The sequence below is a fragment of the Amborella trichopoda genome, chromosome 8, assembly GCF_054954075.1.
Source record: "Amborella trichopoda isolate Santa Cruz 75 chromosome 8, AtrichopodaSantaCruz75HAP2 v2.0, whole genome shotgun sequence".
NCBI lineage: Eukaryota > Viridiplantae > Streptophyta > Magnoliopsida > Amborellales > Amborellaceae > Amborella > Amborella trichopoda.
Genome location: NC_142343.1, coordinates 8,688,430 through 8,760,518, shown reverse-complemented (window position 1 = coordinate 8,760,518; position 72,089 = coordinate 8,688,430). Strand labels below are relative to the sequence as shown.

Genomic DNA, 72,089 nt, shown 5'->3' with positions numbered 1-72,089 from the left:
TGTGCATGTCACTGCCAAGCATGTCACCGTCGCCCGTGCTACATCTGGGCATGTCATTGCCGAGCATGTTATTGTCGTGCGTGCTCTCATGTTGTGCTCTTCTACTGCCAAACACCCCAACACCATGTGTGTCCTCATGCGGGGCTTTCCTATTGCCGAGCATGTTATTGTCGTGTGTGTTCTTTTGTTGCACCCTTTCATAATCGAGCATGTTATTGTCGTGCATGATGTCGTGCTGGGCTCTGCTACTGCCGTGCATGCCCGATCACCATCCCCAGTGGAGTTACACCTATGCCCCAGCTTGTCATGCGCAGTGGAGTTATGTGCATGCCCCAGTCTTTCATCCCCAAGGAGTCGTGCTTCTCCCTAATTCCAAGGAGTCCGCATCACAGCCATCCCTCGTTGGGTCACCATTTCACTTGGACCCACTACATACTTGGTGAGTCATGTCGACAATCATAACCTCATCCCCCATGGAGCCTCATTTACCTCACATTCTCCCGTGAGTCCCCACTTCGCCAAAATACTCAGTTACACGGCAACTCACAAATGGTCCAGTTGCATGACCTTAAGCTACAGCAATGGTCCAGTTGCATGACCTTAAACTGTAGCAATGGTCTAGTTGCATGACCTTAAACTGCAGCCATGATCCAGTTGCATGACCTTAAACTGCAGCCATGGTCTAGTTGCATGACCTTAAACTGCAGCCATGGTCCAGTTGCACGACCTTAAACTGTAGCAATGGTCCAAGTTGTATGACCGAAAACTGCATAGCCTAGGTCTAGCTGCATGACCCTAAATTGTAGTGCACGTCTGGGCCGCGTGACGTTAAAGACTTAGCACAATGGTCTAGCAGTATGACCCTAAATTATACTACACGTCCTGGCTGCATGACGTTACACTGCTTTGCCCAGGTCCTGGCAGCATGACCCTAAACACGCCTCCATGCACGCACACACACCTTTTTCATGCATCTCCATGCACGTCTTCCCTAACCGGCCCATCCATGTACGCGTACCACCTTCGTTGCCTCCCCAGTGAGTCTATTTCCATCACCACTCACCACCATCCAGCATCCATACCAACATCATCCATCATTCATAGGTAAGTTTGTGCCATCTCCCAAAGTGAGTCAAACCACCACCATACTCACTCTATGGCCTCCACAGACTGCCATCCATTGCCACCACGGTCCAGTTGTATGACCCTAAACTATAGTGCACGTCCTGGTCGTATGACGTTAAACTGCCTTGCCCAGGTCCCAAAGGCAGGACCTATAAACACCCTCAATAAAAAAAAAGAAAAAGAAGAAAACTAAGAGTGTACGAGCATGGTGTAAACCTGAATAAGGAACGCCATGAGTAAAAATGATGGACGGGCATGGTCACGAAACCATGAGTAAAAGAGTTCCGTGAATAAAAACAGGGCACGGTGAAAACCCAGAAGGGCACCGTGAGTAAGAATAGAAAAAGGGTGGACGTGACCGCAAGGTCATGGGTAAAAGAGCCCCAAATAAAAGAGGGTGGTGAAAACCGTCTCTATGGTGCCACTTCCTCAGACCAAGTGAAAATTCGCAAATGGCGCTTGGACCAATAAACAGGTTGATGCAGCGCTCGCCTCTATAGGCAGCTTCAGCCAGCATTCAAAAAGAAAAATCCTCGGTGTTGGAATGCCCAGATATTATGACCCAAAAAGACGAGCGTCAAGGAAAAATTCAACAGTCTGAGTCCATTCACAAAAGGACCCAGAGGTCGAAAGAATCGCCAAGAAGGCAAGTGATGCTTTATGCTAAAGAGCCCTATCCCCAGGAAGTCACTATGGTGATCTAGGTGAAAGTCAAAACTAGCCTCCGTAGAACAAGAAGCCACATCACGATATGCCGAAGACGCGCCAAGAAGGCTAAGGAAACTATCAAGCCAGACTTTAGACCTGTTATGCAGCAACCAGAATTGAGCCCTATGAGGTCGTCTCAAAAAGAGGTGTCCTGCTTGTTGAAACTGCTGGCAGAAAGCGGGGTTGAGCCCAAAAGAGGTCACCTCGAAAATGAGGTACCTTGCCCGTCAAGGTTAAACTGGTGTAGCAGCAGACGACCGCCAACCGAAGGTTCTTCAGTTGTCCATCCAAAAAACAAAGAGACACGGAAACAAAACCCCAACTGAATGGGAAGAAAGCCCTTAGGCATGGCACTCGACCACCAGACAAGCCTGATTCTGACCAACGGGGTCCACACAAAATCTTTGGCTGTTGGAATCACAATTATCGTCCAAAAAGGTGAGCAGACTTTAAAAGCATCCCTCATTATTACAAGACAGTCTAATAAGATGAGGACTTAATAAAACAAATCCCTCCAAATCACAAGACCGTCCAATAAGGTGAGGACTTTAAAAAATATATCCCTCAGAAAGGCCAATGAGAGTGAGGACTTCGACAATACCCCTCAATATCTCTTCTCCCCCAAAGTCTCCACGAATGGATATGCGACAAATGCATCCAGACGTCCGAGCATCCTGGTGACAGCGTTACGCGGATATCTCCATGGTGTTCGCGCGAACCTGTGGCCAGGAAGACAAAAATAATAAAGCCGAAGGAAATTTTCCGAATGTTGTCCTTCTCGCTTCTCTCGAAGCACAACAATTGGTGGGGAAAGCTGTTTGAAGGCATTTTTTAGCACCTTGGGCCCCTGATGGAGAATAAAGAGAAGCCGGTCAATTAAAACCTTGATACACGAGTCGAATTCTTGACAGTCTCAGAATTGCCCCAGAACAAAGGAAAATGTTCCTAAGGACTCCAAAATATCGTCTGCCAAGTTTTGTCAGAGTACAATATGTCTAAGGCAGCGCAGTCAAAGAAGCAGTTCGGAAAAAAATCAACCTCTAGCACCTTGAAACAACCCAATTATCGGAGCGTCAAATAGTTGTGGTACCACCACCATTGGATCCGACACGGTCGAAAATCCTTATGGGTCAAGTTTCGCCTCAATTGGATACTCTAGGACAAAGTTATGGGCAAAAGACTGAAAAGTGATAGGTCACATGCTATTCCCGTGCACCCAACCTACACCAGTCTCCATTAATGGATACGGATTTTTACAGTTACGGGCGGTAGCTTTCGGGAGTCATGTCTCCCTTGTTCTGAGTCGGATCGAGCCCAAATTTTGAGAGTGCGTTCGTCTCGTCAAGACGAGCGTTTTGATATGTGGCACGGCCCGTGACGACACTCATGCAAGGAGAAAAGCTAGAGAGAAGTTGATGATTCGTAACTAGAGTTGCAGGAAATTCATCAACGACACGTCTCACTCGAGCGGCCGTATCACGGCGCTAGCAGAACGGGTCGACGCAAAATCAGTTGCATTGCATGTGTAAGGTATGAGGTTACATCTGAGCCAAACCTCACACATGATGAACGGTTAGATTTGGCGTACGATGGCGTTAAAGTTGCTACAAAATTCCAGCCGCCAGAATCCAAATTCCGACCAAAAACTCAAAAGTGGAAAGTCCTCATTTAGGCACACAATCGAGCCACCCTTGTTGCCAAACGATCGTGACAACGTGCTCGTCGTAATTCAGCCAAGAAATCGTGAAGACATGTCGAGAAATGGGCACAATCTTGATCCAAAGATCACAAATTTTTCACAAATTTCGCATTGCGTGATCTTGACTGAAAAACACGATCCGTGATTCGAAATGGGTATCCAAACGATCGTCATTTCGAGCCCAACAAGAAAACAATTATCTTTTGGCTGAACGAGTGCCGAAGCAACCGCGAATCAGTCTTAGAATATTGCACACATTCTAGGGCAGCAACAGTGACTGAATTTGAATTACGTGAATTGTTGGGCAAGGGTAAAATCATCATGTTGCCCTCATTTTTAGAATTTCTTTTAATTCAATTAAATTGTAACTTTCAATAATTATGGTGAATTTTGGGCTTCCACCCATGTTTGGGCCCCACCTCTATATATACACATGATATCTCAATGTAATGGACCTAATTGTAGAGAACTTTATGAATAAAAATTAAGGCTTTAGCTTGAGATTGTGGGCCACATCCTGGAGAGACAAAAGAGGAGAGAGAAAAAAAGGTATGTTACCCTTTGGTTAAGATAATTTTCTCTCTGCTCTTCTTTCTTTCTCTCTACTCTTCTTTCTTCTCTCTCTTCTTCTTTCTTTCCTTTGTCCCTTCTTTCTTTCCTTTTCTCTCTCGCCTCCCTTTCTTTTTCTCTCTCCTCTCTTTCCTTTCTCTTCTTCTCTGTCATGCACGGCGGTATCTACTACCGAGCATGACATTTTCCCCTTCAGTCAATCTCTTTGGGATAAGTACAGTGAGCCAGGTCCTTCCCGAGTGGCGGGCCGGGCCTCTATCCAAATTCCTTCTTCTCCCGTCGTGCACCGCGGTATTCACCGTCGTGCATGACGTCTCTCACCCCATTCTCTAACAAGGACACTGAACTGGGCTCTTTCCCGAGTGGTGGGTCGGGTTGTGTCTGAGTCCTTCCTGACGTGCACAACGATGCTTATTGTCGTGCATGTCTTTTCTTCTCTCCCACTTGTCGTGCACGGCGGTGCTTATTGTCGCGCATGTCTTTTTTTCTCTCTCTTACTCGTCATGCACGGCGGTGCTTATTGCCTTGTATGTTTCTTCTTCTCTCTCCTGTCATGGACGGCAGTGCCTATCATCGTCCATGTTCTCTCTTTCTCCCTCTCTTGTCATGGATGGCAGAGCCTATCGCTGTCCATGTTCTTTTTCTTTCCCCCTCTCTTGTCATAAAATCATAAAAATTAACACATGAATAAATGGCATTAGTCTCTTAGGAGACATCTGACTAAATAAATGGCATCATTGCACAAATAACCAACAACCTCTTAACCCTTGGGAACTGTGCAGGCATCAAAGATGCCTGATTAGGAATCTAGAATATCATCTTAGGAAACAGAGCAATTAGTCATCAAAGCACAGATCCTATCAGCGATCAATACCAAACGTTCAACTTAGTCCCCAAGACATCTGAACACTAAACAAAGTAACTATGTTATATCCCCACTTTAGAACATGAACCTGCATTCCCCCTTTTCCTATGCAAAATCAAGGCCCTGACCAAAAGAAAGAAGGGTAACACCCCATTATACAAATTCCAAAAAACTGATCCTCTGTTTTCCTTCGTGCCTACCATTTAGAGTTGTAGTAATTCACATGGAATAAAATTACTTTAAATTGGCCACTCCAAATAAAATGAAGTACTTTAGTTTAATGAATTGGAATTTGAACATTTTGGAGGGATAATTTTGAAGCCAGCAGGAAAACAACATAATCTATGAATAAGGACAGTGAGATAAACGAAGGGTCTAAAATCCAAATAGAGTTATTTAACTAATTCAACTAACCAAAATAGAGAAAATCTTAAAGCACATCCTACATTTCTTCAAGTCATTTCATGGGAACCTGCCCTTTCATGAGGATTTATGAAGCTACCCGCTAGTCGGCTCTAGAAACATCAAATTCATCAAATTAACTATCAGTAAACAATCAATCACCAAAACAAGCAAAAAAACAACACCATCAAATAACTGTCAGAAAAAAATCAACCTCAAAAGTAAGCAAAAGTAATAATTAGACCCAGAACATATCGGGTTACCAATGCTGAATATGTTCCAGTAACTACAATAACATTTTTCGTAGAACTGTGTGCACTGCAAATATATCTTTTTTTTGAGAAATGTGTGCACAGCAAATATATCCTGATAAATTCAGGATAAAAAAAGAAAAAGGATCTCCTTCTTCCAAAATATCCCACAAAAACAGCACAAGTAATCCAGAAAAATGATAGCTGCTACTAATATATAAAGTTTTAGCCCCAAATATTATGATGAATGAATCATAAGTGGTATACGATGCCTTTTGCTCGTTCATTATTCAAAAATATATTACTATATATCAAACAGGACTGTTTTTTAATTGACTACGCTGAAGAATAACAGTAACAAACCTGGCCTCCTGCTGTTTTCACAAACTCTGCCTCTGTGGAATAATTTGAATCAATAACCCTTCCACATTTATTACAGCATCTAGAACATACATTAACAGAGATTCAGTAAGCACATGGCATTCACATATATATAAAAAGGCAATCAACTGAGTGTGGCTGATGATACTAAGCAATCCCGTACAAATGAAATACAATGTAGTTTATATCAAACAAAAAAATAAGGCTCACCTGCCATAAGAAGTACCTCAGGTTATGGAAATCCCTATGATGGCCTGAAAATCTATTTCTATCCCTAATTATGAAATTTAAAGTTCCAAACATGGTGCAGAATCGAGTAAATCTATACACACTTGAAAATCTTGAAAATGGACAATTTAGATATCGCCTTACAAGATGCACCATTTTTAAGACATGGAATCCTTCCTTTTTGACATCCATACATCTTGATATCAAGATGATCAATTGGAGGGTTTTTAGCGCCAAAACAAAACTTTTCTAGTGGGTTTTGGGGTGTGCATTACTTTTATAGTATAATGCTCATGCTCTATATAGACTCTTTTCACATATTAATAACAATAATGCATCAATAAAACAATGCAGTCAACAAAAAAAATACACATAGAGTGATCAGGCAAAGGAGGAAATATACAAAAACATATCAAACATGATATTTGAGGGGGAGGGGGGGGGAAGAATATCAAACACGAGAAAACTCACATGTAACCATTATCATCAACTGTAGGCTGATCTTTCCCGCATTTATTGCACCAAACCATGGTTGAGTAATAATACCAAACAAAACCTTAAATACATGATCTTCTGAGCTCGTATAACTGAAGTAAATCTTATGCAGCAACCATTCAAAAACGAAGAAAAATTACTGAAAATAGTCAAAAACATCATAGACCATAAACCATTACCAAACAACAGTGGAGCTCTAAACTTGAAGAGCCTGACACTGAGCAATGTGCAAGCCCAGTACTGAGGAGAACATCATGCCTATCAAACCCAATCCAAGTTCCAAGATATGCAGATGCAGCCTATGCAAAAGTCGTTGCAGGCCTGACAGCATATAGTAAGGAGATTAAAGAGCCAGCCACCTTCAAGAAGGCGGTAGGTTTTCGAGAACAGCACATTGCGACGGAAGAGGATCTGGCAGCTTTGAGTAAGAGTGAAACATAGGATCTAGTGCCTGCTTCGGTGGTTTTTGTGTTCCTAGGAACTAATTAGGATTTGTGCCCAATTGCTTAGATATCTCAAATGGCAAGTGTCATAGAATCGGTCGTGTTGCAAGAGAATAGATTTTGTCCATATCATGAGTTTATATTTCACATGGCATGGCATGGCATGCCTAATACGTGTCATGAACCATCTGGCTAATCCCAAACGGCTCATGTCTACGACGATTCACAGTCTGGTCATTATAACCCAGGTTCAATATGACTACTGCTATAGTTATAATCCACTCCAAGTGGCTCATCTATATGCTAATCATGATCAAAACACAACCAAGGCTATGGTCAGATATATATCAAACCTGAGGTATCTTTCTTGTTTGAATGCACCTATTATACATAAATGGATATTTTAGTAAGTTAAAGGGATTTGGTTCCCTTAAGCATGAACTCTAAAAGTAGATGCCTTTGTGCATAAAATTTTGAAGCCCCAAGAAATTGTATATTGCAAGGGTAGATCTCCATAGGTTGGAAGCCATGGAAGGCAATCTTGACATTATGTATTTGTAAAATGGTTGTGGAAAGCAACCTGGAGGTATTTTGTAGTACTCCAGTAGTCGGTAGCCATGGAGGGAAGTCTTGATATATTTTGTAATCCTCCAGCTGCTGGAGGCCATAGAAAGTACTTGTTAATTGTTTTTGAATTCCACTAGCTGTCAGAAGCCATGGTGGCAATCTTGATATATTTTGTATTCCTTCATGATTGGAACCCATGGAGGGCAATCCTGATACATTTTGTATTCCACGAGTGGTAAGAAGCCATGGAGGGGAATCTTAACCTATCATATATTTCTTCCAACAATCAGAAGTTATGGAAGGCACTTTTGGTATATTTTGTATTCCTCCAGTAGTAAGATGTGACGACAATCTTGATATATTTGGTATTTTCCTCTAGCGGTCCCAGGAGCAGTGGAGGGCAATCTTCATATATTCTCTATTCCTTCAGTGGTCAAAGCCGTGGTGTGTATTTCTTTAGTAGTCAGAAGCTGTGGATGCCAATCTTGATATATAGGGCTGTAACCCGGTGCTGGTCCCGCCTAAGCAAGGTCTTCTCGGGAGGGGTGAGATGAAAACGGTCCTAACCTTTGGCTTTTTATGCGCGAAGTAGCCGCTCTCAAGACTCGAACCTGCGCTTTTGCGCTGACTACCCGAGCTTTTTACCGTCACACCAAGTGACAGTCCCTGATATAATTTTTTGTATTCCTCCAGTAGTTAAAACATAAAAGCATGAACCCATATCTATCGAACTGTCTCCATTACCATACAGGGATCAAATCATGGAGTGAAATGGAAAAGCCCACTTTCACATGGTCACCGAACGAAGTGGGAGAACTCACTTTTACATAACTGCTTATGGTTACCATGAGAAACTCATTGCTAATCTCATACAAAATCATAATGGATCGGATAAAACGGTTCTCTCAAAGAACTGTTCCCACCAAGATATCCTCATGACACCCATGTTCTTACAACTGCAGTCCTCTTTCCCACAATTAGCACTACTCCTACATAACTATCCCATGCACATTCAGCAACAATATAGGGCTAGAAACGGGCCAAGCTAGCCTTAGCCCTAAGTTCTGCAAGGCTGGTTCGGCGCCTTGGCTCTGGCTCGGCCTTGAACTAGGGACTTACTACAGGCACAACAGCAGCATCTATGATTGAATAAGGGAAAATATATTACTGTATTTTATCTAAACTAATAAAATGCATGTACATGTATTCTCGTAATGCCTTTCAAGCTGAAGCACCAGACACCTTAGATATGTTGGCCAGCAACACTCTACCACTGCCAATGTAACAGTGTGGTTTTCCTTATTCTCCTGCACTTTTTGGTTTCTTGTGAGTGAGACACTCTGAGCCATGGTAGATTCTTTGCAGGGCTGCTTGATTTAGCAATGGTTTTCTCCAGGGCAGATGATCCTTTTCAATTATTTCAGAGCATCAAATCACAGTTGCAAGCCACAGGGGCAATTATCTCAAAATGGGCACAATACGAAAAAATTCAGAAATTAAATCATATTTGCTACAATTTTGCCAGATTTTCCTCTTTTATTGCTTTGCCTGCACTAATGCTTCAATGAATTAACAAGTTTAATTGGCTTTTTATTTCCACAAACAATAAAACCAGAAAAAGAAGAATCCATGATAAATCAACTCTGGCATATCCAAATTACATTTCCCATCAAAATGTATAAACTCATTGCAATCAAACTTATCATTAAAACCTTACAGGGTGCGGTTAATATGAGGTTTTCGACATCGTCCATTTTAATTGAATGGTATAGATTTGACGTATATTTTAAGACACTGCCGAAAAGGTAATACGTCTTCTAGGATAATGTCAAATCTATACCGTCCAAATAAAACAGTCAGGAACCTTATGTAAGCTTTTTCCAAACTTATAAGGATTATTAGGGGTGCTAAATGGGTCTGGTCGAGATCTAGGTCTGGACATCAGAGAACCTGTTAGCTGCCTGAAGGCTTATATATTTAATGGTCAACTAATGCATGAGAGAGCTCCATGCTCTTAGCTTACAGGGCTCAAGCCGAGCTGAATATTTCACATGCAATTATCCATGGTAATATCTACGTTTGCAGTTCAGATAATGAATTACAAAAGAGAAACAATCCAAATTTCTGAAGTAAGAATTTTCTTTTGATTTAAGTCATTCCATTTGTAAATTACATACATAGGGCCAACTCACCCATACAGTAAGAATTGGACCAGTGATCGGCAATTCCGATTTGGATTACTGATTTTTCAAGCAATGCATCAAACTAGAAAGAACATCAAGGACAAAGAAAAATTTCAGTTCATGGACAGGGTTCAGTGCTCCAAAAAAATCACCATGAACTGGATAACATCTCAGGGATAAAGTCTATAGGCAAAAATGGACCTCGAATAACCTTTTTCAGGATCCATGAGCCACAAGAACAGAGAACCATATTTTTTCGCGAATCCATGCAAACCAAATGCTAAATTCCCGTTAAAACCAGTTCTTGTACCCATTCCTCCATTTATTCTTTATCGGAAAAAGAAAACAAATTCACCTACAGTAAACCATCACTGAGTTTCTTTCTTCTCTAGTTCATTCAGTTCAGTATCTTTTTTCTCAGGGTTACCAGCTTGTCCCTCTTTTTGATCCAATTCAGCAGAGGCTTTCTTTTCCAACTCCTTCTCTGCCCTAAGTATCGGCTCGTAGTAATCGGAATGCTCATCCATGCATTTCCTGAGCAAACCAGTGATCTCAGAGCACTTCTCAACAATGTTCTCCTTGTTCTTCTCTCCATCTTCCACACACTTTTCCCATGCTATAAATTCATCTCTGCAACCTCCTCCTTTCATGAACAAGCAGAAGCCACACTCTCCATCTTCCTCTTCTCCTTCTCCCTCTCCCTCTCCTGATCCGTGCTCGATCTCTGAAGCTACTTTTTCCATTCGATTTTCTTCAACTCGAATATTTTCTAGGGTTTTGGAAATGGGATTCTGAGACTGAGAAGACGAATCTATTGGTGATGGAGCCGGAGGAATTTCTATAGTCTCTGGTTTATCAGAGACATGATCCCCTCTGGAATCTTCCGTCTCAAAGCCACCATTTTTCCCCTCTTCTGGATCCAGTTCTGCAGAGGCTTGCTCTTCCATGGCTTTCTCAGCCCTAAGAATCGGTTCATAGTAAGCAGAATGCTCATCCATGCATTTCTTGAGATAACTCGTGACCTCAAAGCACTTCTCAACAATATCCTCCTTCTTCGTCTCCCCTTCTTCCACGCACTTCTCCCACGCTATAAACTCTTCTCCGCAACCTCCTCCTTTCATGAACAAGCAGAAACCGCATTCTTCTTCTTCAACTTCCACTCCTGCTCCATCTCCCGATCCTTGGTCGAGCTCTGAAGCTCCGTTATCCATGGCGTCCTTGTTTTCTAGTGTTTCAGGATGGGGATGCTCTGATGGAGCAGACATGGTTAATGGAGACAGATGAAAGAAATTCTCGGTTTTTGGTTTAAACCCCAAGCCATAACCTTGACCAAACTTAACGAAGACTCGTTTCCACATTTTGAAAGTTTGGGAATCGAGTCCACGCATATTCGAGTCACCGGCACGAAGTAGTTCGGGCCATTGTCACCAAAACGGGACTATCAATAAATCGGCTCATCATAAATTCGAAAATAAATCGTTTTTTTTTAAAAAATTCGGATGAAAAAATCGGATAAAAAATATATATAAGCAAAATTACTTCATATAAAGATATCGCTAATATATTGGATTAGGCTCAAAAAATTAGATAAATTTATAATATTATAAATTTTGAAATTCTAAAAAATAAAAATTATGTTAAAGCCATCAATAACTAGTTCATCCATAAAAATTTTACTAGACTAATATAATTAAGTCAATTAATTTATATGCCTCGTGGCTGTCATCTAATATTAAATACATAATTAACTAGTATATACCAAAAAAAAATGTACCATCTAAATCTACCCATTAAATAATTTAAGAAACATCACACCTACTTATTACGTACCAAAAACTAATATACTATATAAATTTATTCATTAAATACTGTAACTATGGTATGATGACAAATATACTATATAAATTTACTCATGAAATACTTAAACATCACACATGCTTAGCAGGTACAAAAAAAAACATAATTTTTGTTTTCTCATTACAGTGATTTAACTATAGTATGGTGACTATGGTCACTCCATAACTATAGTTGACGTTTATAAACTTCTTTAATTGAAAAGATGCTCGTAGAAATTTCGGTTTCACATCTATGTCTTTACGGTAGTGTTCGCAATACCGGCCGACCTAACCGGTAACTGCAGTTAGATCGGAACCAGTTTTGGGCGATTTTGGTGATCAACCGATATTTTAAACTTTACATACAATACTACTTCGATTTTATATCAGATATATTAGAATGGTTTATTGGTTAGAGCTTTTTTCTTTTAAGAATTCATTTCATTGTTGATTCAAAAAATTATTGTCCATAGAAATTGAACTTGAAACAAGTCAGGGGGGAAGAGAGAGAGGGAGAGATAAGAAGAGAAGGTAGAGAGGGACTGAGAGCTAGGCCGCATGCTCGATTGAGGGAAAGAGAAAATGAGAGACAAATGAGAAATAATAAAGAAAGAGAGAGAGAGAGAGAGAGAAGAAGAAGAAGAGAAGAGAGAGGTGACTCGCAGTAGCTAGGCCGTCGGCTCGATAGAGAGAGAGCGAGAGAGAAAGGGGAAAGAAAGAAAGAGAAAGAAGAAAAGAAGAGAAGATAAGAGAGAGAGAGGGACCGGCGGCTAGGCTGCCGACTCAATTGAAAGAGAGAGTGAGAGAGAGAAGGGAGGAAAGGATGAAGAAACAGAGAGAGAAGTCGGGCCGTGTAAGAGAGGGGGAAGAGAGAGAAGGGAAGAAAGGAGGGAGAAGGAGAGAGGGGAAAAGAGAAGAGGGAGAAGTTGGGTTGGCGGCTAGGTCGAAGTGGGAAGTTCAGGGTGGGAGGTGAGAAGTCCCAAGGGTAGTGGCTTATAAGGGGAAAGTTTTCTCTCTCCTCTCTCTACAGAAAAGGTAAAGAGAAAAAAATACAAGCTAAAAGAAACTCAAGCTAGAGAAACTCAAGCTAATTTTTTAACTTATGGGGGAATTATCGTTCAATTCATTAACCTCTTCCAACCTTTTTTTTCCAAAAGCCAAGAAAGAGGGATTACAAATGACTGCATATGTATTTATAGCATTCCCTTGAAACAAGGGTGGATACTCAAAACTAAACCTAATTGTTTGAAATTACATTTTTCTTTATTTTGACTTTAATTCTCGTTTTTTGCCCTTGCCCACAATCTTTCAAATGACAAGATGGTCCCCAAAAAGTAGCCATGAACCATGATAATCTTTTGGGGCTCGTTTCGGGTCCTTCTGGCAACTTTTCGGGAAAAAGAATAACGCGAAAGAGATGACCTCGACGAGGTCATCGTTTTGATATGCCATTTGATCCGCGAATCGAAGTTTCGAGCCTTCAACAAAATTCGTCAAAACACAAAAAACTTGTGTTCTTAGATCTTAGATTTCATCAATTTATTGACGTTTCACCTCGATTTCTCTATCATAAAACGACGAGGAAGTCACCATGATCGTTTGGTGACAAGAATGACTTGATTTGATGACTGGATCACCACTTTCCAAATTGGGGAATTTGTTGGAATATGGATTTCGGTAGCCGAAAAATGCCTCTTTTGTAACCTCAAAGTACTACCCTTCCTGCCATTCATCATGTGCGATGTTTAGCTCGAATCGAAGCCCTCGACCTTACGGTCACAATGGTCCTGCTTTCAAGCCGATCCTAGGTCAGAACTCCATGATGTGGCCCCTTGATTAAAGGGATCTCCTTCTTTCAAAAATCTGTAACACATGAGTTATTTTGGACAACTTCTCTCTAAGATTTCTTTTGTCTCATGCCACCTCGTGGGCCGTTCCATATATCAAAACATGCACGTCGACGAGACGAATGTCTCCCTGAAATTTGGGCTCATTTCAACTTAAGATGGAGAAGATATGACCATTTGAATGTGATCCCAAAATCATAAGACAATTTCCATAAACGAAAACTGGTTCACCAAGGGTGTACCAGAATAGTGTGGAACCAATCATTTTTTGGTAAGTTGGCTATAGAATGGTCCAGAAGAGTATGAATGAGCCAAAATTTGATATCCATAAGTTTTTAGGTCTTCTGAATCCAATGGAAGTGCTCTGGTGTTTATTTGAAGCTACGGCAATAGGGCTGTAGTTACAAGATCTTCTTTTAGCACGTTAGCGGCAGAATTTGAAAACTGGTTTTGTGTCTGATCCAGCTTAACTTCGTCGGATTGCGACGAAACTTGGCGGGCATTCTTAAAGCACCAAAATCCGTGTTTTCATGCATTATGGGACCGATCTAATCCCTTTGACAATTTTGCTCCAGATCAGAGCTTATTCTACCGATGCTTATGTAGTCCACTTGCATTTTTGGTACCTATGGCCCTAGGTTGCGATTAGCTTCCCCCTTATTCGCTCCGGGGATTCAAGTGTTGGAAAATACCCATCAATAGCTTGTCTCGCCGAATGTTGTGCTTCGAGAGAAGCGAGAAGGATAACATTTGGAATCAAAATTGGTCCTTCAACTTTAGTTTTTCTTCTTGGCCACAAGCATCAACACGACTGACAAAGGGAAAATCACACGAAGCTTCTTCCTTGGGGGGTGACCAAGGTGCTTCAACAGCTGGGGGGCTTGTTTAAGGGCTTGTGGACCCAAGACCGTCAAGACTTTGGGGAAGAAGAGGCTTGAGCTACTAGTGGGACCCTTACATAAGGGCTTGTAAACCCACTTCAGGAGCTCTTCTTTTTGGTTCCAACAACTGGGGGCCTTGCTTAAGGGCTTGTAGACCCAATTAGTCAGAATCAAGGTCTGTCTGGCAGTCAGGGCTCTTGCTTAACGACTTTCTTCCCAATCAGTCAGGTTTGCTTTTTCAGTCTTTTGGTGGGGGCCTTGTTTAAGGGCTTGTAGACCCACTTCAAAAGATGTGTGTGCCTTAGATAGACAGTCAAGGGGCCCTTGATGGGCGCTACACCAGGGTTTGGGTTTGTTCGACGGGAAGGGTACCACTTTGGGCCCCATCCTACCGGGTCCAGTCGAGGGCTTTTTACTAGCCTGTTCCGAAAAGTCTAGGCCTGTCGATAGGAAGGGATTTTGGCAAGGCCTTGAAGCCCTAGTCTCACTGAACCTAGTCAAGGGTGTTTGTTGGCCAGCCTGAAAAGTCTAGATTGACAGCAACTCGGAACCTTAAGGAGCCTGCTACCTTGAATGTCAGTGAGGGGTGTTGGTCTGACTTGACAGTCAACCGCCTCTCGGGAGCGTCCTTCGCTTGTCGAAATGAATTTTCTTATTTTTTGTGACTTCTTGAGAATGGGCTGCTTTGGCATGGAACTCTGCCTTGCTTTCTTGGCATGTTTTCTGACTTCTGGGTCTTTTTCATGGATTGAACCAGGATGCTGGAGTTTTCTTAAGCTCTTTTTGAGTTCTGGTAGTGTGTACTTAACTCCCAAACTGCTAGGAATTTTCATCTGAAGAGCCGGCTGAAGCCACCTACGGAGGCGAACGTTGCATCAACCTGCTTATTGGTCCAAATGCCCTTTCGGGTTTTCACCTGAACAAGGGAAGTGGCGCCATAAAACGGTTTTCACCAACTTCCTTCTTTTATTGGGCTCTTCTACCCATGACCTCACGTCCATGTCCATCTTCTTTTTCCATTTTTACTCACGGTGCCCTTTCGGGTTTTCACCATGCCTGGTTTCTTTATTTACATAACACTTTTACTCGTGGTTTCATGACCATGACCGTCTGTAATTTTTACTCATGGTGCCCTTCCGGGTATTCACCATGCCCTTTTTTTTCTTTTAAGAACTATTACCCATGATTTCATGACCATGTCTGCTTATGTTTATTTTATATATATATATATATATATATATATATATATATATATATATAGGGAAAAGATGGGATTAGCTCACTAGCTGATATGAACATATGAGCCCAACGATCTATATTGAATCTGGGCCAATCTGACGATCACGGATGTTCGATAGTGCTTGAATTTTAGTTTTTTTTTCTACACATCCAAATCACTTGAAAATTTAGGTGTGTGTTCTTCTCATCAAGGCGCACCTAATAAAAATATAAAAAAAATTAAAAATAACTAAAATACCCCTCGAAGCTATTCACAAGTATTTTGGTCAATTTATTTCATGTAATACATGTTGTTGATATTTTTCAAAGATTCACCTATTTTTTATGAACACACGCCTAAAATTTCAAGTAATTTGGATTAGTAGAAAAAAAAACTAAAATTCAAACACTACTAGACATCCATGATCATCAGATCGGTCAATATTCAATCTGGACCGTTGGGCTCATATGTTCATATGAAATAATGGGTTAATCCCATCTTTTTTCATATATATATATAAGATATTCTAAACTTCACAACCCTTCAATTTACAAAGGTTCAAGATAGCGAGAGTTGTGAATGGTGGATTTATTAATTGTGCAGTCTATTTTTTTAAGAAAGTTACTTTTGTGAGGTAATTTTGTAAATATTACTACAAGATAAAGGATACTTTTGTCATATTCATAAGGGGTAAAATTGAATTTTTAACTAAAAGACAAAAGCACTCTACAAATAAAGTTCCAAGACACTAACTTCAAAAATGCCATTGTACTTTTGTAAAAATTTCAAATTTACCCTAGCTTAATAGTAAAGTTACCTATTTAAATAGTTGTTTATTAAAAGGGCAATGATTGTTTTGATAAAGGCAACCATCACAACCCCTTCTAACTTGAACCTTATATATATATATATATATATATATATATATATATATATATATATGTAGGTTTTGTTAGGCTACACCACTTGTGGTATAAAGTGCTCAACATTTTTAGACATTTAGACACATTTATCCTATAGTATAGCAACTTTTTGTTTAGGGGTATTTTAAGTAATTAGTCAAGGGTAAACTAGAAAATCCTAATAGAAACAAAAACATTTATTAACAATAGTGGATAATGACATCACCAATATGGTGTATGACATTACCCACAAGATGGATTAATTATTTTTAACTACTAATATAATGCCACTATTTTCTTATAAAAATATCTATTTTGCCCTTCTAAATGACCAAAAATGCCCCAACTTGAAAAAGTTTGTATTACAATTCAAGGGCATTTTAGTATCAAAAAATGTTAAGCACTTTAAGCACATATGGGTGCGATTTGTATAGAGCCTAGGCTCTAAACAATCAAATTAGAGCCTACCTTCAAATAGTGTCTAGAAATGTGGTTTTAATATTGAAAATCTTTGTGATAGCCTTAAGTTATATTTTGATATTAATTTATAAAGTTTAAAGCTTCAAAAACAATGTAGATTGACAACTCTATGAAAACTTGAAAATGTTAGGAATTAACGATCCAAAATTATGTTACAAAATACACTATCTCCATAACTTGAAATCTATTTTTTTTCTCATGTCGCGTCTTGATGTCGAGATGGTCAATTTGTAGACATTTCAGCATCAAAACAAACTCTTCTAGTGAAATTTTTGGGGTAGGCTTAAATTTGATTGTTTAGAACCTCAGCTCTCTCTCTCTCTCTCTCTCTCTCTCTCTCTCTCTCTCTCTCTCTCTCTCTCTCTCTCTCTCTCTAGACGTGTGTTCATAAAAAATAGGTGAATCTTCAAAAAATATCAAAAAAGTTTTTTACATGAAATAAATTGATCAAAATACCCCCGAAAACTTTTGGGCGGTATTTTGATCACTTTTTCACAAATAATGTTTTTTATATTTTTATTAGGTGCACCTTGATGAGAATAACACTTACCAAAAATTTCAAGTGATTTGGATTTGTAGAAAAAAAAAATTCAAGTACAATCGGACAACCGTAATCGTCAGATCGGCCCAGATTCAATCTGGGCCGTTGGGCTTATATGTTCATATGAGCTAGTGAGCTAAACTCAGCTTTTTCCTATATATATATATATATATATATATATATATAACTGGGGCAGTTGATGGATGATGATGGGAGTGGATGGCGGTCTTATGGTGGCCATGGAGTGAGCACGGGGTGACTGGACTCACCGGGGAACATGGCATGAAACCCTTTGTGAAGGATGAATGGAGTTGTAACGAAAGGTGTGGCTCACTGAGGGAGTTGGAGTGAGTTTCTAAGTGATGAGGGTGATCCACTAGGGAATGGTGAGTTTCATGTATGATGAAAGGAATGGTGAGTGCGGAGGTGATGTGACTCATTGGGGATGGTGGGCATGGAGATGATGCACCTCATTGGGCATGGTAAGCATGGTAATGGCGTGACTCACCGGGGATGGTGGGCCTCGAGATGATGTGACTCAATGGGGATGGTGAGCATGAAGGTGGTGCAACTCACCGAGGATGGTGAGTGGGTGCACGCGCACATGAATGGAGCGCACACGTGTGTGCGTAGAAAGGGGTAGAAAGAAAGTCAGGTGCATGAGAGAGGGCAGATAGGGGTCGTGCGGGCTGTAGCCCGGGGATGGAGCTCGTCTCTACCCGTGTGCCAAAGAAAGGAAGAGTGTGCATGCTCGCACGCAAGAGAGACAGGGAAAGAGGTGGTCAGGTTCGGGCTCGTGGCAAGAGGCCCAGCCCAGCCCGTTGCGGCGGGAGAAGCCATGCCCACTGGGCGTGTGTGAGGGACGGAGATCTCGGGCTCGAGTTAGGTGGCTCAGCCCGACCCACTATGTACGCGCACAGGGGACCTGGTCTCGGGCTCGGGGCAGGCGGCCCAGCCCGACCCACTGTGTAAGAGAGGGGCGTGTACGTGTAAGGCGCGTGGAGGGGAGCTCGTCTCGGGCTTGGGCTCGGGGTAGGCGGCCCAACCCGGCCCACTACGAGGGAGGAGAGGAGAGAGAAAAATAGGGTCTGTCGGGCCCTAAATGGGCTCGACTGCCCTTTTGGATAGCAGATACGGCCTTTCTTGCTCAGCGGATTTATCTGCACATCATGGCGCTAGTTTCGCGATTCTGATGCCATTTGACCCCCCGTAAACCGTTTTGCCCCTGACCCAATTTTGGTTTAAAGATGGGACCCAAGGGCAGTGGGGTCTTTTTGCTTAATCCTTTCCCAAAATGCCCTCCTCCTTTCTTCAAAATGACGCAAAAAATGCTCAGGGATGATATTGGAATATATAATTTGTGAGGGATGGTGGGGAAAAATAAAAAGAACTTTTTTTGAAGGGGGTATATAATGGTGAAAGGGGGTCCACTTTTGGTCTATCTCACTCATTTTTAAAATTTCAGAGAGATAAATTGGGAGAGCGATCTATAGTTGGGACACAGGTTTTTTTGGAGGCTTCGAAGCACGATTCTTTTCCTCACATAGTAGGGTTTGATGGCCAAGGCATCCAGTACTAGAGAGTTTGGTAAGCTCCTTTCCCTTCCATGCTCTTTTCTTTCCATGTCTTCCTAGTACTCATGTTAGCACATTTAAATGCTCTTTCTTGGCACTTGGCATTCTTTTGTGCTCTTTAAGCATTTTTGCATCCTTTTGAGCACTTTTAACGCTTAGTTAGCGCTTTTGGTGCTTTTTAAGCATTATGGGCACTTTTTGTTTATTTTAAATGCTTTTCAAGCACTTAGAGTGCTTTTTGAGCATTTTAAGTGTTTTTGAAGCATTTTAATCACTTTTAAGCATTTTAAGTGCCTTTTAAAGCATTTTGAGCGCCTTTTAAGCATTTGAAGCACTTTTTGAGCATTTTAAATGCATGCTAAGCATTTCTGATGCTTTTGGAGTGCTTTTAATGCTTTTTAAAGGACTTTTGATGCTTTTTGGGCATTTTTAATGCCTTCTTAGCCCTTTTAGCATGGATTTCACTTGACTGAAAGGGGGCTCTACTGGGGTTTGTCTGACTTGGGTACGTCCCATAGTTCAGTTCCCTGAGCATCCTCCAGGGTGCCTTGTCTTAGAAGGGCACATTTTTTTGTCAAAAGTCCAGTTTACAAGGGAGATGTTGCCGAATTTTTGCGAGGCCCTATATCTTATTTTCTGTGACTTTTCTCTGAGTTTTTGTAAACCCCTGTCTTATTGGAATATTGTTCTTGTCGTGCTTTTCCTGATGACGTGCCCCGCCGAATGACCACCCGTCGAGTAGCTAGGACCTCTGGAGGCCCGAGGATGAAGAACACAATGGGCAATGATACCGTAGAGGATGTCATTGTCATTGTGGACGATGAGCCTCCCGTGGCAATGGTTGAAGAGGAACTGGCGGACGCAATTGACATCAATCCGAATGAACCATCATCCTCATCTCAACCACCTTAGTCGAAGGGAGGAGTTAGGATGCTACCCCATTCTGGTCGGGTTCTCTTTACCCTTGCTTGGTTTACTACCTGAGTGCCAAGATCAACATCATGGAATATGGGAAAGAGATCCTGAAGGCTATTCACCGTCGCATAGGCAAGTCTTCCCTCAAGGAGTTGATACAACTCCCTAGACTCTTGGAGAGGACCGCAGAGGATCTAATGGCCTTTGGGGTGCTTGAGGCTTATAAGCTCAAGAGAATCATGGAGAAACTATCTCAAATTGCGGGGGTGATACTGTAGCTAGAAAGGCTGATCTCAACACTGAATCCGTCCGTCAATCCGCTACTTGATTTCTACTTGGATCAACCCCCTATCTTTGGTTATGCCAAAGGTCTCCTGGAGCAGTTGAAGAGCGACTTGACATATCAGGAAGGTTGTCACCCAACCCTCGAGGTTCACTCGTTAAAGGAGGGTGAGTATGCTGCTCTTGGTGGGATTTCATTTCGAGACAATGAGGCCGGTATGCTCGTTCTCCAGCATCATATTGCCGAGATGAAGGCTCTACTATCCCAGGTCAGCGAGGAGATGTGTGACCTCCCACCGACTAATTTTGAATCGGGCCCTTCCCTTTATTAGCAAGTCAAGTAGGCTTTCTCAAAGTAGTCGAACTGAAGGATAGACTGGCGATTAGGCAACGCGTATCTGCTGAGATTGGCACTCACAAGGAGTGATTGGCAGACTGCCCCTTACGTGCTCCTACCAGCAGTACTTGTCGAGGCTCTAGTCTTTGTTTAGTTTTAGTTTGCTCCCTTCCCTACCTTTCATCACAGTGTAAATTCCACTACGAGGATCTAGGCTATGGTCTTTGAGGATGCATGCTCGCTCCTAAGACAAGGGCTTCGAGATCAAGAGCCCTTTATTTTGTAACCTTCATTTTGTGGTGGATTGAAAGCCTTTGTCTTCTTGCGTTAATTGTCACCTGTCTTTTTTTCCTCCCCATGGTCTTGCATGCTTTATTTCTCTCACTTTCATGATACGGGTATTTTTGCCCCCAGTCGCTGCTTCTTTTAAGGGCGGTGGGTTGTTGAAATCTTCCTTGTAGACACATTCGCTCCTCACATGCCTTGGACTTGAATACCCCTTCAGGTTTTCGTTCAAGCCTTTAGGGCATGCGCCATTTTTGTGAAACCCTGTGGCGCTTGTGCCCCTTTTTGTTTTTCTGCTCACAATGCCCTTTCGGGTTTTCTTCTTGTCCATTTTTTTGATAATTTTGCCCATGATGCCCTTTCGGGTTTTTGTCATGTCTATCTTTTTGGGGAGGCACTTTTAGGGTCATGCCACCGAGACCGTATCAGCAGTGTGTTTTAAGGTCATACACCAAGACCTGAGGGTATGTTTAAGGTCGCGCCCCCAAGACCATTGGTCATGGGTAGTACCTCTTCAGATAGTGGCCGTTGATGGGTGAAATTGCTTCTTCCCCATCAAGACGAGCTAGAACATACGCTCTATTTGGGAAGGCCTTCTTTACCACAAATGGACCTTCCCATTTTGGTTCGAGCTTGCCCTTGTGTCGACCATGCATGACGATTGGTCTTCTTACTGCTAGGACCAAGTCACCGATGGTAAATGAGCAGACTCTGACAACCTTGTCAAAGGCTCGTCTCACCCTGCCCTGATGGATTTTAAGGGTTTGCTAAGCTTCACAACTCTTCTCATCAAGTGCATCCAGCTCCTGGTAGCGAAGCTTGGTTCGCTCATCTTTGGTCATGCCATGATGTATGGCGATGCGAAGAGAAGGGAGTTTAACTTCAAGGGGCAAAACATCTTCATTCCCGTAAACCAAGGAATAGGGGGTGGAATCAATAGTGTTCCGTGTAGTGGTGCGGTAATCCCACAAAACTTCGGGAAGCTTCTCGTGCTAGTTTTTCTTTGTCTTAGATACCGACTTCCGAAAGATACTACAGAGGGCCTTGTTGAAGGCCTCGGCTAAACCATTTGCTCGGGGGTTGTACATAGTAGAGTACTTCCACTCAAATCCAAACTGGTTAACCAAGCGATTGATGCACTGACTTCTTAATTGGGGTACATTATTCAATGTGATCCGGTCGGGTACATCGAATCGATAAATGATGTGAAGCCACATGAAACTAGCTGCTGCGATCTCGGAGACCTACCTTAGAGGGATTGCTTCGGCCCATTTAGAAAAATGATATGTGGCGACCAGGATGAAGATTTGACTCAGAGCTGAAGGGGGATCGATAGGTCCTATGATATCCATGCCCCAATGTGAGGGGGGTCATGGCGTCATTGTAGGGTGAAGGGGTTCCGACACCCGATGAATGAAGTTTGCATGTATTTGGCATACTTGACATCTCTTGACATGGGTTAAGGAATCTACAACCATCGATGGCCAATAATACCCCAACCTACGGATCCACTCACAAAGCTTAGGGCTAGACTGATGGAGCCTGCAAATCCCGGTGTTACCTCTTCAACCCGACTCTTTCATATCAATGCATGTAAGAAGGATGCCATCGAAGGAACATCGAAAGAGGACATTTCCTTCAAGTAGGGTGTGCTTGGTGGACCTCCTTCGTATGTTGTTGTGCTCGACATGATCATTTGACAGTTGGTTATGCTTGACGAAGTTGATTATGCCTTCCCTCCAATCTTCAACTTGTTCGACCTCAGCACATAACGGGTCAAAGAATTCCAATTCTTGTTTCTCGGGCACAGGGGCCAGGACCTGCTTGGCCTCTTTTTCAGCTTTGAGGGCATCTTTGGCAGCAAGTAGTGCCCCGAATGGGGAAGGAGGGCATTTTGGAAAGAGGACCCTTTCGTCATCTATGTCTGCCTCCTCAATCAGCTCTATATGTCTCCATTCTGCGACCCATATATGCATGGGTTCTCTCGATGCGACCTGGATGATTGCGTCGAGCTTAGTAAGGGCATCGACCTAGGAGTTCAACCTATGGGGAACAAGCCCGAGAGAAAAATCATCAAGCAGCACCATCAAGGCCTTAGCAGTGTCATGATAAGGCTTGAGACTGTCGTTCCTTATATTATATATTCCTTTGAGCTGCCGTATTACCAACTCGGAATCACCAAAAATGGCAAGCCATTCTAAGTTCAGGTCAATGGCAATCTCGAGCCCTCTTATGATATTCAGCCTTGTTGTGCGAGCCAAACTTTGTGAGAGAGAAGGACAAGGGGATAACACCATCTTGAGGGGTTGAAAACACCATCTTGAGGGGTTGAAAACACCACACCGGCGCCACCTCGTCCTGATTGGAAGGCTCCATCAAAGTATATCTTCCAATCATAAGATTGCTCTGTGTAGAACACTTATTCATCAGGGAGGTCACTTGACAGGGGGGAATCTGTCGGCAGGGGGTGCGCAGCCAAGAAGTCGGCTAGATCTTGGCCTTTGACGGCTTTCTGCGACGTATAAGTAATATCGAATTCCATCAATAATAGTGACCACTTTGCTAAACGGCCCGACAAGCAAGGTAATGACATAAGGAACTTGATGGGATCGGCCCGTGAGATGAGTTGGACTCCATGGGTGAGAAAATAATGGTGAAGCTTTTGGACCCCGAAGATCAAAGCCATGCACATTTTCTTGATCGGGGGGTAATTCTTCTCAACCCCTTGCATCCTGCGACTGAGGTAATATAGGGCGGTTTCCTTCCCTTCTTCAATGTGTTGTGCTAGGAGTGCACCAAGTGAATCATCAAGAGAGTCACATATAGAATGAGGGGTTTCCCTGGCACAGGCGTGGAAAGTATCAGTGGGTTTAGCAAATAAGCTTTGATGTAGTCTAAGGCTGATTGACATGTCTCATCCCACTCGAAGGATGCATCTTTTCTCAATAAGTGTGTAAAGCGTTCACAAAGCCCTGTGAGATTAGCAATAAATCTCTGTATATAAGCAAGCTTGCCTTGAAGAGACCTGAGCTCTTGAAGATTCGTCGGTGGTGGCATCTCTTGGATTGCCTTGATTTGACAGGCTCGTCTCCAATCCTCGATACCGGGCAATGAACCCCGAGAACTTCTCAGACCGGACACCAAAGGCACATTTTAAGGGATTTATTTTAAGCTCATGAAGACGAAGCCGCTCGAATACCTGTTTGAGATCTCGAATATGGGTATCCCTCTCTTTTGATTTCATCACCAGATCATCCATGTAAAATTCCACTTCTTTATGCAGCATATCGTTAAAGATGGTAGTAATGGTTTGCTGGTACATGGCACCTGCATTCTTCAACCCAAATGGCATCATCGTATAACAGAAAACTCCTTCGGGAGTCAAGAAAACAATGACTTCCTCATCTTCAGGTGCCATACTTATCTGGTTATACCCCGAGTATCCATCCATGAAGGAGAAGGCTTGACAGTGAGTCGTGGTGTCAATGACCATTTCGGTGAATGGCAATGGGAAGTCGTCTTTCGGACATGCAACATTCAAGTCGTGAAAGTCGATGCAAACCTTGATTTACCCATTTTTCTTCTTAACTGGCACAACATTGGCCAACCACTTCGGGTATTTGACTTCTTGAATGAAACATGCTTCCTTGCGTCTGCTTATTTCAGCATCAATTTGAATTTCAAGATCAGATCAAAACCTTATTGACTTTTGCTTCACAAATTTAAAGGATGAGTCAATATCGAGCTGATGGACTGCAATCTGAGGGTCAAGACTGGGCATCTCATGATAGTGCCATGTGAAGACGTCTCAGTTTACTCACAGTAAGGTAGCATAAGCCTCTTTTTAGCTAGGCGACATGATAGCCGAAATGAAGGTCGGTCTAGGGTTAGACTCATCACCCAGATTTATCTCTTCTAGGTAGCCTGTCCTCCATCTTCCAAACTTCAGGGGCTTTATACATGTGGACCCCATATTGTAGAAATGTGGTCCATCCTGCATGGAAAGGGAAATAGTCAAAATATCAAGAGGAATTGTACCGGTAAAGCCAAAATATTAATGATCCCACATGAGCATATTATCCACTCACGCCCAAAACAACCCTAAGTGGTAACATATTTATAAGATCAAAATTTTGGCAATATAACTTCCCGAAAAGATCTCAAAGGCTAAAAAAAAAAAAAGGAGATTCATGCATATTTTGTTAAGGAAAAAGTTTATATAGGGTTGCAACCTTAAAATGTAGAATTACCAATGTCCTCAAAAATCCATCAGAAAGGTTGTTTTAATGTTGAAAAACCCTCTAATTAATCATCTCGACGTCCAGATATATGAATATAAAAAAAAAAAAAAATTTTGAGTCACATAAATAGTGCATCTTGCACCACATTATCTAAACAATCAATTTTCAAGATTTTCATATGTTTATAGATCTACTTGATTTTAACCAGTTTTGAAGTTTAAAATTTTATAATTAGGGATAATGATAGGTTTTCAAACAATCATAAAAATTATTTATACCAAAATTATATGTTATGATAAAATTTGGAGGTGCACCTTAATTGGATTGTTGAATGTTGCAACCATATAGAAACCACACCATTTTGTAAAGGAAAAAGTTTATATAAGGTTGCAACCTTACCTCTACAGCTACGGATGCACCTAAAAAATCCATCGGAAAAGATAGTTTTAATGTTGAAAAACCCTTTGATTGATCATCTCGACATTGAGATGTATGACCATGAAAAAAAAAAAGATTTTAAGTCTCATAAATAGTGCATTTTACAACATATTATCTACACTGTCCCATTTTCAAGATTTTCGTATGTTTACAGATCTACTCGACTTTAACCATTTTTTAAATTGAAAATTTTATAATTAGATATAAAAACATATGTTGAGATAATCCTAAAAACATTTTACATCAAAATTATATACCATGATAAAATTTGAAGGTGCACCTTACCTCTACAGCTATGGATGGATGGGCATGCCAACTGTACCCTTTTGTAAATGCTTGAAAAGAATATCTTCTTTTAAGTTGTCTACTCTTTGGATCAAATTTAAGTGTCTAGAGGCTCAAATTCATATTATATTTCCTATAACTACTCATATAATTGGAACCCAAAAATCGAATAATCCTTTGAAGTAGCTAAATATACAGATTTCTCAAAAGCAACCCATGGGGCACACGTGTATCTTTCAGAAATTCAGACAACCAAATACCCGATATTTTATAATTTTAATGGCGCCTGCATTTTCCGAAATATGTTTTCCTAAAACTGGGCAGCTTACAAAATTAAACTTCTTTCCTCAACTAATTGTCAATTAAAGAGGGACATCTCCGTTGCATTACTAATAAATAAAGGCAAATAATTAATTAATTTCCAGACATAGTTATTCACGAGATATTGTGGTTATAAATTGCGCGATCACCAGTGCTAGGGTTCTGCTACTTCTAAGCTCCCAAAATCACCTCCATTTTTCATATTGAGAGAGAGAGATTTTAGAGAGAGAAGAGATGGGAAGAAAGTTCTTCGTCGGAGGCAACTGGAAATGCGTAGATCTTCTTTCCCTCTTCTTCTTAATCAAATGGCTATTCTTATGATGAAATTGCTCAGCATCATTTTTATGCCCTATTTCACTGTTTAATTTGAGTTTTCGTCAACTCAAATCAACGAGTTTCGTCATATACGTAAATGTCATAGATTATTAGTTTTTAGGTTTATGTAGCTTGATGTCTGATTAGTTGATTGCTTCCGCTTCTAATTTTATGGAATGACTAATTTAGTGAATGATTTGCTATTTCATAGTTATTGTGATACATTTTCCGAATTGATATGATTGTGTTCAAATTTCAACTAGTGTGATTCAATTTTTACCTTGGCATAATTTTTCACCTCGTGATGCATTTCAATGGGATCAAAATTTTGATCTTTGATGTGTATTTTGAGTTTTGGACAGTTGAAGGCTATCGAAAGAAAGAATTGATTATATGGATCGGTAATATGGGTTTGAAAACTGGACACTCCTTACCTTCTGACTGTAAATATCTTATTCCATTCAAAACGGCTATGTGATTGACGATTTATTAGATTAAATTCACTAGAATGGATACGCTATGCTTTTGGTTTTTCTCAAGTGTTTAATAGAAGATGCGTTGATGTTCCTATTCTTGGTCATAATTGAACCATTTCTGATGCAATCGATTCAGTAGAAGCTGATTCATCCTGCAATAACAAGACTTGTCCTTTTTGTTTTCAGATGGTTAAGATTTAAGAACCCACTATATTTGTAGTAAGGAGATCTTACAAAGTCACTTGGTTATTTGCCTTAATGAAAGAAATGAACATATATTGGGTTGTTTGAGGCGACTTCGTTTTTTGAAGCTTTCATTTTATTCTGGCAAGAAAACTTGTAAATTTTTCTGATCCGTGTGGGTCACATGCATTTGTTTCGGCTCACATTGATTTCTCCATTCTAACTAATATAAAGTCCTTGCAGCCCAGAACCCTGAGAAACAAGTTGCTATTGGGCTATTTTTATGGTTGGGTATTATGTATATTTTAATTTTATTTTTACAATTCTATCTGTAAAAAAATTATCTTTCCAATTTGCATCTCAATTGCTTAAAGGCTTTTATTTTCCTTTATCTTTTGAGATTTTTATTGCATAACGTGTATGGTGTTTTCCTGCTGCGCTCCAGAAAATTAAGCTCGATGTGGTTTGTATTTTGTTCTTCTTCGGGAACATAAAACTCAAGGAGAATCATGCCTTTTTCTTGAACCCTGATCATTGCTCATGAGTTCTTTCATTGCCCACTCGTCCTTTATTGGTGATATACTATCTCTTTTTGTTAGTTGTATGTAGTTTTATTTCTGTGGCCTATTATTCTTATTCAATACAAACATCTGTTGTTTTCTTAGTGCATGGATATGGCATAGTCTATTATTAGCATATGATATAAATCTTATGGCATTGTTTTATGTTTGCTTTTGGTAAAAAAGGACATGCTTATAAGTTTGAGTGTGGTTTCTGTTTGAATGGCAGAATGGAACTGTTGAAGAGGTTAAAAAGATTGTGTCCATGCTCAATGAAGCTGAAGTACCATCGGAGGACATTGTGGGTATGGACTTGGAATAAGGATTTATTTCTTGCATCTTGAATATTCTCCTGGGATTTCTGTATCTCTTTTTGGGTCCTTTCATGCATTTACTGTTTTTGCTTAGATAACTAAATTAAGCAGAATTTTTGTCCCAAAGCAACGTTTATTCTCCTTATCAAGAGAACTACTAACATTTTGTGCTGTGAGAAAGAATTCACACTGATTCCGACACACTTCTAGCCCTAAGAAACATCTTCTTAGTATTTCAAGTATGACCTAGTAGAGTTCAACTACACATGTGCTTGTTAAGTCTAGTCTTTGACTTGAAAGTTGTGTAACAAAAGTCAGTTCAACTTTTTGATAATATGCTTCTGTGCATTCTGGAAATGTTACCAACACACAACAAATCCCGAACAACGCAAAAATGGTTTCTGGAAATGTTACACCAACACGCAACAATCCCAGGCAATGCAACCTCTCCAAAAATGGTTCAAGTAAATGGCTATATATGTCTTGGGAGTCAATATGACTTGCTACATATGACTTGGGAGTCAACCTGACTTGACATGCAGCTGAGTCCTGATCCGAATCCCCTTTAAACATTTACATGATCATGGTTTTTCTGCTCATGGTAGAGTGGAGAAGTTCAGTGTGCGTCGAAGCTCCAAAAAAGTAAGGTAAAGGACGCAGTCACATGCTGCCTTTCAAAGGGTATGTAGGTTTTACTTTGGTGTATCTGTTTAGCGACTCAGATCCTACTTGGGTTGGGTGGCAAATTTATGATGAGTTTGTGAGAGTGAAGAAGGCATTTGAAGTGGCTGGGATTCTTCTTGTTGAATTCAGAGTTTTTGCACCATCTTTCTTAGGTTCACTGTTTGTTGTTGGACTTGATTAATTAATGGTATCAGATGTACTTGCAGGGAATTATTGTAACATTGAGGATTGCAATTATTTTCAAGGAGATCCTTGAGGTTCCTAGCTCATTCTCTGTCTAAGCATGTAAAAAGTAAAGCTCGAAATATGGCTGATGATGTATGCGGGAGTTCCCATGTTTGTATCATGTCCTAAAAGGAGTCACTTGAAATATTTTTGATTTAGAAGAACTTCAAATCAAGTATAACAGAAGAAAACAAAAGAAGATCATATGATCTGATAAAGCAAAATTTACTGTAAACCCTTTTTGCCAGTGCACAATGGCCACTAAATCTGTTCAAACAGAAATACGATACAAATCTCAAATCTCTGTACTGAAGAAAAAACAAGTCTCCTTAACCATATTTACAGCGATAACCAAAGTTCTAAATGTAATCCGGTTTCTATAGAAGTCCCACATCTATCCTAATGGAAATAGAAACTATTAAATCTTTTAAATGTACCCCTAATAGAAAATAGAAAGCAAGGAAGTCTAGAAACAAAAATGCTGTGACTTCCTGCTAACTAGAATGGAATTGTGCTAAAATCCACCCCATTCCATCTATGGAGCCCGATGGTTCTGGTTCCTCTGGTCGAGCTACCCCAAATCGATGTATATTAAGGCCTGTTTAAGCATATGCTATAACAATTATTGGAACTCCAAATATAACCCTGAAAAATTCCATTTCATTTGCAACATTTCTAGAATTCCGAAGGTGTCCTTGCTCTTATTTCCAACGGGTTTCCTTAATTCCTTCTGGGGTTTGGATCTTAGGACCTGGGCAAGCTTGGGAACCACATCAATTCCTCTACTAGCAGCTAATGTAAATCATTGAAAATTCATTTATCTGTAGCCTATGGGGAAAATACTACATGTGTCAAGCTTGTGAGGACAGCAAAAGGGAGCATAATAGGGAAAGGGAACCTGATGGTCCTAGTACCTTTTGAGGAGTCTATGATGTAAGAAAAATCACATGTATATAACAAAACAAAAATCACATATTTTCTTTGACAAATGAAAATGCGGAGGGTAGAGAAGGTTCATTTAAGGTCTTATCCATACTTGACAGATTGATGATTGTCTAGTGTGTAATTATTGGATTTGTCTGATGATAGATTTGTTTAATCATGTAATTTTTTCTGTGCTTGGGTAATGGGGACATCATCAATGCCTGATCTTATTTTTAGTTATTTGTATGATACCTTATTTGCTGTAATTTCTATTCTACCCTCATAAGTCCTCTCAGGATGTATTTTCCTGTTAGGCAGAGCAGTCTGGAATCTGTTGGAATATCAGCTGAGCGTTATTTGTCATATGGTGTATTTGATAGACATGTCCTTTCGCAGCGTTGTTGACGTTTTTCCATGATTTTGCTTGCAGAGGTTGTTGTAAGCCCTCCCTTTGTGTTTCTTCCTTTAGTAAAGAGTTTGCTACGTCCGGATTTCTTGGTTGCAGCACAAAATTGTTGGGTGAGGAAGGGAGGTGCTTTCACTGGTGAGATCAGGTATGTGGGAACTTGTTTTTTGAATTTTTATCTAAAATATGGTTAGTTTAAAACTTTCATCTTTTGAAAAAAAAAAATCACAATCTTCTCAATTGGCCCTTATTTGAAATGTTTAACCAATATGAGTGCATTATAATAGGAACACCTTATCAAACCTAGTGATGTGCAACCAATATGATAGGAAACTGATATAACTTTTAGAGTTTCATACAACCAAAATGATAGGAAACTGACATAACCAAAATGATAGGAAACTGACATAACTTAGGGCGCTCCCTGATTCCTTTATTTCATCAACATTGTCTTGAGCCATAATTATTTAGTCTTTTGGTAATTATTTGCAATTAGTAATTTCACGAAAATTATTTATGCTGTTAGTAATTTTATTTTGGAAAGGTTATACCTGGATCACAAACAATATATGGTTTGTCCTGCTGTTTATGGACCAATGATTCAAAATTCGATGATCCAGATCAGGAATTGGTCCCTATCGATTCGACCCAATTACTTGAAATCGGGAATTAGTCTGACTCAGATGGATTCGCCCGGTTTCATTAGGGAACCAGGTGAATCTGTTAGGGAACTGAGCCATTGGAACCTATTGAATCGCCTAGCTTCCAACCATTATATGTTTTTTTTTCCTTTTTTTTTTCAATTTTTTTTTATTTTCATGGACCAATTCTCACACTAGAGAATCGGTCCGATCTCTCGATCCTGATCAACGATTCCCTGTTCCGAAATTGATTTTCGGAAGGCCGGTTCACCCAACCGGTCTTTGTTTATGAAACTGCTATGGATAGTTCTGAATTTTGATACTAAATCAAGAACACTATTTTGGTTTGTGCTACTTTGTGAAGTTTTTGCTTCTAGGGAATTAGTTGTTTGATATGTGAATTTACAATGAAGGTGCTGGATAATGTGCTTGGGAAATAGCTGAGCCTTATTTGCACCATGAAATTCCATGTGTAATATTCGAGAAAGAGATCATGTTCTAGTTGATTATTGGAAAAAGAAAAGAGATGAGAAATATTTCAAGAAAATGCCTGTTGCTTATACTTTACAAATTTCAACAAGTGTGGCTTCTTTTGTTTATCCTACTACTACTAGTTTGTGGCACAATACTATCATGCAATACAGAAATTAGGACCACAACTGTAAGGAATAGTTTATAGTGGTGTTCCTGAATATAGGTTGCCAAATAATTACCATTTGTACTTTTACACACTTAATGGTGCTTGATTCTTTTTGCAAACTGAGGTCACACTGAGTATATGGATTGCCAATCTTTCAAGATCTGGGGTAAGTATGGGACTCCAACCATCATTATCATCTTCATCAGAAGAGCCTTTTCCCGACTATTTGGGGTCAACTATATGAATACTGGTCTGTCATTCTACTCTATCAAGGACCATAGTCTCAGTGATGCTCCAACCAACAAAGGTTAAATAAAACACTTCAAGTTTTCCAAAGTCTGTTGACAAGGCTGCATATGCTTAGGAAACTAATGATGAGGATAAAGCTATGACGAATCGACACATTTAACACTTGCTATATTAAGGGAGTCTTACTTACTTTGTGCTACTTCTCACCAAAAATAGCCAGTGTTTACTAGCATTTTCCATAAGCATTCATACATGCCATCTTTGGAAACTGAAGTATGTTTATACCAGCGGAATGTATATATTTGTCTCATGATTGTATTCTTGGCATATAGATATTCTCTTTGCACATAATTTGGGATCTTTTTTATTTTTATTGGTAGATTGGTAGAATGAGTATAGCTGAGATTAAGATGTTGAGATAGATGAGTGGCAGGACAAGGAAGGATAGAATTTAGAATCAATGCATTCAAGGGAACCTAGGGGTAGCTCCAATAGAAGATGAAATGAGGGAAAGTAGACTTAAGTGGTCTGATCATGTGGAGCTTCGGCCTAGAACAGCACCAGTTACGAGGGGTGATTTTGTTCAAGTTGAAGGCTCTAAAAGGGGAAGGCTCCAAAGGATATGGATAGAAGTACTGAGAAAAGATATGGCAACTTATGGTCCGACTAAGGATATGACCTTTAATAGAGCGAAATGGTGGAGTAGGATTTGTGTAGCTGACCCAAATGATTGGGATTAGGTTATGATGATGATGATGATTGTGTAGATTGCAAGTTTGTATGCTTGGAACTTGGTGAAGTTCTTAGTTAATTGTAAGCATACCGATTCTTTCACATTGTTTTATGGTTTGGCCTTTCTTTTGCCCACTAGTTTGGGTTTCCCTCCATTTTGAGGCTCATATTTACATATTTTATGATATAAGAAAGGATTTTTATATTAATTTCATATGAATACTACTTCATATGAATACTATTGCATGGACTCAGTTATTATACCTGTTTATAATCATTTGAATCAAAAGCACCTTGCTCACCAAAGAGAGATAAAGACTTCTCCTTTTCTTGTTAGAAAATAAGTCGTTTTGACTTGAACTGTATAATCTGCTAATTTCAAAAGCGATGGAAACTACTGAATGTTGAATGGGCAACATAGTCTTCCTTTATGGATTTTCGATCCGATGAAAATGGCTTTGGTTGGTGCAGTGCTGAGATGCTTGTCAATTTGGGGATTCCATGGGTCATTATTGGTCACTCTGAAAGAAGGTCGCTGCTTAATGAAACAAATGAGGTATTTGGCTTGTGGGATCTCTCTGGTTTACAAGTATTCCATATTTTGTTAAGCATGGCTTTCAGCACCAGTTATCTGCTTATTGTTTTTATCATCTTTTGCACTACTTATTGATCTACGAGTTGCATGATAGATCTATCGAATTGCCTGTGATATTCTTTCAAGTTATAGCTAGTAGATAAGAGGTCCTGATATTTCTTTTGACATGTGAATGCGATGATGTGTTACCACTGACTTGTGTTTCTAGTCATGGGAACATCTATTGGCCTATAGAAATAATATCTTTAGGTAATATGGAAGTCTGATATTTTCTAAGATATAGTTCCCAATCATTGTGTGCTTTCCTGACATCTTCTTAGTCTTCTGTCAAACTGGATTGAATTACTGAGCCATTACAAAACCTATTTTATTACTCAGATTTGGCTTGAGACTGCCCGCATTTGATGAATCTTTATAAGTTCTAGAAGTACCTAAAGATTTTTCCCTATCTCGAGTGGCTGAACCACATCAACACAAGCAGGCGCTGATTAACTGAGCTTTTAATCAATTGCAGTGTCTAATCAATGCTTCTTTTTTCCAAGCATTCCATAGTCATGGTTTTTGGTCTCTGAACTAGTCTTGGAAAACTAAGAACTGAGAGCCTTGCTTTCTCGCTCTCACAAAGTGGGTATGGTTGGGTGTTCTGTTGTACATTTCTACTGCACCTTGGAACATTGGTTTATGATTCAGTTTCACCTCCACATGACATGCACTCGTGACTGGGATAGTATAGGACTTTTTTTATTCTACGTCACGAAAGTATCTTTTCATGGACATATTCTTCTACTGTGACAAACTTTGAATTCTATTATATGCTTTGGCAGTTTGTTGGAGACAAAGTGGCGTATGCTCTTTCTCGAGGCTTGAAGGTCATTGCTTGTGTTGGAGAGACACTTGAGCAGCGAGAATCAGGGTCTACAATGGATGTAGTTGCTGCACAAACTAAAGCAATTGCAGGTGATGCTGATTTTAGTTTGAGCCTGTTGCATGTTCTACATACGCTTTCTTACTTGACGATTATTTATCTGCTCTTTATGGCAATGTATATCTATTATTTGAGTGGGCAGTTTTGTGTAGTTGGGTGCTTCCCATGGCCGAGACAACTTTGCTTCATGAATTAGAAAAGAAACAAAAAATGAAAATCATGACAAGGCCTTGCTTCGGTGATCAAAATGGTGTTATTGCTCCTTAAGTTCAAAATTTTCCCTAACAGAAATGAGGATCACCCTTAAGGTTTGCAGCACGCCTTCCTCTTTCTAGGACAAATGACTTCAAATTATAGCCCTTCCAGTACCTTCACTCTCCTGATACAAAAGTTGTCTGTATCCTAGGAAACTGGTTTTATAGGGGCTTTGATTTCTTTCCTGATGAAAAGAAATCAGAGGGTTTTTTATGATTGACCGAACATTTCCACATAAAATAGACTTTCTTTTTCACCCATAACTGTGTTGCTGAAAGACAAAGATGATTGGTTCAATTTTCTCTACCATGGTTATTTTGTAATTCTTTCTACGAGCCTGATGCCTCCTGTCCCAGCAATTTCTGTCTTTTTCCACTCACTAAACTTTGTAACAACATAAAACACCGGTCTGTTCATAAGGATAGTAGCCTGGTTAAAGTTTTTGGTTCTTTTGGTTTGTTGGCTTCATTTACTTATTCCATTGTGGCCGCATGGCACTCATCTTTCTTCCTCTCCTACTGGAATGCTACTGAGCCTGTAGCTTTTTGTTCTCTGCCCCTATAAAATGTTTCTTAAAAGAACTATGCAGACTGTCGTTCAATATGGCCTTCAGTACCGCCTCCATCCTCCATGTTATTTAAAAAATTCCTTTCAATTATCCCATTAATCCCCTTGCCATCTCAGTTAAGGACACCTTTCCATTAGATTTAAAAGTTGGGACAAATTTAATGCACTGTTGATATTCCTACTTTAAATGGAAGGACTTTAATCTATATATTTGATGAACAGAATTTACTAAAATTTGCGTGATGTGAATGCATGTTATGCTAATGTACTTAACATTTCCTCTAATGGCATGGCCCTAAATCTGTACATATATCAGAGCATTGATGTCCTGTTCTCATCTCAGATAAAGTAAGTAGCTGGGATAACATAGTATTGGCATATGAGCCTGTTTGGGCGATCGGAACTGGCAAAGTTGCAACCCCGGCTCAGGCTCAAGAAGTAAGTTGTTTTCATATTCATTGATTGTTCTTTTGATTGGTTAATGTTTAAATTCCTTTGACTCTTCATTTATTATTTGAACAATAGACATGATATAGAGAAACTTTAAGGTGTGCTTCTTTTTCTTTTGATTGAATTTTATAATAGATGTGCCTTCCAATTGATGGAATGTCTATTTAGGTGGATCCATTCCATGCTGTCCGTAACATTATTGTTGGGAACAAGATCGGGTACTGTTCTGGGATCAGAGCAGGATCAATGGATTGAGGATGCCTAGAAGCTCCTTATGATAGGGATCAATGTTCGTACACTATTAAGTCAACGAAACTCGATCCCTGTGTATTAGGTATTGCGTTCTTGAAATAGGTAGGATTGAGTAATAAAATTTCTGGGACTGAGATCCCTTGGTCAAGAATCGAAGTTCCCCAGTGCAATTAAATAAGGTTCCCTGCCACTGGAGCATAGTTGGAAAACGATCCAAATGTAGGCTGGAGTGAATGATAAATTTTATAGGAGTAAGCTCCACATAGTTGAAAGATGAGGCCTTTGAGTACATTTAACTAGGGCTCCCAGGCAGCGGAGTCCCTAACATTTTTGAATTAATATTAGGAAAATTGTTTCATGTGGGCTGGATCGCATTTCTACATATGCGGTCCAGAAAGTGTAAATCATCCATCTTTATCCATCCTAAAGAGGGATGCAAGTAGGTGTTCCATCTAAAAACGATGGAAACTAATGGTCCAAATGTTTTCTTACTAAAATTATTATTTTCAGTTTTTATAATTTATGTATTTTTTCATATTCATGATCTATGTTAGAGATTACATGTCCTTGAAAATTAAGTCTTAAAATCCTTCTCAAAAATGGATTTATTTAGAGGCCCGCATAGAAACTGGGTCCTTAATATTATCAAAGCTTAAACTTTTTTTAAAGAAATTAGAAATTTTGATCATCCTATAGTCTATTAAATTGTTAATTTGTTATATTAAAAAAATCAGTTCATTAGTAAATTATGACGTTATAGTTTGTCTTTTGATTTTTGTAAAGTACTAAAATTCATGGCCATTTTTTTCATTATATATATATATATATATATATATATATATATATATAGCATATACGTAACTCCTATGGGCGAAAATGAACAATGTTTTTGCCCATAGGCTCATCACCGATCAAAAAAATCAGGCAGCATGCATTTTCGACAGCCATGGACCTAGCATATTTGTGGTGTACCCACCACAGACATGCTAGGTCCGTGGCAGTCAAAAAATTCACGCGGAACGACGCCGTCCATTGCGGGTCTGTTCAATAAATTGCCATGGACATAGCAAGTCCTTGGCAGAGTGGATATGCTAGGTCCATGGCAGTCAAAAAATTCACGCGGAACGACGCCGTCCATTGCGGGTCTGTTCAATAAACTGCCATGGACATAGCAAGTCCTTGGCAGAGGCAAAACACTGTAACATTTCGCCTATAGGTTTTTTTACGTATTTCTCTCTCTCTCTCTCTCTCTCTCTCTCTATATATATATATATATATATATATATATATATATAGGGTATTGTTAGGGTGCTCACACTGTAGAACAATTTAGAATTGTATTCAACAAATTTTAGATACTTATATACCCTTGTTTTGTACATGGAGCGTTTTTTTAGTAAGGGTATTTTTTGGGTGATGTCACACCCCGCCTAATGACCAAAAGTACTCTTATTAAAAAAATGCTCCATGTACAAAACAAGGGTATATAGGTATCTAAAATTTGTTGAATACAATTCTAAATTGTTCTATAGTGTGAGCACCCTAACAATAACCCATATATATATATATATATATATATATATATATATATATATATATATATATATATATGTACCCAACACCTATGGGCAAAAAAGAACAACGTTTTTGCTCATAGGCTTGGCAATGTCTGATTTTTTTGGACGGCGTGGAAAATAGGTCCGATGCGGTTGATTTTTCCACGCGAAACCGCAACGGCTCTCTTAGAGCCATTGCGACTTTTCAGGCTAAACCGCAACGTTGCAAGGCGAAAACATTGTACACTTTCACACCATGGCGTTTTTAAGACTTTTGCTATATATATATATATATATATATATATATATATATATATATATATATATATATATAGAGCTAAGGTTAGCTCACCAACTATTACATATAGAGCTAAGGTTAGCCCACCAGCTATTATATATAGAGCTAAGGTTAGCCCACCAGCTATTGGAATAGTGTAAGCCCAACGGCCCAGATTGAATTTGGGCCGATCTAATGGTCACGACTGCATTTCATAATATAATATTAGTGTTTTTTATATAAATCCAAATAACATGAAACTTGGGGCACCCACTTTTTTCATTAAGTCGCATCTCATAAAAGTCTTTAAAAAATAATTTGCAAAAAATAATTTGACCAAAATACCCCTGAAACTTTTCAGAGGTATTTTGGTCAATTTATTTTTGTGAATTATTTTTTTTGATATTTTTATTAGATTCTAATGTTTTTAAAGAATAGACGCTCCAAATTTCAAGTGATTTGAATTTGTAGAAAAAAAAATTAGAATTGAAATATGAGATGCAATCGTGATCATTGGATCGGCTCAGATTGAATCTGGGCTATTGGGCTTATACTATTCCATCAGTCCATAGGTTGACAATAGCTTTTTCCTATATATATATATATATATATATATATATTCATAATAATAATTTGGCTAATAAGTTGGCTTCTGGTACTTGAAGCTGATTTGACGGAAGTTTGATCCCTTGTTGATGGAGCGTAGGTACGAACTATAGGATACGGTGGATCCCGTACTATTAAAATCACATATTGGTGGAATCTGGCTGCAGTATATGTATGTTCCTTGTGTTGCGAGGTATTAGAATCTTGATCCCACGACTCTTAGGACTGGGAACCCTAACATGCAGGAACTAGATCCCATAGAAGTATGGTTCTCAAGCGCATGATGAATGGAGCTTGATCCCTTGAAGTGATTGAGGTCCAAGATTCTAAAAAACTAGATCCCTTTCTGGTATCGTAGGATTGAGCTTCCAGAATGGATCACCAACCAAAGTAGCGATCCCGGCAACTGTGGTCCGTAACTAATGATTCAAACGTTGGAAGACTGAATTTTGAGTTTGAGAAGACTACCTGTTGTGCCTATGGATTAGGGTTCTAAAAGTTGGAAGCCCATACTTCCATTTGCAACTCTCCTTGAGTCCACCTGGCTTGGCAACTTCACTAGTTGCCCATCAAAAAATTGGCGAATTGCATGGCAAGTCAATGAAAACATCGGTGCGTCAGCTGGTTTTACTGTGCAAGCAACCAGGATAAATCAACCACCATATATAGCCTGATCTGGCCCAGGGCTAATTACCCTAAAAATTACTTGCACGAGCCCAACCCTGTGAACAACCTGAGACAAAACGTCTGCCCTATGTACTTGACCTATTAAAATGGTCATATCTTCTCATGTTTGTTGACTCGGGATGGAGGTCCATTTAACCCTCCATCCCCCCTCTCTCTCTGTCTCTCTCTCTCTCTGTCTTTCTCTCTCGCTTCACAAATACATGTTTATGTTTACATGCGAACACACACAGAGAGGTCCATCTAACCCTCTCTCTCTCTCTCTCTACATAGATGTTCATGTTTACATGTGAACATGCACACATCACACACACACACACACACACACACACAGAGGCTTTAGTGCTCTGTTAAGCCAACATGCTAAGAGGTATGGTTTAATTCATGTCCTTGGTTTCTTAATATTGGTAGCTTGTGTATGGATGACTATCTTCTTCATTTATTCTTCACGATCATCTGAACATTCTGGATCCCAAATGCTATTCAGGAGTTTTCACAAAATCAGAAGTACCGTGTACTAACAGTTATGATAAGTTCATAAGCTCTCTGATTGCTGAAGGATATATTCATTCAGCAGTCTATTCGTCATGATAAGCATTCTTAGAAGAATTATTCCTTAATACAGGTGCATTTTGAACTGAGGAAATGGCTTGAAGCCAATGTTAGTCCAGCTGTTGCTGCATCAACAAGGATAATTTATGGAGGTACATACCGCATGATGCCATAAGAGTTTCAAGAGAACATTTTATACTTCCTTATTATATACTTTTGTTGTCATTTGCAAGTACTATTTTGGCTTGCCCTAAGCTTTTTTGATGCATACAATCTTATTAGTGTTTTTCTTTCTTTTTTGGTAAAAACTGAAAATTAATGTTGAATAACGCATGCACACAAAAATTACTTTGATATATAAACATGCAAAATAAAAATAAAATACATCATAAACTATACATACATGCATGCATATTGAATTGTGTTGGATATGTGTCTGTGTTTTAGACACGTGTATCTGTTTGATGCTTACAACTACAAAATCTTCTCTATATAAAATGCCCCTTGGTTTGGACAACACGTGGCATGCAAGAAATTGGTTTTGGATATTCGTTCGGATAAATAATAAGTATGGTAAAGTATCATACGAACCATATAATAAGTGTACATACAACTATCAAATGAATTGTGTTCTCTTGGGTATATGCTATTTGAATTGAAAAAATATAGAGAATTTTTAGAAAATAAAAATTTTATGTTTTTGTGCTCAAAGTTTAATCTGTGATTAAAAGCAGATTTGTAAATATTAGATATCAAAAATACTCATTGATTTCTGATAGAGTAATTGTATAGTATGTTCTTAAAGGAGCATGTTATGCAAATTTTCAAAGAAAAAAAAACTATAGCGCAAATTTCCAAAGAAAAAAAAACTATAGCAGTTATTACTTGTGACGTGCCAGAAGCATATAACAAGTACACATACAACTATCAAGTGAGTTGTGTTCCCTCAAGTATATTCTATTTCAAATGAAAATAATAATTTTTAGTACTAAAAGTTTTTTTTTGTGATTAAATGTGGATTTCTAAATATTAGATCTGTGAGAGCATGTTATACAAATTTCCAAGACAAAAAAAGAACTATAGCATTTATTATGCGTGTGGCAAAAGTAACAACAATTACTTCATAATTTTACAAAATGACTGTTTTCTTTAAAACAATGACACTTGAGTCCTTTATTTCTTTAATAAAATGCATCACTACTTAAAAAGGAGTATCTAATAAAAAAATAATTTGTAGTGCAGATTGAATAGAGCATATCCAGTTTAGTAAGTTTTTGCATTTATAGTATCTCCTAATATTTGTTTAAAAAGCTACAAATATATATACAAAAGGTAAAATTTCTCTTAAAATATAAATCATATTAAGAGTAATTTGCTCTACAAGTATAGTTTTAAAAATCTATCGATAAATATAAATGCGTTTAAATTGATAAGTATATCTATAATTATAATTCAAAATAGGTACGAATTTTAGACCTATTTTGGATTATACTTATTTTGATATTTCTAACCTATAATTATAATGCAAAATAGGTATAAATATACTTAGAAAGTATGTTTATATTTAAAAAAATGGAGAGAGAGAGAGAGAGAGAGAGAGAGAGAGTGGAGAAACGTGGGAGAGGGAGAGAGAGGAAGAGTTAATGTATTTGCATGTATGGGGGGTGGGGAGAGAGAGTGGAGAAATGTGCGAGGAATAGAGGAAGAGAAAATTAAGAGAGTGAGAGAGAGAATGGAGAAACATGGAGAGAGAGAGTTGAGGAGAGAGAGAGAGATGTGGGAGAGAGAGGAAGAGTTGACATATTTGCATGCATATGGAGAGAGAGAGAGAGAGAGAGAGAGAGAGAGTGTAAGAATTTGGGAGGGATAGAAATGAGATTTTTACCACTAAAAAGTTTATGGGGTGTGAGAAGAGAGAAAAAGAGATGCAAGAGAATTAAATGGACTAAAACCAGTAGAGAGGAGCCTACTAAAAAGAGAAGCTGATGGTAAAATTTGAAAAGGAGGCAACTGGTGAATCTAGATTCATGATAAATCAACAAGAGAGGTCTACTATAAGGTAAGATGATCTTTATTTTCTCTCAACCCATGCTTTTATTTAGGAAAATCAATGCTCCAGACCTTATGATTTCTATAGTGCATTTTGCTTCTAGAACACATATGCAAAGCACGTGCATTTTGCTAGTTTTATTGAAAGGCATCTACCATGAACCAGATTTTAATGGAGAAACCACCACTAAACTAAACTGATAAAGATTACAATGTGTACTTTAATAAAACAAAGGCTAGTCGAAGCCTAAACTCAGAGTCTTTAGTGCACAAGTAAAACTGAAGTAAAAAAACTGAGAAAAAATTTATGAAAAGCAGCCACTGGTTAGAATAGAGTTTTTCTACCAATTGAATTTTAAAAATATCAATGTAATGGTTTGAAATCTAAGACTTAAGTTTATTATTTAGCTCCCATTTCCTATTGAATTTTGAAATCTGAACCTTATGTTTTATTTATTAACTGGGTATTATTTTTTATTTCATTTCCTACAAAAAAGGATAAGTCTGTAATGCATTAAGCATGTTGCAAAATCTATCAATCAATGTTTGAAAACCTGGAACAGTTGAATGTAGTAGCCATTCAAGAAACCAGTCCGGATCAGCGAATTGCTGATCCGTATCGGCGATCCAGCTGAGGGAATCGGCCAAGATAAAATAAAAAATAAAGATAATTTAAAATAAAAAAGGGAACAGTTCTCTAATAGAACTGCTCAGTTTTGGTAAGAGAATTGGCTTTTGTCAAAGGGCCGCGTTGTTCCTGTCTCCAACGATTCCCGGTTGGATCGGGCAATTCCGATCCAACCTGGCGATTTTTAAAACATTGGTATCAATTATAAAATGCATGTCTCGACATCTACTGCCTAGTCAAGGTATGTTAATTCATGATTGATTTATTCATTTTGTATAAACCAGTGAGTTATTATAAGGACATGGTTTCTATGCGGCCAACCGCATATTGTATAAATGTGGGCTTGGCAATAAATATATTTTTTAAATATAATTTGATCATAGTTTTTAGAGAATATAGAATCTTTAACATGGAGATCTTGAATATGAAAAAAATAAATAAATTGAAAACTAGAAATACTAATTCTATTAAGAAAACATTTGGCCCATTAGTTACACTTGTTTTTAGGTGGACCACCTATTTGCATCCATCTTTAAGATGGATACTTTATACCTCCGGACAACATATTATAGGAATGCGGTCCAGCCCGCATGAAACAATTTTCCTTATTAAAATTCAAAAATAAAGAAATATGATAAACTATTTGTTAGCAATCATAAAAGCTGTATTTATAAACTAAATTATTTAGAAAATGCGAGAATTGGTTCTGCTAATAAGTACTGAAAAAGCCAAGAAATTAATTGTTATGTACTTTGAAGTCTTTCCATGGGGCATTATGAGCCAAAACTACCATGGCAACACCAAACATCTGGGACAGTCTTAATTTAAGGGTTTTGACATAAAAATTGATGCTCGAGTATCCTGGCTTGTTCTGCTAGTGCTATGGCTTAATTGGCACTGCCATAATACCCAAAGTCTTCAGAATGTTGTAACCGAGATGATTCTTGCAGGCTCTGTGTTTGGCTTGATTGGCACTGCCATAATACTCTTAAAGTCTTCAGAATGTTGTAACCGAGATGATTCTTGCAGGCTCTGTGAATGGTGCAAACTGCAAGGAACTGGCGAAACAGCTTGATATTGATGGATTTTTAGTTGGTGGAGCTTCCTTAAAGGTTTGTTGAGGCTCACTGATTTACAGGACCCCATTTTCTCTTACTGAAGTGTTAGTAACTTTTTTTTCTTAAAATCAAGAGATCACTCCTTTGTAAATATGGAAATAGATTTTTTATTTAGCAAAAGTCCAAAATGTTTAATTTTCCTAGAATACAATAGCCACATCAAATGGATAATGGATATATGTCCTCACAGACTAACTGGGGATTCCCCATATTCTACTGAATACTGTAGGCTCTCTTCGTTTTTGAATTCTGGTTGTGTTCTGGGGGGTCACCCCAATTTTTTCTGGAAGAATTGTATATGTGTCCCTGGCCAGGCATGTTATGAATTTTGTATGGAAACACTTGAAATATTTTTTGTTGGCTAGGTGAGATTGATTGAAAATAGGGATTGTTTATAAAGAAACTATTATTTACCTTTTGTACAAGAAGGTCACAATCATTTTTGTCGTTTAGATTTCAAAATGGGTTGTTGTAAGAGTGTGTCATTGATTAGACACAAAATTCCAAAAAAAAATCTGGGACTGACTTATCCCAAGCCATCCAATTTGACATCTAATGAGTGGGAATAATTATGACCTTGTAATAAAAGATAAATGGTCTCTTTGTAGACAATCCATTGAAAATATTACATGAATAACATTACTTTTAGACAAATTATTGGGAAAAACACTGACATATTTAATGAATGATGCGTAATCCTTGCTGGCAAGGTGGTTTTGCTGATCCTTTGTAATATTGCAGTCTACAATGTATATTATTTTGTAAATTTCTTGAAAATTTATGCTGGTTTACTAATTTCTATCGAATAGCACATGCTCATCATTTTATATTTATCCCTTTTATGAGTATCTCCATTCCACCTAAACAAGACAAGTAGGCATTTATCTTTCGAAACTTGAAAGGCTGGTCTCTCTCTCTCACAAATTCAGACATTGCTCCGAAAGGCCCTTCTCTCACTGATTTCTCCCTTCATGATCTCTTTCTCTCTCTCACAAAGGATAATTTTGTTTCCTGAATTTGGTACAGCCGGAATTCGTGGACATTATCAAATCTGCCACAGTGAAGAAATCTGCTTGAGTTGGCTTTGATGTGCATAAAATCTTCTGCAGGAGCACAGTTGCAGAGTCTAATGTTTGAGTTTGTAGTTTCGAGGTATGAATAAATTCTGATCTCACTGCTGTTTTCATGCGCTAAACAGAAATTGATGGATCTTTCTGTTTCTTATATAAATCACTTACCCGGAAATGACTTGGACTGTTATATTAATTTAATTGAGTGGTAATAGTGATCAATCTTAGACTTTTGGTGTGATTGGTATTTCTTCCTATTTCAGCAGTGATTTTAGATCTTGGTTAATTGGGAAGTTACAGTTGTTGGAGGGAATACCATCTAAGTTCCATTTTTCGGTCTGTATAGATCGCAAAATGGTGACATCTTAACATTTTTTATAGACAATAACCCCGAAAATAGAAGTAACAAAGGATAGGTTTGGGTTTTTGATTTCTGCTTCAATTGAGCGATGAAATACCTGTTTTTGACTGGTTTTAGGTAGTGATTTCTCCACTCGTTTTGGACAAGGTTGCCCTGCCCACCCGTTCCCTGGGCTCTCTCGCTTTCTCACACACACGCACGCATTTGTCATAGCTGATGGAGAATCTCACACTAGCATTCTCATTAGGTTATTTACCTGCAAGTTCACAAACGTGTGGAGGAGAGGGTTGCTATTGTAATTTCTCATTAACTTGTCAGGGGATATCTTTTTCTTTATTTTTTCATTGACGGTTTACGTAGCAGAGGAAAAAAATCAATGTTAATTGAAAATTAGTATATTTTATTTTTTGAGGAAGCCACACGAGTGGTAATGTGACCGAGGAAGTACAAACACGAGTGGTAATGTGAAGTGCGAAATCTGGTAAGGTATCTTCATCGAGGATCGAACCCGAAACTTGCCGCAACCACTTAACCTCGATGCCATTTAACATTTTATGCAAATAGGAAGGTTATATAATATGGAAATGTATACAATGAGATCCATGCCGTTAGATTTGAAATTGAGTGGTTGAAGATGTCATTGTTTGGGTACAAAGTTTAAAGTAAATTTTTTTTATTATGATTTATGACATTTGAATCTATTGGATTACATATTCAATTGTTAAAAGTGATAGTGATGTCTTTGTATTGAAAGTAAAAAGTCTTATAGTATACGATTTCATATGGGGTTGAAAATTTTTTGGATCAGGTCTTATACCCTCTTATTTAGATTCGGAACCAAATAGTAAAAATCAAATTTGGCTTTGGTCAGTTCCAAAAGAATCAGATCCAAATTTGAATCCAAAACTATATTTAAGATTTGGATTTGATTTTGGATCGGGATTTGGATCAACTCCAATTTTGGTGTTAATTTAGACCCCTCTTATTTGAGTTAATTTTGACTGTAGTGTCGCTTTTTTGAGCGGCTCTTGGTGGTCGTTGAAAATAAACATCCATACAATTTCATCGCCAATAAATAAACATCCATAGAATTTATCATTCTTAAATAAAAAAAACCAAAGTCAAACCAATAAACAATAAAAAAAAGCATGGATTAGTCAAACAATGCTTTCTAGGCAAATGCGTTTCCATCAATTTGTGAAAAATGCTGAGAGCCTAGTGCATCTTGTCATTCATTAACAAAATTCCAAATTCCTCTGGCAAAAAAATAAGGGAACAAAATCTTAAACCAAAGAAAATATATGAATATTAAGAAATATTAATAAGTTAGAATAGACTGAGGATTTTTTTGTTTTTTAGAAAAATCAAATCGTGCTACTCCCAGTTTACGTCTTGTTGAATAAAAATGACATTTAAGAAACACGATACCTCAAGAAAAGGCACGGAAAATAGCAAAGAGAAAACAGAGGTACTCAGTCACAAGGTAAGTTCTCATCAAAGAGAAATCAGGTCTCAAAGATCATGACCACAGCACTGGATCAGCACGTATTCCCCAATCCATTAAAAAACAAAAATAATTCAAAAAATCTTTCATAAAAGGACTATAACAAGGGAGGTCCTCAGTCTCCAACCAATTAAAACGGTAAACTCAAGGAGGCCATACCCACTCCTGCAATGAGAGAGAGAGAGAGAGAGAGAGTGTGTTGTTTACTTGAGAACACGGGCGCGATCTCAGGTGTCTTTTGGAGCTAGGGATTCCGCTACGATATATAGATGGAGATTTTGGCATGGAGCCCCAATCTTTCTACAAATGACAGCTTTCCCGCTCAAATTTGGACCCAAATTTGAATTGGATCCACTTGTACCTTGATCTGATTTTGGATATATATTTGGATCCATGTAGGATTTGAATTTCAGGTTTTGGATACGGACTCGGTAAATTTTCAACCTTAATCCTCTATAATATATGGGCAAGTTTTCTATACTTTCCTTACTGTATAAAACTTATATATTTCTCCCTATCCAACTATGTACTTCTCCCTATCCAACTTTCCAATATGAACGGACGATTGAGACGACTCCAATCACAATGTCATGCCTCTACACTTTTATTTTTAATTTTTTTTGTACAAAAATTTTGACACCAAATTTTTGGGCGTCCAATCTCTTAAACTCGCACCTGTAAAGCATATATGAAAAAAATTCTCAATAAAATAAAATGATCAAAATGCCCTAAAAATTTTTAAGGATATTTTGATCATTGTATTTTATCAATTTTTTTGTAATATTTGTTTTACGAGCGACCCATTAAGATGATGACACATACCAAATTTCACATTCACATTCTTATAATTTGTATAAAAAAACTAAAAATAAAATGCTCCGAGGCATCGGATCTAGATCAAACGGTTAGTGGCTCGCTTAATCTAAATTAGATGGCTGGATGGGGGGAAGTATTGACTTTTATACAATAGGAGAAGTATAGAAAGTTTTTTTTTTTACGTATTGTCTCAAAAAATAAAAAATAAGGGGGGATACACCTAAGAATCACCTTATATTTTCTTAAAAACACGAATTTTGTATTTTGAGTGTTTTAAAAAAACCTAGATCTTAACCTCTAAAATTTGGATGGTCTCTACTCATTTTTCCATTAGGAGAAGTATAGAATTATTATTATTATTATTTTTTCTCCTTTATGGAAGTACAACCAAATGAGTAGTAATGTAATGAACGAACTCTTTTAAATCATCTCCGTAACCTAAGAAAGAGTAAGCCACATTACGGGAGAACGAACAATTGCCTCGCTTTTATGTTCTATCTGCGTTGAGCATATTAAGAATAGGTTGTAAATTGCTGCTCTATATATTTTACATGCCATGTGCATGAGGCAAATAGGACCCTTTCATCATTATCATCATCCAAGTCTTATTTCAAAGATTTGAGGTTGGCTATATAAATCATATTTTACAATTCTTTTTATCAAGAGTCATACCCTCAGTAAGACTAAAAAGTTAACATAAACTTAAAAAAAAAAACTCAAAAAATCATATGAGAAGCCCTAACTATAACAATATATGAAAGTTAATAAAGCCATATTACACAACTTTGTCCCTTTCTAAGTTTTAGTCAAGGTCCGGATGGTGAAGGGCAGACTTGCATGTGTTGTTTTGCATATAATATGAAGGTTAACATTCCATTTCATGCACAAAAATGGTGGATGAAAGCCATTCTTCGAACAAAAATTATACGACAATTACACGAAAATTATAGGACCCTATCAATGGAGATTGAAGGCACTGAAGAACATGAAGGAAATCAAACATAGCGAAATATGATCTGAAAATTGTATACATTGCACTCGAAGAAGACTTGGTTGCAAATTAAAGTGGTTGTTCTTCTTCTTTTTGGGATAATGCAAATTAATATTTTCTCTTCTAAGCACTAAAGTAGGTATGCTGATCCCCTGGATTGTGTATGCAGGACTAAGGACTTAAACAAATAGATTTGTCTATGAAGTGTGTTGTGTTTTTGCATTGGAGAAATACTCGGAGGAATTTCAAAATGATACCTTATTTCTCAAACTTGGTCGTTTGAAAATTGAAAGTAAGTGTTGGGGTGATTACCTTGTAGGGTCCAACCTCAAAAGAAGTGAAAGAAAAAAAAAAAAACCCAACAAAAATAAGAAAGGGTTAGAGAAAGAGAGATAACATAAAGGGTGTTTTAAAAGACAAAACAAAAAAGATTTTTTGTTTTGGACACACTCTTTACAAGCAAAGATAGGGTTCTTTGAAGGCTATTGAAAAGAAGAAAGTGCAGGTTTGTAGCAAGGTTTCTATCATTATTCTTAGGCCATCCAAAGGCCATTTTTGCTATCTCTCACGCTCAACACTCAGCTGGAAAACCAGATCAGTTGATGTGCTCTCTGGTTGCATCTCCAAGTCATTAGAAGATTTTTTGGCGCTTTTTTTGAGGTGAAAAAGAGATGATCTTATTGGTGCTTGTGAGGTAACTTTGTACTTTTTCCAAGTTATTGTTGTTCTCTCAGTTAATTGTAAGCCTCAAGTTTTGGGCAAAAACTTGAGAAGAAACTCATATTGTAACCTTCATTTGATTTTAATAGATTCCTCTCTCGAATTTATCCCGTGGTTTTTTCCTTCACATTGAAGGGTTTTCCAAGTTAAACCTTGTGTTATGATTGTGCTTGGTAGAACTTTCCCTTTTGTGATTTGTGATTTATATTATTCTTGGCACTTAATAAATTGCCTATTTTCAGTATTTGAACAAACATATATTGTGGATATATTTTTACCTTTGATTTACACATAACAGGGAAGGGCATTGCTTCCCAACAACTAGTATCAGAGCATTTACACATCAAGTGTTTGTTTTTATTCGTATATGAATCAAAGATGGATGCAAATACCTCTACATGGATGATTAGTTAAATGGGGGTAATCGGTCAATTTGGAAGGCCAAGATGGAAGACCTTCTCTATTCAAGACACCTCTATTTGCCAACTGAGGGGATAGAGAAGAAGCCAGACACCATCACTGATGATGATTGGAAGAAGTTAGGCCGGAAAGCAATTGCTTCCATCCGCCAATGGTTGATGATACCATGTTCCACCATGTATCAACTGAAATCAATGCAATTTCCTTGTGGAAAAAATTGCATAATTTGTATGAGAGAAAGGCGGTCGGAAATAAGACATTTTTAATTAGCAAACTTGTAAACTTGAAGTTTAAGGAGAACGGGTCGATTGTGGAGCACTTGAATGACATACAGAACATTGTAAATCAATTGGCGGCTATGAAGATGGTACTAGATGATGAGCTGCAAGCATTGTAGTTGTTGAGCTCATTACCTGACACTTGAGAGACCCTCGTTGTATCCCTTAGCAATTCGGGATCCGATAGGGTTATTACCATGAGCAAAGTTACAAGTATTTGTTGAATGAAGAAGTGAGAAAAAAACCTTCAGATTCCTCCCACTTACACGCATTAAGCACTGAAGAACGGGAGAGACCGAAGAATAGAGAAAATCATAAACAAAGCAAATCAAAAGGGAGATCCAAGTCGAAAAAAAGAGTGACATGTTACTATTGCAATAAGCCCGGACATATGAAGAATGAGTGTTGAAAGTTCAAAAGAGATCAAAAAGAAGGAAAATATTGTAATGGAAACAAAAAACATCAGGCAACCATTGCAGTTGCATCCGGTGAAATTATAATCTTCTCGACGTGTGGTGAAGGTTGTGTTAGTGCAGCATGTGATGATTCAAATTGGGTGATTTATTCCGAAGCATCTTTCCATGCTACTTCACACAGAGATTTCTTTACCATGTACAAGTCGGGAGACTTTGGTTTGGTAAGGATGAGAAATAATAGGGTATCTAAAATTGTTAGAATGGGTGGTGTTTGCATTACTACCAATACTAGCTACAAGTTGATCATCAAGGATGTGAGACATGTTCCAGACCTTAGACTGAATCTCATCTCAATAGGAATGCTTGATGATGAAGGGTATGAGTCACAGTTTGGCAATGGAGTATGCAAGTTGAAAAAGGGCTCTCTTGTTGTGGCAATAAGCAAGAAATGTTGCTCTCTCTACAAGACTAAAGCCCAACTATCCAAAGGTGAGGTGAACACTGCCTTTGAAGAATCTCTATCCGACTTGTGGCATCAGCTACTTGGTCACATGAGTGAGAAATGTTTGGAGATTTTAGTGAAGATAAATTCTCTTCCAAGTCTCTAAGGTACGTTCTTAACTCAATGTGATCATGTGGAAGTTGAAAAAGGGCTCTCTTGTTATGACAAGAAGCAAGAAATGTTGCTATCTCTACAAGATTGAAGCTCAACTATCCAAAGGTGAGGTGAACATTGTCTTTGAAGAATCTCTATCCAACTTGTGGCATCATTGACTTGGTCACATGAGTGAGAAAGGTTTGGAGATTTTGGTGAAGATAAATTATCTTCCAAGTTTTAAAGGTATGTCCTTAACTCATTTGTGATCATTGTTTAGTAGGAAAACATCATAAAGTTTTTTTTTCACATGCTAAAACTAAACGGGATACTAAAATACTTGATTTAGTTTACTCTGATGTATGTGACCCTATCACTGTGAAACTCTTGGTGATGCTCTGTATTTTGTCACTTTTATTGATGATGCATCCAAGAAGGTTTGAAGCTTTGCCATGAAGTGTAAAGACCAAGCATCATAGTCCTTGAAATGCCTTCGCATAGATAATGGTGGAGAGTACACCTCAAGGGAGTTTGAGGACTATTGTGTCAAGCATGACATACAATATGAGAAGACTGTCCATTCACACCGCAATATAATGTGTTGCAAAAAGAATGAATTGTACCATAATGGAAAGGGTTAGAAGCATACTTTCCTCATCTAAGTTACCAAAGGAGTTTTGGGGTGAAACTATGAATATGGTGTGCTACTTGATAAATCTATCTCCCTAGGCTCCATTGGAAGGGGATGTACTAGAAAGAGTGTGGATCGGCAAGGATGTATCCTACTCACACTTGAGAGTCTTTGGATGCAAGGCTTTCATACAGGGACCTAAAGAGCATCGAAACAAGTAGATGACAAAGCAACCCGATGTGTATTTTTGGGTTATGGAGATGATGAATTTGGGTATAGGTTGTGGGATCCCAAGGCCAATAAGTTGCATAGAAGCCGAGATGTAGTCTTTCGTGAAAACCAAACACTTTCCGATTTTAATAAGGAGGAATCGCCAAAGAGGCTTGTAGATGAGCTACCAGAAGTACAAATCCGTTTATCCATGCATAATGATGATCGACAGCAAATTCAAGATAAAGATGACCAACTTTGGGGTGGTGAGACTCCTCAAAATGATGATGTACATGATGATGTTAAGCAGGGGGAGCAACCTTCTCAAGAAGAACCACCTATGGTGAGAAGGTAACAAAGGAAACGAAAAGCCTTAACAAAGTATTCATCATTAGAGTATGTCACACTCACTGAAAGTGGTGAACCAGAAAGTTTTAAAGAAGCTATGGTATATGAGCAAAATGAACAATGGAAGAAAGCCATGCAATAAGAACTTGAATCCTTGCATAAGAACAAAACCTATGAACTTGTTGAGCTACCAAAAGGACGAAAATCTTTGAAGAACAAGTGGGTATTTAGGTTGAAAAATGAAGAGAAGAAAATGAGGTACAAGGCAAAGCTGGTTGTCAAGGGATTCGGGCAGAAAAAAGGTGTTGATTTTGATGAAATATTTTATCCCATTGTGAAGATGACTTCTATTCTAGGTCTAGCTGCTAGTCAAAACTTGGAGATTGAGTAGTTAAATGTTGAGATAACTTTCTTGCATAGAGATTTAAAAGAAGAAATATATATGGAACAACAAGAAGGTTTCCTAGTGAAAAGCAAGAAGCACATGATATGCAAGTTGAAGAAGAGCTTGTATGGATTGAAGCATGCTCCACGACAATGGTATAAAAAGTTCGCCTCTTTTATGATGAGTCATGGTTTTACTAGAACCACTGCAAACCACTGTGTTGACCTTACAAAGTATTCCGAGTTTTCTTTTATTATTCTTATGTTATATGTTGATGATATGCTTATCATTGGTTAAGATGCTAATTTGATTGATAAGTTGAAGAAAGAATTGAACAAGGTTTTTAACATGAAGGACCTAGGGGCTGCAAAACAAATTTTAGGCATGACAATCAAGCGTGATAGGAAGAACAAAAAGTTGTGGCTATCACAAGAAAAATACATTGAGAAGGTCAGTCAGTACACCATTAGCTAGTCACTTCAAGTTGAGTGCCAAGTTATCTCCAACTAGCAGTGAAGATAAGAAGGAAATGGAGAATATCCCCTATGCTTCAGCCGTAGGAAGTTTTATGTACGCTATGGTGTACACAAGGCCTGACATAACACATGTCACCGGTGTAATTACAAGATACTTAGCAAATCTAGGCAAGCAACATTGGGAAGCTGTAAAATGGATTCAAGATATCTAAGAGGCACATCTAAAGTTTGTCTATATTTTGGAAACTCATCACCCTTTGTGGAAGGCTATACAGATGCAGATATGACAGAAGATCTTGATAGAAGAAAGTCTACTTCGGGTTACTTATTTACTTTTGCAAGAGGAGCTATTTTTTGGTAATCAAAGTTGCAAAAATGTGCTGCACTCTCGACTACAGAGGCATAATATATTGCTGCCACATAAGCTTGTAAGGAGATGCTATGGTTGAAGCGCTTTCTTATGGAGTTGGGTTTGAAGCTAAATGAGTATGTAGCTAGATGTGACATTCAAAACGCCATTGATCTGAGCAAGAATGCTACATTCCACTCTAAGACCAAGCACATTGAGGTGCGGTGCCATTGAATTCAAGATGTCTTAGAACATGGGTTGATGAAGAGTTGCAAAATTTATATCGATCGGAATCCATCAAACATGATGAAGAAGACAATGCCAAAGGAGAAGCATGAGCTATGCAGAGCTTTGGCTAGCATGGGTGCCATGTGAGCATCCAGTATGGGGGAGCCCTCCTCATGGGTATGGGGGGGGAGTTTGTTGGGGTGATTACCTTGTGGGGTCCAACCCCATAATAAGTGAAAGGAAAAAAAAAAAACCCAACAAAAAATAAGAAAGGGTTAGAAAGAGATAGAGAGAGAGAGAGAGAGAGAGAGAGAGAGAGAAAGAACATACAGGGTGTTTTAAAAGACAAAACTAAAAAGGTTTTTTTTTTGAGACACTCTTTGTAAGCAAAGATAGGGTTCTTTGAAGGCTCTTGGAGAGAAGAAAGTGTAGGTTTGTAGCAATGTTTTCATCACCATTCTCAGGGCATCCAAAAGCCAATTTTGCTATATCTCACGCTCAACACTCAGCTGGAAAAACAGAACAGTTGGTGTACTTTCCAGTTGCATCTCCAAGCCATGGAAGACCATTTTTTTGAGGTTTTTTTGAGGTGGAAAAGAGATGATCTTGTTGGTGCTTGTGAGATAACCTTCAATGTTTTCTCATTTGATTTTAGTGGATTTCTCTCTCGGATTTGCCCCGTGGTTTTTCCCTTCACATTGAATGGTTTCCATGTTAAATCTTGTGTTGTGATTGTGCTTGGTGGAATTTTTCCTTTCGTTATTTGTGATTTTTATTCTTTTTAGCACTTAGCAAATTGCCCATTTTCAGTATTTGAACAAACATACATTGTGGATATGTTTTTACCTTTGATTCACATATAGAAAGGAAGGGCATTGCTTTCCAACAGTAAATACTATTATAAAGAGAGGAATAGTAGGTTTTAGTCTCACAATGAAGACTGAAAAAGTGCAATTCATGCTTAAACATGGAGATCTCATCTTCTATCATGTTTTAAGAATCAGAGGGTGAGATCTCATGCTTGCAAAGGGGGACATGCACGGGCCTACAACTTGATGTCTTTTTTCTTGCGCTTGGAGTTGCTGACCAACTCCCATGACACTACTAGCCAAGTCGGGTTGAGTCTTCGACCAAGTTACACATCAATGTACGGTAACTGGCCAAGTCAGGTTGAGTCACCAACTAAGCTACACATCAATGTAAGGTAATTGGGCAAGTTAGGTTGAGTCGCCGACCAAGCTACACATCAATGTAAGGTAGTGATGCGTCGTACATAGCGACGACGCTAATCTGAGTCCCTTACAGTAATGTCCATAATTACAGAGACTTAGCAATGTTGCTAGTCAGAATTGCTTATAGTGATGCCGCAAGCCGGATTCGCGAGTTTGCAATGTAGCATCCACAACATGAGATGCAATTTTTGCAGTGTGCGACAATTATAATTGAGGTGCTAGGCTTGGTGATAGTCAAAATCACCATACATATGTTTTATTAAAAGATTAAGGGCATTATGGAAAAAGTGAAGGGGTTTCTTGGGGAGCAAGAAAAAAAACTCAAAGTGATCTATATAAAAAATATCATTGAAAACATAATACCCATCCTTTTGAAGGTCACCCCTTTGGGAGTTAAGAGAATGGATATCCAATATGGAGATGGGTCTCCAAAAGACAGACATGACCTTCGAAAGTGGGGCGGTATTCTCATAAGTTTTGGGTTGGTTAACTTTCACTTTTAGAGAGAGAAAATCTCTCAGTTGCTCTTTTTTCGATAGTGGTACGGTATTGTGGCGGTATGGTATTGCGGTGGGAAAGAATGTATTCATCAAAATCTCTCGGTTGCTCTCTTTCTGGTAGCAGTATGGTATTACGGCGGTATGGTATTACAGTGGAAAATAAGGAATTAATCGACGGTGTTACTCGATCGGGAGAGCGGGTTTAGAGGGGAAGATCGGTGATGATTTATTACCGATGTTTTGAGAGAAGTATATCTCTTGTAACAAAAAACTGTAATTTTCATTGTGATAGTGGATTTTCTAATTGGTGGGATCATGGTATTTGGGATTACTAGTTCCGCAAGCTAGTTGTTACCGAGAACCTTACATGAGACGTATCCTGTTACATAAAAAAAGAAGAAGCAAAGCATGAAACATGAGGCGTCTCTTGTTACATGAAAAAAAAAAACATGAAAGATAGTAGGTGCATGACGTGCAAGTCAAGAAATGAAGGGTCACAATCTCTCAATATTCAATTATAATAACTAAGTGGTTATCATTTATTTTAACTATAAGAGCACTCTCTCTTCTTATAAATTATTTTTGGTTCTCAATTTCAAGTATGGCACAGTTTTTTTGCTGGCAAAATCGCTTTTGACTTTCTCTCTCTAAAGAAAGGTCTTTAGATGCTGGTGTACTTATGCATATGTACAATAAGATATGAGTTAAATCCAATCTTTTAAAACCTGGATCAATGGGGTGGATCATTCACCCTACAAAATCCATGTCGGGTCCCTAGATTAGCGATATAGATTGGTCCAAATCAGTAATTCATAAAATATTACAAGAAATATGAAAAAGTAAAAGTTAACATAGCGGTTTATAGATGTATAAAAAGAGAGGAGGGCGGGGGTTGCATTTAAGGGAGAACCAGGTTGAGAGCCATACAATCCCAAATTGACAATCTGAATCGGATATCGCTGGGTTTTAGAACACTGATTCAAATTTTTATTTCTATGTATCTTGATGACACAATTTGCCTCAAGAATTGAGATGCACATTGGTTTTCATCAATAAGAGCAAATATTGGCTTGAGAAAATGATAATTGTTGCATGGAAAAAGAAAGATCTTAACCTCTTCAAGATTTTATAAAAAAGTTTGTTGTTTTTGCTATCTGACGGCCCGGTTTCGCTAGTTATGATTTTCCATTCAACCCTTACTCTGTATTTTTTCTGTAGTGCATTTCATATTTGCCATTGTCAACATGATGAAAAGAACCTTCAACTAAAAAGCTACTTGACATGGTCGCCAGGTACTTTTGTCCCCAAATTTTCCATGATATAAAAATACGGAAAATGTTTTGATAGGGCTGCAACCCTATTAAAAATAAGTATAGCCTTATTTCAAAACTTGCTGAAAATTGTACTTTCGACAATTGAAAAATCGAACTGGCCAAGGGCTGGTTTCAATCTAAAAAAATAAAGGTTCAATTTGAACCCTAGATATGGTCAAAATGAATTCCCTCCAACAACGAATCTAGACCACTCATTTGGTAAATTTCAAGATCTTAACTTTTATAAACTCAAAATCATTTTATTCGTTTTTAACATTGTTCATCTAATGATAATAAATTCATCTAAAAAATAGAAAAAGAAAAATTTCTTCTAAGGCCTAGATCTAATTTTCTCACGAAAATAAATAGCTTATGTTAATTGGGCTAAAAAAAATACTTTCTAGGCTATGTTTTCATTTTTGTTTTTTGTTGTGATTGTTCATTGGAATGAAAATAGTGTATTTTCAAAATTTGAATCAAACAAATCGCCTTAACCTGGTTTTTGAAGGTTGTTGCATCATATTACTATGCAATTGTTGCATGAAATCATTGCCATATATATATATATATATATATATATATATATATATATATATATATATATAACTCTTTCCTTCTTGTTAGGTTTTGTTCTTCTAATTGTTTCCTAAGTTTAAGGTCTGTACATATTTCTAAACCTGTAGCATAAACTTTAGCAGATAATTCTCCTAGAGTATAAAGATCACAATTCAACTCGCCATTATTTTTAGCTTTTAGCTTGTTTTTAACATTTTCAACAAATAATCTAAGAAAACCAGCAATGAATTGACCTTTCTAGTAACTAGCTCTACAAACTTCAACTGTAAGGAGCCTAAATGTAAAGATATCCTTATATCATTTGTAATGAAAAAGAGTAGGACATCTAAGGTTTTGCAAAAGATCTGACTTGCTTTGAGTCAGTAAACTAGTATTCCCTATAAAATGTAGTGCAATAATATAGATTAGAGTGTTTACACACTCATCTTCAGTAAGCTGAATTGTCTGTATTTGGTCACGTTGTATTATCCTAGTTGTAGTGTACTGCTTTTTAGCAGTAAGGATTTTTTTTTTTCTATCTCAGTAAGATAATTATCCCACAATCCTCTAAGTTGTCCTGTGAATCCTACAATAATTGCTTTGGCTACATCAGAGTCTTGATTTCCATTGTTAATGCTAACAATGGTATACATCATCATATGTTTGAGCAGGGTAAGGATTCACTAAGGGTATCTAAGTTCCATTCTACAATTGCTTTTGACATCATACATGGTAGATCCCATGAGGATGTCCTCTTCATGTTGGATGTCAATCGAGGAAGGTCTTAGTTAGTACATTTTTGTAAGAGCTATTGGTCTAGTTATAATTCCATAACCTACTTTATTGATATCAGCAGGTTGGTTTTCAATTGATTGTTTAAATATTTATTTTAGATTGTTAATGCCTTGTTCATAATAGTCATCAGTAATATCTTTAATCATATTATTGGAAGTCTTCAAAATTTTTTCAGGGGTTTTACTCTTTTCATCTATTTTCAGATTTCCTAATCTAGAGATGACTTCATCAAGAAATTCTGAACTTACATGCTGAAGTCTAAACCTGGTTTTAGGCAATTCGAGTGAGGGTTTAAAAACTAGTGGAACAGTAGTTTTTACGGAAGATGGTATATTTTTTGAAGATGAATGTTTATCTTCTAAGTTATGTTTTTTAGATACTACTCTTCTATTCTATTAGTTTGCTCTCCTATGGATTTAAGATAAAGATTAGTATAATTATTTTGTTCGACAATTGTTTTAAATTCTTCCATATTAAGATTATCAGGAGCTTTTTTGTAAAGGGCAGCAGTGACTCCCTTAATATCAAGTATAATATCTTCAGGAGGATGTCCAGATTTTATTTCTCCTTTAATAGTCTTATATGAATTATATTGTAAATTTATTGTATTAATATCAGGAGATTTTCTGACATATCTTTTTCCTACATAATCGAATGAAAAAGTTAGATTATATTGTTTGACAAAGATTTCCCCAAACCATCTAAAAAAGAACATATTACCTCTAGCTTTTTCCATATCTTCAATATATTTTTATTTAATATATTGACGTGATCTTTGTATTCCTTTATATAGAAACCATTCCCTAAGTTCTTTATTATAATTAAAATTAAAATAAGCTTCAATCTTTACATATGTTTATTTTTATTACCTTAATTTGAGGGTCATACTCAATGTCAGAAAAGGTTGGTTCAGGTGATCTGGATCTAGAATTGTTTGTCTTTGGTGTCTCAACATTATAATGGGTTGTTGTATTTAACCAACCCTTCTTAACTCCCGTAACATAATATTGATATGTTGATGCTCATATTCTGCATTTGGAATAGAGGAAGTAGAACTTCTAACAGGAATTCTAGGACTTTGTGAAGCTATATGGATTCTAGCACTCCTTTGAGGGTTGAATTGAATTTGGACTTCTCCATTGGGGAATTCAACTATAGAGTTGACATTGGAATTTTGCCTAGGTCTAGAAGGAGTTTTATTTTGTAAATTCCACTGTGCTGGAAGATTAACTTGGTTCCAGGTTATAGTATTTGGGACAATTAGATTTGATTTTTTAATATTAGTTTGAAAGTATATAATTTGGCCCCTCTTGTCAATTTTCTTAATATCAGGGCATATAATATTCATTACCTTATAACAAATACGATAAATTATAGCAATATTTTGTGAGCTAAATTTCATATCAAACCCTTGAGTTTTAAGGTTTAAAGTTAATACTTTTAAAAGATTGATATCAGTTAAATAAACTGAAAAATTAGGATAGCAATTGAAGTAAATTGGGCCTTCATAAAGGCTAGATTCAACAATTCCTAATAAGGAATCAGAAAATTTTGATGTTTGATATCTCTTACACAGGGAAGAACGAAATTATCAAGTGCGAGTTAAAGGTTTAACAACAATTTAGACCAATCCTATACGCAAGTATTTATATCCTTTCTTTTTATGCTCCTCTAATATGTCTTTAGATAGAAGAGAAAATGTATCATGTGATTCTAGGAAGGAAACAATTTTTTCAACTGTTTTTATTGCATAGTCACTCTTGAACTGAAAATATCATTTTCTATATATTTCACAAATTGGGACCATAGGAATATTCCAATTTTGTATATTTTTTTTCTATATTGGATATAACTATTTTTTCTGTATTCTTAATACTACTGACATGAGAACCAGAATGTACTACTGAAATGAGAACCAGAAGAACTTGTTTGATTGTTTAAAGTTTGAGATCTATTCCTAAATAAGCTGGCAATTGAATCAATAATACATTTAACTATTTCCTGTTTCACAGTCAATGGGATAAATGCACTAGTGACTTACACTTTTACACGTACGTGCTCAACCACGACTTAAGGTTCAACAGGATAAGACGTACCTACTTATTTGGTTTAGATCAAGCTTTAAACAATAAATTGAGTTAACTTGGCTCTGATACCATAATTGAACTCTTATTCTAAAATTCTGAAGAACTCTTATTCTAAAATTATGAAACAATAAACTCTTATTCTAAAACAAGTAAATCATGCAGATGCATAACATATAATACAATCCAAACTACAAGTAAATCATACAGGTGCATAACATATAATACAATCCAAACTTTATTTGTAAAGCAAAATTACATTTCACAGATACAGAAGCTTGTAAATAACTTTAACTGCTCAAGAATATATTCTAGTACTTCCTTTCAAAAACAGTCACAGATATGCTTCACAAACTATCCCTCATAACATTCACAACAAATTTACATAACATTCACAACAAATTTACATACACAAACATAAAATAAAATTCTAATGGACACACTCAGGAACACACATTCACAATGGGAAGGCTCCTCCCCTTGAATATTTGGATTTCAAAATGTCTATTTGGAGTCCAAATAATAACCTCATAATTGCACCGACATAACAATATCTTCATCATGTGACAACTACAACGACTGGCATCTTAAACAATATTTTTTGTCTGCCACTTGTCCGTGCTACAGTGAAATATCATATCTGCTACAGTTGTCCATGTCTGTGGGGAGTGACATCATGGCTTATGCTAATTTCTCTGGGCCTTCTCAACCTGGATTGTTTTGAAGTCGGATCGGTCAATTACACTTGTCTTAGTTTCTTATAGGGGTAGGAATAATCTCCATTATCTTCTGCATGGTCTTCCTCCTTATCTTTTGAGGAGGTTAAAGATATATCATCTGGCTCTTATTCATTTAGAGCTAATAACAATTGCCTCTTAATTTCTTTATTTGATAAATTCGGATTATGTTTTTTTAAGAGTTTAAAGTATTCATCAATCCTATTAGGATGTGGGGTTTCAATATTAACTTCTTTTAGCCTTTCAATTGTTATATTATGTGGGTGAAGATAAGAATCTTCAAACGAATCCCACCATTTTATCATGATATCCTTTCTAAACAAGAAAGATAATCTCATTCATTATTATTAGGATTTATCATATATTCCTATCTCAGAATCCAAGGGACCTCGTATAAGGCTATAAAATGTATACATGTATCCACCTGATTAATTGCTCTATTAGAGATCTGAAAAAGTTCGTATGATTCTTTTGGTTTAATGGATAGATGTCTGAAGTTGGTCCCCAATACAACATCTATCTTTTAAACTATTGAGGGAATTCACTTATTTTAGTGATTAATCTAAATTGTAATAACCAACAGGATTTTAAAATAATAAGACTATATCCCAAGCTTTAATGTAGTCATAATAATTATAAGCCCTAACTTTAAGGGTTCTTAAAAGATATTTATGTTTCAGGGGATCAAAACCCCATTTTTCGTATGTAATGATATTTAAGATCTGGAATTTTGAATAGTCAATAATTTTGTTATTCTTATTATAATGAAAAATTCTTATTGACTCTGGTTCGGTCAATATTCGTTCATACTATTCTAGAGTTTTATATCCTGTTTTAGGATGCATATTATCTTATAAAATAAAGATCAGCTAACTTGATCTGGCTCTTTTAGAGCATGCTTGTTTTTAATAACCATTATAGGTATTAATGTCTTTTCAATATAAGGTGTTTTAGGCTTTGTATTAGAGCTTTTAGCCCTTTCATTTGTCTTTTTGTTTTTAGGAGAAGACATATTGTGATTGCTACTATTGGATGCATTATTTTCCATACTTCTTCGAGTATCCTTGTAAGAACTTACAAGTTAAAAAGTCAGGCAGGGAATTAGACTCTCCCTTGATATATTTTATTGTAAAATCAAATGAAGAAAGAATGGCTTGCCATCTGGCAAAAATTTGTTTGGATGCTATATTTTTAACATCTTTTTCTAAAATATCTTTGGTAGCTTTACAATCCACTCTTATAAAAAATTCTTGGTTTAGAATATCACGTTCGAACTTTGTAACACACTTGATAATTGAAAGTATTTCTTTTTTAATAGTTGAGTAATTTTGTTGTGCTGCGTTCCAAATTCCAGAAGTATATCTTACCAATTTTTCTTTTTCAGTTGGTTGAAATCTTTGTTTTAAGATTCCACCATAACCAAGTTCAGAAGCATCAGTTTCAATAACTTTGAAAGCTTTTAGATGAGAAATAACTAGACAAGGTAGTTGTTTAGCTTTTGCCTTAATCTTTTTTACCACGAGAGTATGCTGCTCCCCCCAATCGGGCGAATTCTTTCTAAGTAATTGAAAAAGGGGCTTGCAATCAGCCGCCATATCTTTATAATAATCCGCAATATAATTGAGAGATCCTAAAAACCTTTGTAACTGGGTTTTATCTTTGATTTCATCAGGAATTTTGTGAACAAATTGCAAAACTCTATCAATAGGAGTTATGGTTCCTTGGGAGATATTGTAGCCTAAAAATCGAATATTAGTTTGAAATAGCTTAATCTTTTTAGCTGATACTACCAAACCAGCTTGCATAATGATTTTATGGAAAAGACGCAAATGTTTCCATGTTGATCTATAGATTTAGAGAATATAAGTACATCATCAATATACACAATTGTAAAAATGGTATATGAATTAAATATTATGAAAAATGAGCGTTTTTTAGTCCGAATGGCATTACATTTCATTCACAATATCCAAATGGTACAGTAAAAGAACTTTTGTATTTATCCTTTTCTGCTATCTGAATTTGCCAGTAACCTGATTTCATATCAAAATTTGAAAATATAGTTGTTTTGAACAGTCCGTTCAGCAAATCTCATTTATTAGGGATTGGATAATGAATCCATCTTAATGCTTTGTTTAATGGTTTATAATTTATCACTAACCTAGATACTCCTCTTACCAGTTCTGCCGCTTTCTCTACATAAAAAGCTGGGCAGCTCTAATGGGAATATGATTTTCTTATAAGATTTTTATCCAATAAATCTTGTATTTCCTTTTTACAAATCTCAAATAATCTGCTATTCATCTGAATCGGTCTAAATTTTGTTGGAATAAGTCTTTCATCAAAAATTGGTTCATAAGGCAGCTCCCATATATTGTTTTCTGTTCCAAAAAGCATTAGGAATATCGACACAAACTTATTTCTCAAGCTTATCTTGAAATATTTTGATTTTAATTTGAATTCTAAGAGATTTTAGTTTTTTCTCTATTGTTTTATAATTTATTTCTTCTTTTAGAGAGAAAAATTTTTTATTTTTATTTTTTAGTTGATTCTGAACCTGATTTATTTCTTTTACTTTTGGTTTGTCAATAAATTCAAATTTTACTTTATGACCATCAATTTCAAATTCTATACATGTATGATCCCATAGTTTTATTTGATATAAAAGGTTTAAAAAAGGGGTTCCTAGTATTGCTGCTTGTAATAAACCTTTTACTATTATAAATGGTAAAATAAAACAGGCTCCATTGTTGCAAATTGTTGCATCAGAAAGTTTATAATTAATCATCATTCTTTTTTCGTCACCACTATTCAATATTTGTATAGTTTAATCAAAATATTTAGAAGGAACAAGACCTTCATTTATGCGATTTAAATCAGCGCCTGAGTTGATTAAGGTGATAGTCTGAAAGTTGAATTCTTTATTTACAACAATAGTGAAATAAGTATGTCACTTTTGTGATATGATTGTATCGACCAAATTGACATATGTTAAACTTTTCAAATTTTTATCAGAGATATAATTGTTTTCAAATGAAGGGATGTTAAGGTCATCAAATTCATCAACTAGTGGGACAACATGTTCTTTATCTCATGTATGAGGAGTCTCCAACTGTTCAATTCTTATTTTAAGCTGCTTTATTTCTTACTTAATAATGTTTACTTCATATATCAATTCTTCCATTGTAGTATTTTTGGAAGTGCCTCTTGATTTTTCTTTTTGTTACATCATACTTATAATATTTTTAAAATCATAAGTGGGTTTAGTATAACAGTCTTTATGTTTAGAAAATTCTTCATTAGGTTTTAACTTAGACATATAAGTAAGTAAAACTTCTCTTTTAGCAACGGGATTCTCAATTTTATCTCGATAATATCGAGAATAATATTTTCTTCTTGGGTCAAAGTATTTATTTCTAATCCATTCATAAGACAAATTGATTTATAATAATTACAGTGTCAATCAGTATTATTGCGTATTTGCTCCTCACTAGAAGAATCAGCTCATCAAAGTATTTATTTCTAATCTATTCATAAGACAAATTGATTTATAATAATTACAGTGTCAATCAGTATTATTGCCTATTTGCTTCTCACTCGAAGAATCAGCTCATCAATAATATTAATAGATTCTTCATAAAATAAATCTGAGTCGTTATCAGAGGTTAAGAGGACTTGACAAAGTTGCCTTTTAAGGCCTTCATCAATACTAAGGTTATTAATTTTCTTTTTTATCCTACATTTATTAGCATAATGGCAAAATTTACCACATTTTCTACAGATGATAGGTTTTCTTTTATGCCTGGAAGATTTTTCTTTATTTGCTTCATCTGTACCAGCCTTTTTCTTTTTTAAAAAATTTCTCTTAAACCTTTTAGATTTTTTCTTATACGATGTAAAAGATCCCTTTTAAAGAGTTAGGTGATTTCTGTGAACAATTTGGTTTTGAATCCATAAAGACAAAACCTCATATATATATATATATCCTTTTTTTTCATTCTATTTATAATATTTTTAAAATCATGTGGGTTTTTCATATCGTCTCTCTTGTCTAATTTGGCTGAAATTTGACTTATCATTAGCCATATATAAGATTAAAGCTTCGCTTTTAGCTTGTAGATTTTCTAGCTTATCAATGATATCTAAAACAAGATTTTCTTCTGGCATAGTTTTACCAGAAGAAGAACATCAAATCAAACCCCAACCGGCAACATGAATACTCCTTCTCCTAAAACAGATGCGCAATATAATAGCCCTGGAATAAAAAGAGAACTCCTTATATTGAAAAGGCAGTTCTCCCTATCTTGGTAATAGAAGCCAAACATGCTCTAAAAGAGCCATATGATATTACAAAATATTATCTAAAAGATAATTTGCATCCCGAATTAGGGTTAAAAACCCAAAATTATTATGAAAAAATACCGACTAAAACCTAGTCAGTAAAAATTGTACATAACTACAAAAATAGTAAAATTATTGGTTACTCAAAATTCCAAATCGTGAAGATAATAATATCCTATGAGGATTGGGGCTTCGACCCTTTGAAAAATAAATACTTAGTAGGACCCTTAAATATGAGGGTCCGCAACTATTATGACTATATAAAAGCATGAGATATAGTCATGTTATTCCAAAATTAAATGAAAACCCATAGTTGGTTCCAGCAATTCCGAATAGTCACTAAAACTAGTGAATTTCCCCAATGGTTCAAAAGATGGATGATATACTGAGGTCCATCTCCTGATATTTATCCCCCAACTCCTAGAGAGTTTTTTAAATTATTCCACACCTCTAATAAAGGTATAAAATTAATGGACAATTTCATCAGCTTTGTGGCCTTATATGAGGTCCCTTAGATTTTAAGATGGGAATACTCGGTATCTCAAAATATTGATAAATGGGATTATATCCGTTATCTTCAAAGAAAAATAATGATAAAATGGTGGGACTCATTCGAAGAGTCTTATGTATCACCAAAAAATATTGATATTATCAAGATAAAATCAACCCAAATTGATGAAATAAGTCCTAATTAAATTGCAGACTATTTTAAATTTCTTGAAAAGCAAAATCCGAAATTACAAAAAACAAAGCTGAAAAGGCAGCTCTAAATGATGAAGAAGAGCCAAATAATATGCCAACTACCTCTTCAAAAGAAAAGGAAGAATATACAAAGGAAAATGATGATGATTATTACAGCATCTTGACCCCTACTAAAGGGTAGGAAAATCAATACTTGGCCGGCCCGACTCCAACCTGATCCAGGACACGAGGCCCATCAATTAATGAAAGCACTTATGCCATCAGCTCAATTATTGCCTGACAAATAACACTTTAGCCATAGGAAGAGAATCTCCAATGTAGCAACTTTTCATGTAGTCACTTACCTCTTGTCGGCACCTGTCGATTGCCGACAACTTTATGTCTCATCTCCCATGTGAAGCTACGTGAAGACCCCGCTAGAAACATATTTTCGGACCTTAAATTAAAATTTGAAGTTCGTCATTCTTTTATATAAAGGGAATAAAGCCTCATTTTAGGGTAGGAGTTTAGAAACTTAGGATTGACCTGAGTGTGTTTTCTATTGATAGTGTTATTCTTTGTTTCAAGTTTGTAAGATAAGAGTAGATTGTGAGTGTTAAAGTTTCCTCTGAGTGCTTGTAAGATACATGTGTGATTGTTTTTAGAAAAACGTGCCTGTATATTTTCCAAAGGAGTGGAAACTATTTGCAAGTTTTTGTCAGTGTGAAATGTAAGTGCAATTTCCTTTTATTTATATCCCTATGTTTAGAAGCTTAGAATTTTATGTGTGTGGTCTATTTCAGAGTCATGATTCCCATTGTTTAAACTTGTGGTGGCATACATCATCATGTGTCTAAGTAGAGTGAGTATTTGGTATTCACTTAATGTATCTTGGTTCCATTCTACTATGACTTTACCATCACGATGTCTTCTTCATGTTGTAAATCAACAGGAGAGGGTCTAGGATAATACATTTTAGTGGGGGCTGTTGGTCTTGTTTTAAGACCATATCCTACTTTGTTAATTCCAGCAGGTTGATTATTTAATGATTGCTTAAACATTTGTTCTAATTCTTGTAAGTCATTTTCTGTACAATCTTCAGTTACATCTTCAATCATATTATTTGAAGATTCAGGAATTTTTTGTTTTTCCTTGTCATTAATCTTCAGATTTCCTAAATGATTTATTATTTCATCTAGAAACTCAGAGTTCGTCGGCTGGAGTTTAAATTTATCCTAGGAAGCTCTAGAGAGGGCTTAAATAACAAATGTGTAGTAGGAAGGTATAGTTTTGGCAGTTTCTGTTTTAGAAACTAATGTGTCAGTTGTAGACACCAGACTCTCAATCCTATCAGTCTATCTTCCTAATGACAGAAGATATAAATTAGCGTAATTATTTTGTTCTATAATTATTTTAAATCCTTCCATATTAGGAGTGTGAGCTACTTTTTTGCAAGGAGCTGCTTTAGTTCCCATGATTTCGACTACATCCTCAGGTGGATGTGTAGCTTCTACATTACCTTTAATAGTTTTATAGGTGTTATATTGAGCAGATATTGCATTAATGTCAGGATTTATTCTGGTATATCTTTTGTCTCTATATTCAAATGGGAATTTTAATTTATTCTTTTTAACAAATATTTCCCTAAACCATCTGAAACATAACATATTTCCTCTAGCCTTTTGCATAGCTTCACTCTATTTTTCTTTTATATATTGTCTAGATGCCGGGGTCCCTTTGTTTAGGAACCATTCTCTTATCTCCTTATTATGGTCATTTTAAAATCTTTGTCGATTATTTCATAATTAATTTGAAATTTTTTTATTTCACTGACATGCATTTTTGATGTGGATTATATTCTACATATGAGAATGAAAGCTCAGGAGATATGAGCCTAGAATTTGGGTTTTAAGTGTTTCTACATTGGAAACTGATTGTTGAATATTATCACCTACTCTCCTTAGGCCTTTGAGAATAGCATCTAAATGTTGATTTTCCAAATCCATGGTATGAATAGAAGCAGTAGAGTTCCTAGTTGGTATTCTGGGATTTTATGAGGCAATATTAATCCTAGTGCTTCTTTGAGGATTAAACTGTATTTCAACTCTATTAAGAAATTCTATAATGGAGGAAATTCTATAATGGAATTAACATTAGAATTTTGGGTAGGCCTAACAGGTACTTCATTATGTAAATTCCATTGAGCTGGTAGCCTTACCTGATCCCATGTTATAGTTTTTGGAACAATTAAATTGGATTTTTCAATATTTGTTTGAAAAAATATTGGCCGTCCTTTTTTATCCATCTTTTTAACATCTGGACATATCGTATTCATTACCTTATAACATAGCCTATAAATGATAGTTATGTTTTGAGAACCAAATTCCATGTCGAATCCTTGAGTTTTAAGGTTTAAAGTTAAAACTTTTAACAAGTTGATATCAGTTATCGAAACTGAAAAATTTGGATAGTAGTTGAAATATTTGTGGCATTCACAAAGGCTTGATTCCACAATTCTTAATAAGGAGTCTGAGAAATTTCTATGCCTAGAGTCTCTTAGGCATATCAAGACTGAATTATTGAGTCATGTTCTAGTTAAAAGTTTAACCGCTGCTTGCACTAATCCTATATGCAAATAATTGTAACCCTTCATTTTGTGTTATTCTATTTTTTTGTTAGATAGCAGCTGGAAGGTATCTTGTGTTTCAAGGATAGAAACTGTTCTTTCTATGGTTTTTATAGCATAATCACTTTTAAATTGAAATGATCCCTTCTTATATATTTCATATACAAGTATTTTAGGGATATTCCAGTTTTGAATACTTTTCTCTATATTAGAGATCACAATTTCTTCTGTATTTTTTTATATTGCTTATATGAGAATTAGACGAACTAGCCTCACTATTTGAAATTTGAGACCTAGATCAAAATAGACTAGCCATTTTGAGTCAATAATACAGTTATCCCTAGATCTCTGTTTCACAGTCAATGGGATAGATGTTCTGCCGACTTACTCTCTTGCGGGTACAAGCTCGACCATGACTTAGAGTTCTACAGAGTGAGACGTACTAATAAGTACGACTTTAACAGCTATTCTGTTTAGATATAGATCCAAACTTCAAATAGTATAAGCTGTTATCTAAGTAATCAGTAACCTGGCTCTAATACCAACATATGATTCATAAAATATTTAGAACACATAAAATTAATAAAATTAATACCACACACATAGGCCACACAAATAAAATTCATAAATTTAAGACCACTCACATAAAATTCATAAAATTAATACCACACACATAAAATTCTAGGCTTTTAAATATAAAATTAAAACCACATACATAAAATACTAAGATTTTAAATATAAAGATATAAATAAAAGGAAATTGCACTTACATTTTACATTGACAAAAACTTGCAAATAGTTTTCACTCCTCTGGAAAATATATAGGCACGTTATTCCAATAACAATCACACTTGTATCTTACAAGCACTCAAAGGAAACTTTAACACTCACAATCCACTCTTATCTTACAAACTCGAAACAAAGAAGAGCACTCTCAAGAGAAAACACATTCATGCCAATCCTAAGCTTCTAAACTCCGGCCCTAGAATGAGGCTTTATTCCCTTTATATAAAAGGATGACGGACTTCAAATTTTAATTTGAGGTCCGGAAAGATGCTTCCAGCTGGGACTTCATATGGAAGATGAGATATAAAGATGTCGGCAATTGACAGGTGGTCGACAAGAGGTAAGTGACTACAGGAAAGTTGCTACAATGGAGATTCTCTTCATGTGGCTAAAGTGTTATTTGTCGGGCAATAATTGAGCTGATGGCGTAAGTGCTTTCGTCAATTGATGGGCCTCGTGTCCTGAATCAGGTTGGAGTCGGGCTGGTCCAGTATTGATTTTCCTATAGGATGCCGTAATAATCATCCACATTTTCTTGTGTATAGTCTTCTTTTTCTTTTGAAGAGGTAGTTGACATATTATCTGGCTCTTCTTCATCATTTAGAGCTATTAAGAGCTGCCTTTTTAGCTATATTTTTTATAATCTTGGATTTTCTTTTTAAGCAATTTAAAATAGTCTGCAATTTTAGTAGGACTTATTTCATCAATTTGGGCTGATTTTATCCTGATAATATCAATATTTTTTGGTGATACATAAGACTCCTCGAATGAGTCCCACCATTTTATCATTATTTTTCTTTGAAGATAAGGGATATAATCTCATTCATCAACATTTTGAGATACCAAATATTCCCATCTTAAAATCCAAAGATAAGGGATATAATCTCATTCATCAACATTTTGAGATACCAAATATTCCCATCTTAAAATCCAAGTGACCTCATATAAAGCCACAAAGCTGATGAAATTTTCTATTAATTTTATACCTTTATTAGAGGTGTGGAATAATTAAAAAGACTCTTTAGGAGTTGGGGGATAAATATCAGGAGATGGATCCCAATATATTATCCATCTTTTGAACTATTGAGAAATTTCACTAGTTTTAGTGACCATTCGGAATTGTAGGAACAAGCTATGGGTTTTCATTTCATTTTGGAATAACATGACTCTATTCATGCTTTTATAAAGTTATAATAATTGTAGGCCCTCATATTTAAGGGTCCTACTAAGTATTTATTTTTCAGAGGGTCGAAGCCCCAATCCTCATAGGATATTATCTTCACGATTTGGAATTTTGAGTAAACAATAATTTTACTATTTTTGTAGTTATGTGCAATTTTACTGACTCAGTTTCAATCCGTATTTTTTCATAATAATTTCGGGTTTTTAACCCTAATTCGGGATGCAAATTATCTTTTACATAATATTCTGTAATATCATATGGCTCTTTTAGAGCATGTTTGACTTCTATTACCAAGATAGGGAGAACTGCCTTTTCAATATAAGGAGTTCTCTTTTTTATTCCAGGGCTATTATATTGCTCCTCTGTTTTAGGAGAAGGGTATTCCTGCTGCTGCTTGAGGTTTGATTAGCTGTTCTTCTTCTGGTAAAACTATGCCAGAAGAAAATCTTATTTTAGATATCTGAAGAAAATGTTTGACCTCTGAAGAAAATCTTATTTTAGATATCATTGATAAGCTAGAAGATCTACAAGCTAAAAGCGAAGCTTTAATCTTATATATGGCTAATGATAAGTCAAATTTCAGCCAAATTAGACAAGAGAGACAATATGAAAAACCCACATATGATTTTAAAAATATCATAAATAGAATGAAACAAAAGCATATATATATATATATATATATATATATATATATGGAAGATACTGCAAAACGTTTATAGGCGAAAATGAACAGTGATTTCACCTACCCTCATTACCGTTTAAAATTCATCGTATGGTCACGATTGTCAAGTAGTGTTTTATTTTTCATTTTTTTTACAAATCGAAATTACCTGAAATTTAGAGTGTGTGATCATAAAAATAGGCGAATCTACGAAAAATATCAAAAAAATATTTTACATGAAACAAGTTGATCAAAATACCCCCAAAAAGTTTCGGGGGTATTTTAGTCTATTGATTTTTTACGAATTATTTTTTTTATATTTTTATTAGGTGCACCTCACTAAGATTTACACAGGCTTCAAATTTCAAGTCATTCTGATTTGTAAAAAAAAAAAAATGAAATACTACCAGACGATCGTGACCATGTGATGAACTTTGGACGGTGATGAGAGTAGGTAAAATCACTATTCATTTTTACCTATAGGCGTTGGGAAGACATATATATATATATATATATATATATATATATATATATATATATATATATATATATATATATGGGTAGTGATTTCATGCAATGGTTGTATCCTAGTATAATGCAACAACCTTAAAAAATCATGTTAGAGCCATTTGTTTGATCCAAATTTTAAAATATACACTATTTTCATTCTAATGAACAACCACAAAAAAAGAAAAATTTAACAACACAACCTAGAAAGTATTTTTTTAGCCCAATTAACATGAGCCATCCATTTTGATAAGATGCTTAGATTTTGGTCTTAGGAGGATTTTTTTTCTTTTCCAAATTTTTTAGATGGCTTTTTTATCATTAGATAAACAATGTTAAAGAAGAAAAAAAAAATGATTTTGAGTTTGTAAAGGCCAAGATCTTGAAATTCACCAAATGAATGGTTTGGATTTGTTGTTTGAGGGGGACTCATTTTGATCATATCTAAGGTTCAAATCGAACTTTTCTTTTTTGAGATTGATTATTAAGATGAAGAGAGTGTGTGCAAAATTTTTGGTCATGCAAATACCACAAACATGATTTTCTAGAAGCGTGGTTGCATTATACTATGATACAACCGTTGCATTAGATCATTATCCTATATATATATATATATATATATAAAATCTAATTGTCTATTTTGGTTTTGTTTTAATATTTTCCGAGCTTCCCGATTCAAGATGATTTGGATCGATGCAACACATAATCAATGAATGGACGAGCGCGACGGACCGATCCCCACTTTTAGATAGTGATCTTACCAAATGAAAATTGATATCTCTAGCCAAAATTGTTCACCTGTGCTTCTCCTGTTTGGCAAGCGTCACATTCAAGCCTAGGATAAGTATTGATGGCCACACGGCCACATGGATTACAAATATTTAATCCAAGTCGGGTGAGAAAATTTGGAATGAGTAAGGAGGATGGGGTCAAATAGAATTTATGAGGAAGGGATAAAAATCATTTATTGTGGTAACTTACAAAGCGTGTGAGAAATTTGAGCTAATTTTGACTTAAAATACTATGAATTGTGAACAACAAAGCATACATTCAAATTTTGCAAAACCGGCGGCCATTGGTTGGGTGTTTAAATGATTACTGCCATCCTCTAGATGCTTTGGACCAAT

The 72,089-nt window shown here is 36.8% G+C and overlaps 2 protein-coding genes, 1 long non-coding RNA gene and 1 other non-coding gene across 5 annotated transcripts in view; 1 reads left to right on the top strand and 3 right to left on the bottom strand.

Moving 5' to 3' along the window:
• The window catches only part of LOC148780766 (uncharacterized), a 17,916-nt gene extending 11,849 nt beyond the window's left edge, over window positions 1-6,067 (bottom strand). The window contains exon 1 of the long non-coding RNA XR_016061518.1: window positions 5,984-6,067. This is a non-coding gene — a long non-coding RNA (uncharacterized LOC148780766). The remainder of the gene's footprint in view (window positions 1-5,983) is intronic.
• A 3,788-nt stretch (window positions 6,068-9,855) lies between these two features.
• Window positions 9,856-11,212, bottom strand: LOC18436111 (uncharacterized). The gene has a single exon (XM_006846136.4). The coding sequence runs from the start codon at window positions 11,180-11,182 to the stop codon at window positions 10,286-10,288; it is 897 nt and encodes a 298-aa protein (XP_006846199.1). The 5' UTR covers window positions 11,183-11,212; the 3' UTR covers window positions 9,856-10,285.
• Window positions 11,213-26,450: 15,238 nt separating this feature from the next.
• Window positions 26,451-45,354, top strand: TPI (triosephosphate isomerase). 2 transcript variants are annotated; one of them, XR_966724.3, is made up of 10 exons: window positions 26,451-26,573; window positions 28,064-28,139; window positions 30,412-30,535; window positions 33,121-33,205; window positions 34,069-34,201; window positions 35,335-35,429; window positions 39,442-39,520; window positions 43,075-43,157; window positions 44,190-44,315; window positions 44,712-45,354. XR_966724.3 is itself a non-coding variant. In XM_006846138.4 (9 exons), the coding sequence occupies exons 1-9, from the start codon at window positions 26,535-26,537 to the stop codon at window positions 44,238-44,240; spliced, it is 765 nt and encodes a 254-aa protein (XP_006846201.1). In that variant the 5' UTR covers window positions 26,451-26,534; the 3' UTR covers window positions 44,241-44,474. The 2 variants fall into 2 exon arrangements, 1 of the variants encoding a protein (XP_006846201.1); XM_006846138.4 differs by lacking the exon at window positions 44,712-45,354 and having other exon boundaries at window positions 44,190-44,474.
• A 394-nt stretch (window positions 45,355-45,748) lies between these two features.
• On the bottom strand, window positions 45,749-45,830 carry LOC148780765 (small nucleolar RNA snoR118). The gene has a single exon (XR_016039873.1). It is a non-coding gene; the product is annotated as a small nucleolar RNA snoR118 (small nucleolar RNA).
• Window positions 45,831-72,089: the final 26,259 nt, after the last annotated feature.

Excerpts from the sequence above, each read along its gene's own strand:
- LOC18436111 (XM_006846136.4), bottom strand. The coding sequence starts at position 11,182 with ATGTCTGCTCCATCAGAGCATCCCCATCCTGAAACACTAGAAAACAAG.
- TPI (XM_006846138.4), top strand. The coding sequence starts at position 26,535 with ATGGGAAGAAAGTTCTTCGTCGGAGGCAACTGGAAATGC. Across the intron at positions 26,574-28,063 it reads TCGGAGGCAACTGGAAATGC|AATGGAACTGTTGAAGAGGT; the intron begins GTAGATCTTCTT and ends TTTGAATGGCAG. Across the intron at positions 34,202-35,334 it reads ACAAACTAAAGCAATTGCAG|ATAAAGTAAGTAGCTGGGAT; the intron begins GTGATGCTGATT and ends TTCTCATCTCAG.